The 72089-nt window shown below is 38.0% G+C and overlaps 1 protein-coding gene across 1 annotated transcript; it reads right to left on the bottom strand.

Annotated features, from left to right (window-relative positions):
- Positions 1-14885: 14885 nt before the first annotated feature.
- CRISPLD1 (cysteine rich secretory protein LCCL domain containing 1) lies at positions 14886-69504 on the bottom strand. The gene is made up of 15 exons (XM_003408354.4): positions 69108-69504; positions 67760-68079; positions 46286-46404; positions 45812-45944; positions 44541-44656; positions 43554-43654; positions 41676-41816; positions 39744-39804; positions 39566-39632; positions 38878-39008; positions 26260-26303; positions 26089-26161; positions 20914-20989; positions 19350-19480; positions 14886-16157 (listed from the first exon to the last, which is right to left on the bottom strand). Exons 2-15 carry the CDS (start codon positions 68015-68017, stop codon positions 16106-16108), a joined length of 1503 nt encoding a protein of 500 aa, XP_003408402.1. The 5' UTR covers positions 68018-68079; positions 69108-69504; the 3' UTR covers positions 14886-16105.
- Between the last annotated feature and the right edge of the window lie 2585 nt (positions 69505-72089).

Raw genomic sequence — 72089 nt, 5'->3', positions numbered from 1 at the left:
TGAGCCATTTCCTTAGTATAAGTCTTTCTATATATATATTTATAAATTTTACTTGTTTTGCTTCTCTAGAGAAACCAGCCTAAGACAGGTGGTGACCAAGGCCACCTTGCCTTGTTAGGGTTTTAATTCTAGCTTCTCTCCCAACACTACACGCCTTGTGCCATCCCTACTTTGGCTTTTTAACCTCCAAAATGCTTTTTGCTAATTTTTTTGCAGACTCATAAGTGCAAAGTTTAGGAGTCAGTCAATGATATAGGGATATTCTTATGCAAATATTTGAATTCTGCCTCTGCAGTTTTCTTCTCTTCTGGTTTTTGCCCTTCAAATCCCAGTCACTATGGCAGCCCCGAAATCTGACCTTAAGTCTTCTCAGCACAATAAAATTTATATTTTCCACTTGTTCTTCAATCCCCTTCTATGGGATTTGGAAAATTACTTCAGTAAAAAAGCCAGAAAGAATATGGAGATCACATTATACACATTTGGTTCTCTTAAGAATTGTGGCATGTCTTAGGTGTCTAGTGCTGTTATAACAGAAATGATGGCTTTAACAAAGAAAAATTCATTCTCTTACAGTCTAGGAGGCTAGAAGTCTGAATTCAGGGTGCCAGCTCCAGCGGAAGGCTTTCTCTCTCTGTTGGCTCTGAGGGAAGGTCCTTGTCATCAATCTTCCCCAGTCGAGGAACTTCTCATTGCAGGGACACTGGGTCCAAAGGATGCACTACTCTCCTGGTTCTCGTTTCTTGGTGACATGAGGTCTCCAAGTCTCTGCTTGATTCCCTCTTTTATTTCTCAGAAGAGATTGGTTTAAGATGCTGCCTAATCTGGTAGATTGAGTCCTGCCCCACTAACATAACTGCCACTAATTCCACCTCATTAACATCATAGAGGTAGGATTTATAACACAGGAAAATCACAGCAGATGACGAAATGGTGGACAGTCACACAATCCTGGGACTCATGGCCTGGCCAATTTGACAGATTTTTTGGGGGACACAATTCAATCTATAACATGGCCCTTCAAACCCAACCAATGGGTTACATTGGTTGCTTTCCAAAACCTTCAAATATATGTTTTATATAGTTTTTCTAACTTTTATAGTTGTCTTCTGCTGAAAGGTTAGTCCAAAAAATCTGTTATACCAAGGCTGGGAACAGAAGGTTATAAACTTTTATCTTCATAAACTGTATCTTGTACTGAAAAGGTAAAGTAACCTATGATAACAATTTAAAAAAACATGAAGTTCCAAAAATATATTAATGAAAAATAAGTCTTATTATTACCACGAACCCCCATTTCTTTTCTAAATTTAACTAAACTTCATATGTGTTTATAAGCACAAAGACACATGCGTTTGTATGTGTATTATGAATGTGTGCATATATGATTCTTAACTGATAAACATTAAGGTAATATATCTTAATTAAGAAATGGACACTCCTTTATCAATTTCAAATACTTTTCTCAATCATTTTTTATTTCGTATTTCATTGTTGTTGAGTTTTTGAAATGTTTTACTTAATAACTTCTGAATTTTGTGTCTTGGTTAGAAAGGTCATTATTTCTCCAAGCATAGGTGAAAAAAAGACTTTTCAATATTTCCTTCCAGCATTTTAAAGCTTACATTTATTATGCTTAAATGTTTGGATCAATCTAAGATTTATTTTGGTATAAGGATGGAAGCTTCAAAGAAGAAATCCAGCTATATTTTTCCAAATGGCTATCCATCTTTCCTAACACTGTTTCTGAATAATTCATCTTTTCCACATAAATTTCAAAACACTGCCTTATTTAAGCTAAATGTCCATAAGTTTGTGATACAATTATTGGGTCTCTTCTCCGGTCCATATATCTATTTATCAACCAGTACTTACACTTTTTAAACGACTTGATTTGCAACACATTTTAATATTTGGCATGACTCAATTCTCAAATTTTTAAGAAATCTCCCAACTTGTCTCACTTGTTTATGTTTCCATATGAGGTATAAACTCATTAATAAGTAAGTTTCCAATAAACAGCCCAGTTTGAGCAGCACAGGTATAACATTGGGTGCCATAAGCTTTGGCCTTTGGTTATAATCACAGTTCCTGCTCCCATAATTTCCATACTTTTTATTAAACTGTGTCAGTGCTACCCCTAGAGCCTATTATAGTAGTTTCAGATACATCGGTGGCCAGGAAAACCTTGTAGCATGCCTTAGGGGAACTAACTTGATGGAGAAAAATCCTCTTTTACTAAATATTCCGGGTATTTACTCAATTTACTCAATGATTTCAAGCCTCTGGGCTGTGGACCCTTGAGGTGTAAAAATGGTGTGGGCGCAGCATCTGACCTCTAACTTCACGACTGAGAAGGAGAATCAAGATCAACAGCCCATGGCTGATTTCTATGAGGAGAGGTTAGACATGCCTCCACACTTCAAATATTCTATTCTGACAATAACCATCCCTGTCATGGCACTCTATACTTCTCTGCTGGGTTCAATAATTAATTGCAACGGTCACACAGAACTCACAGACGATACTCACAATTACAAGGTTCATTAAGGAAGTAACAGGTTACAACTCAGGTTCAGGAATGTTCAGGATACAGTTCTTCTATCAGGGCAGCCTCTTCTCAGCTGTGCTCTCAGGCCTTTCTCTGACCCCTTGGACCCTGCCCTGCTTGGACAAGTGTTAGAAAGCTCTTTTAGCTTTCCCGATAAGTGCCCAGAGGCACCCCACTCTGTCAGTAAGCCTCAACCTGGAGGTACTCAACTGTAACTCCACAAAGTACCCAGAGGCACCCTACTCTACCAGCAAGCCTCCTATCTGAAGGGACTCAGGTTTCTCATTCCGTGGGTGGGGAATCCCACCATGCAACCTCCTACCAGTCTCTTGACTCACCACTGTTTCTCTGCTGCCAGTTCTCATGGTCTTCAGTGCTACAACTCTCTTTCTCTTTCTAGGTCTCCTGGATCCAGGAGCTTCTTGATGTAGGGATACTGGGTCCAAAGGAAACGCTCCACTCCTGGCTCTTCTTTCTTCGTAGTAGTGAGATCTTCTCCTCCTACCTCTGAGGTGGCTCATTTTAAGCCTAACAGGATGGCAAAACTGATTAATTCTCTCCGTAGGTTTCCAAACACCTTATTTGCGTACCCCCCCACAAGGGTGCCATGCACCTAATTTACACTATAAGCAAGCTACCCAATCCCCTTGGTGGACCACCAGCACCTTGTTTGCATAACCTACCCAATCATTTGGTGGGAGTTACAAGGCTATAGTCTAGAAGGACCACATTAAGTGATTCACTGCACTGCAGAGGAAAGCAGAATTATTGCGAGGTTGTAAATCATTAAGTGTACTCTAGTGGAGTTTTATACTTTTGTCTAGCCAGCATTTATTCACTTATTCCTCTTCTGATAAGGGCATCTTGATTTTATTTGGGAATAACACTTCCTCTACTTTCAGTCCACGCTATTCATTGGGGTCTGAACCCACCCACAGGATCCTAGGGCAGGCCAGGAAAAAATATTTTCCAACTCTCTGGCCAAAGTAAATGTTTGGGGAAGGAAACATGAAAAATGTTCTGGAATTTTTGTTTTTAATTATTTTGAAAAATCAATTACAGGCATACCTCATTTTATTGTGCTTCGCTTTATTGCCCTTATAGATACTGCATTTTTTATAGATTGAAGGTTTGTGACAACCCTGCATCAAGTAAGCCTATCAGTGCCATTTTTCCAACAGCATGTGCTCCCTTCGTGTCTCTGTGTCACATTTTGATAATGCTCACAATATTTCCAATTTTTTCCTTATTATTATATGTGTTATGGTGCTCTGTGATCAGTGATATTTGATGTTACTGTTGTAATTATTTTGATGTTACTTACACAGGTGCCACAAAGCATGCCCATATAGGATGGTGAACTTAATGAATGTTGTGTGTGTTCTGCCTGCTCCGCCAACTGGCTGTTCCCCCGTCTCTCTTCCTCTCCTCAGGTCTTCCTAGCCCCTGAGTCATAACGATATTGAACTAAGGCTAATTATTAACCCTAAAATAGCCTCTAAGTGTTCAAATGAAAGCCGAGATAAACCAAATGCTCGACTCTTGGCCAAACAGCCAAACTGAGAATACAAAAGAAAAGATCTTGAAGAAAATTATAAGTGCTACTCCCCTGAAAACACAAATGATAAGAAAGTGAAACAGCGTTATTGCTGATGTGGAGAATGTTTTAGTGGTCTGGCTAGAAGATCAAACCACAACATTCCCTTAAGCCAAAGCCTAATCCAGAGCAAGGCCCTCGCTCTCTTTAAGTCTATGAAAGCTGAGAGAGGTGAGGAAGAAGAAAAGTTTGATGCTAGCAGAGGTTGGTTCATGATGTTTAAGGAAAGAAGCCATCTCCATAACAAGAAAGTGCAAGGTGAGGCAGGAAGTGCTGATGTAGATACTGTAGCAAGTTATCCAGAGGATAGAAAAATCATTTCATGCAAACATTAAGAAAAAGATATTTGGGGTAGTTTTACTAATAACAGGTAAAATAGACTTGAAGACAATAAGCCTTAGTAGAGATAATAAATATTTCATAAAGACAAGCTGGCCCAGTCTACCTCGTCTTCTTCTCCGTCCTCAGAATATAGCCTCTGTTGTTAGGTGTCATGGAGTCGGTTCCGACTCATAGCAACCCTATGCACAACAGAAGGAAACGCAGCGCAGTCCTGCGCCATCCTCACAATCATTGTTATGCTTGAGCCCGTTATTATAGTCACTGTGTCAATCCATCTCAATAAGGGTCTTCCTCTTTTTTCATTAACCCTCACTTTACTAAGCATAATGTCCTTCTCCAGGGACTGATCCCTCCTGATAACATGTCCAAAGCATGTGAGATGTAGTCTTACCATACTTGCTTTTAAAGATCCTTCTAGGGGTCTCAGATTTTCCTAGATCCATCATTCTTTCAAGGTTCTGAATTTCCATTTTTCTTTATCTTGGCCTCTTGCATTTTTGAGTATAATCAGCAAATTCCCTGACCTCAAGGGGTAACTATTCAGTGTTCACATATTTGCGCCTTTCTTCTCTTTGAGACCTGGCCTCTCAGGTTCTGGCTGCATTGGCATTCCAAACTCCAAATTTTGTTTTTTTTACTCCTTTGAGTTTGCGCAAAGCTGGTTTCTCTCTCAGCCGTCACCCTCTACCTTTTCAGCTTTGTATGCAACACCTAAATTGACAAGTGCACTGTGGGAAAGAGGAGTAGTATAAAATCAGGCTTACTTCAATGAGTATTCTTTTCTTTTGGGATCTGACCCCTAAAGTCCTGGCTACCTTGGCAGTTCTCCCATGTCTTCAAACAGAAATGTATTTATTTTTTAAATGGTCTCTGGATATTCTAGTTCTTGGCAAGCTCTTTGATCTTCCATATGCCTCTCTATTATAGCCAGAAGCAGAAGTTCTTTGTTGAGTCTTGAAGGTCAAATTGGCTTTGGCAAACTGAAGAAGAAGGAAATAGCATCACAGGCAGAAGAAATAATATTACAAAGACTCAAAGTGGAGGAAAATGATCATGTGCTTAGCGGGCATGAAGCTCCAAGAGCCGATGTAACGCAGGATTGATAAATGATGAGATTAGAGATATACTGAGAATCCAGATAAGAAAACATCTTGTTTATCTTTCTAAGTAATTTATATTATTCTTCTATAGATGTCAGAGTGACATCAATGGATTTTTGGCAGAGAAATTATATGATCAGATATATCTTTTAGAGAAAGTAACTCCTGTGATATTGTAAAGAATGAACCTGAAGGTGGCAGGACTGAGACAGGTAGATCAGTTAGGTGGTTGTTTCTATAATTCAAGAAAGAAAGCAGCAGTGACGATGGAGAGAAGAGATACAAATCATATCGAGTCAACGTGATTTTTGTGATGGACTGAGCAGAATAGGTAAAGAAAAGATAGATTTAGAGAGGACTAATTTTTTGGCAGAGGTGAGGTGGTGCCATTCAATTAAATATGGAATGTAGATTTAAAAAAAAAGAGAGAGATTTGTTAGGGAAGAGAATGACATATTAAAAGTGTTAATTCTAAGACACTTGAAACATCATGTGAAGTCATCCAATAGAAGTTATACTTATGAGTCTGAAAGTAGGCAGAGATCTTAGCCAGGAACTTAGATTAGGAGGTTATTATGGAATAAATAGTAGTATTAAGGGCAGATGGGATCTCTAGGCAGATGTTGGTCTTCATACTGTACTAGAAATCTAGCTAAATCATAGTTTGATTATCAGTCCTTCTCAATGAAATCAAGATTAACTCCCCAAAAAACTTTCTGAAATTCTTTGAAAACATGTTTGGATTACATGAAGTTTTCAGGTTCACTAAAGGTCTTCCTTGAACTATACAATTCGATCTATGCTTCCAAGTGCATAGATAATTGTGAATTTTTGCAATGACTTTATTATCCTGCAGAGAAATTATTAGAGAGGCTCTAGAAATCTTGAGTTAAGCAGTGTTTTAAAGATATTTGGTGTGGATTCTTTTCTATTCATGTGGAAAGACATTCTTGCAAAATGAAGCTTTTTGTGATAAGTAGAGAAGTCCACGATTTGGAGATATTTTCCAGCTCATAGGAAAGAAAGCATTCCTGTTGGCAGAGAAGACTCTCCTACAATATATTCAATTATTTTTATTATAATATTAGACACTAGATTAAACATTCTCTATTCTCTCATTCTAATACTTTTTATAAAGAAAAAAACCAAACAATACGAAAACAAAAATGAAGTTTTTTTTTAATACAACATATATTAAAGTCATATTGTTAAAATTACTTGGATATGATATTTTTATTATATCTCTAATATCAAAGATTCAAGCCAACGTACTATAACATACAGAAAATGTTAAAAAGTATACTAAAGGGGCCAGCCCAACTTCTAAGCTCTACTACATTTTAAACTTTTTTCAGTTTTCCCTTTCCACTTTTTCCATCTCAGGGTTGTAATGTTGCCAAGCATTTGTAGTTCTCAGTTTATGTCTTCACCTTTTTTCTAGGACCTCATTTCCATTGGTTAGCTATCAAATCTTCATGCTGAGTACGCTTTCAGTGTTCCATTTCTACTCGGTCCGTAGCATCACTGTGAGTCGGAATCGACTCCACGGAAATGGGTTGTTTATTGTCCTAAGCTCTAACAAGCCTCAGAAAGCTTTCCTGCCTTTCTAATCAAATACTTGGATCTGCTAAACTGATGATTTCTGTGAGAACTGCTCATATCTGAATGAACTCAGAAATCTACATATTACATATACAATACCAAAACTTTTTGCAAGCCATGCTACATTTAAAGATAAACTCACCACCATTATTTAAATCTTGTAAGCTAATTGAAGTATAAAGCAATGGAAGAGAATTTTTGGTTAGATTACATTTTTTATAAATAAGTTATTCACAGTCCTCGTGGAAATGTCTAGCAAGGTGGTCTAATAAAAAGGGCATAGGATTTATAGTTAGAGGGATGGAAACTTAAATTTCACTTCTCAAACTCCAGCCCCTAGACAATATTGCTTAACCTTTTAGAATCTATTTTCTAATCGTCAGGATTGGGAAAATCATTCTTCACTCACAACTTGGTTGTGAGAATCAAATAATGTATGTGAAATGTATAACAGTTCCTAACACACAGTTAGTCTTCAATACCTGTCATATCCTCTTCCATACAACCATCTACAATCCACTGCTTATAGCATGTGAATCATATAAGGATCAAACTCTTTAGATTGCAAGAGCATTAAAGTACTTGTGAAGTACATTATTGTAAAGTACTATAAAACCTTAGGACACCCTCGTGGTGTAGTGGTTAATTGCTACGGCTGCCAATCAAAGGGTCGGCAGTTAGAATCCGCCAGGAGCTCTTTGGAAACTCTATGGGGCAGTTCTACTCTGTCCTATAGGGTCGCTATGAGTCAGAATCGACTCGACCACACTGGCCGTGTGTGTGTGTGTGTGTGTGTGTGTGTGTGTGTGTAAAACCTGAAGTTTCATATTAATTATATTACTAGCTCATTACCTTTGCTTCTCTGCTCAAATTCTAAACACCTGAGTGTCTTTTGAGTTTATTAATATGTATCATATTACAATAGCATTACTAAATTTTGATCATCTCTTTGAGCTCCAACAGTTTTAAACCTAAATAAATTCTGTCCAGCTTGCTCTGGTCCCCCAGTTACTTCTCTAGACTCTGATTGTACAATTTCTCTTGCTCTTTATCCTCAAGATACTCTGGCCTCTTTTTTTTTTTTTTTGCTTTCTAGAACATTCCTTCAATGAGACATTGTGCTTTCTGTTCTTTCTGCAAGGAATTCTTCCCTTCCCTAGTTACCTCCTGTTTAAGACCTAAACTCTATTGCCACTTCCTCAATAAAGCCATCTTTACTCTCCCTCACTGGGTCAAGTCCCACATTAAATACTTTTAAGGTGCTGTAGTCACTTTCTTTATGAGTGTAATCATGGTTTTATGGTTTGTAATCATAAATTTGTGTGGCTATTTAATTAATAGTTATCTCCCTCCCTCACTAGATTCTAATTTTCTAAAGGCATTTCTGCATATCAGTAAATCTACAGTAATCAACACAGTCCATAGCAAAACATACCAACCAAAAACCAAACTCTTTGCTGGGGAGTTGATTCTGAGTCATAACAACCGGATAGGGCAGAGTAGAGCTGCCCCATAGGGTTTCCTATGGCTTTAATCTTTACGGACACAGACTGCCACACAGAGGAGGATTATCCAATAGGCAAGGTAAACATGGTGCTTACCTTGCTTACCAGATCATCGGCAGTGAAATTGTTCACTGTGGATTAGTAAGTAATCGCGAGTAAGCCTGTGGTTACCTTACTCACTGAGTCATCCTCCCTGTCAAGGATTGTTAATTTGTTTCTGTAGGAAGGTGCTGTGGGATTGGGAGAGAGACAGTTGCCAGCCATACATAGAAGCAGAATCTTTGATGTGATGAAAAAATGTGAAATTGTTCACTACAGATTAGTAAGTAAGCACAAGTAAGCCTGTGCTTACCTTGCCTATTGGATAATCCACCCCTGAGAGTGCCACATCTTTCTCCCGAAGAGTGGCTAGTGAGTTCAAACCACCAACCTTTCAGTTAGCAGCCAAGTGCTCAACCACTGAGACACCAAGCCTTCTTTAGCAAAACATAAGCATTAGATATTTATAGGATGAATGAAAGCAGAAAGTGTCAGACTGAATTATTTTTTGTGTTTTTTTTTTTTTTATCATTTCTAACGAAGTTATTCTCATACAGCTTTAAAAATACTTTTGTTTTAGCATAGGTTTAAGTGCTCACTTGTGCTGGATTTTAGCATTTCTATTTTTTTTCAGATTAGTTTATACCTTCTCAAATATTTATTCTTGATTTCCACTTTGTCTTCTGCCCATGTTCCTTTTCAAATTTGATCTCCTAAGATACAGTGTTACATAGTTCCTCTTCCTTTTGTTCTCATCAATATAGTCCATAAACATAATTCACAATTCATTATAGCTTTGATTAGAAACTGTTAGTAATTGTCATGGACTGAATTGCGCCCCCTCAAAATATCTCTCAACTTGGCTAGGTCATGATTCCCAGTATTGTATGATTGTCTACCATATTGTCATCTGATGTGATTTTCCTATGTGTAGTAAATCCTATCACTATGATGTAATAAGATGGATTAGTGACAGTTATACTGACGAGATTGGATAGTGTCTGAAGCCAATCACTTTTGCGATATAAAAGAGAAGTGAGCAGAGGGACATGAGGGCCTCATATCACCAAGAAAGCAGTACCGGGAGCAAAGTGTGTCTATTGGACCTGAGGTTCCTGTGTGGAGAAGCTCCTTGGCCAAGAGAAGATTGATGACATGGACCTTCCTCCAGAGCCGACAGAGAAAGCCTTCCTCTTGAGCTGATGCCCTGAATTTGGACTTGTAGCCTGCTAGACTATGCTAGACTACCCAGTGCTGCTGTACAGAAATACCAGAAGCAGATGGCTTTAACAAAGAGAAATTTATTCTGTCATAGTCTGTTGTTGTTGTTGTTGTTAGGTGCCAACTAAGGTCGGACCCACAGGGACTCTAGTTACAACAGAACGAAACACTGCCATCCTTGCAATCCTTGCTGTGTTTGACCCCATTGTTTCAGCCACTGTGTCAATTCATCTAGCTGAGGTATTTCCTTTTTTTTGCTGACTCTCCACTTTACCAAGCATGATGTCCTTCTTCAGAGGCTGGTCCCTCCTATTAACATGTCCAAAGTATGTGAGATGAAGTCTTGCCATCCTTGCTTCTAAGGAGAATTTGAGTTGTACTTCTTCCAAGACAGATTTGTTCGTTCTTCTGGCAGTCTATGGAATATTCAGTATTCTTCACCAACACCATAATTCAAAGGTGTCAATTCTCCTGTCTTCCTTATTCATTGCCCAGTTTTCACATGCATACGAGGTGATTGAAAATACCATGACTTAGGTCAGGCATATCTCAGTCCCCAAAGTGACACCTTTGCTTTTCAACACGTTAAAGAGGTCTTTTGCAGCAGATTTGCCCAATGCAAATCATTTGATTTCTTGACTGCTGCTTCCATGGGTGTTGACTGTGGATCCAAGTAAAATTAAATCCTTTACAACTTTGATCTTTTCTCCTTTTATCATATCGTGATGTTACTTATTAGTCCAGTTGTGAGGATTTTGCTTTTCTTTATGTTGAGGTATAATCCATACTGAAGGCTGTGGTCTTTGATCTTCATCAGCAAGTGCCTCAGATCCTCTACTTTCAGCAAACAAGGCTGTGTTATCTGCATGCTGTAGGTTGCTAACGAGTCTTCCACCAACCTTGATGCCTCTTCTTCATATAGTCCAGGTTCTCGCATTATTTGCTCAGCATACAGATTAAATAAGTGAAAGGATACAATCCCAACACACACCTTCCCTGACTTTAAACCACAGAATATCCCCTTATTCTATTCAAACAACTACCTCTTGGTCTATGTACAGGTTCCACCTGAGTATGATTAAGTGTTCTGGAATTCTCATTTTTCACATCGTCGTCCATAATTTGTTATGATCCACACAGTCGAATGCCTTTGCATAGTCAATAAAACACAGGCAAACATCTTTCTGGTATTCTCTGCTTTCAGCCAAGATCCATGTGACATCAAACTGAAAGGACATCAAAATAGAAATCATTTAATTTTTACCAGAATTTCAGTAACATTCAGAGTTAAGAGCACCACAAATAATCAATAGTCTCAAAATAGAAATCATTTAATTTTTACCAGAATTTCAGTAACATTCAGAGTTAAGAGCACCACAAATAATCAATAGTCTGGTAGAATTATGTTCTACAGTTTTGTGAAAAGTGTAACTTCTAAGCAATAAATTTGGATATTTAGCTGAGATTTCCAAGCAACAAGTTGAAGTTGTGGTCTGGCTTCTCCTCGCTACTTACAGTAAAATGCAAGAGTAAAGAAATAAATTAAGGAAGGAATTGTTAAGCAAAAAAAAAAAAAAAACCAGCACTTGAATATTTGGAAAATTCTCAGCCTATGCATACTAAAAAAGAAAGAAAAAGTGTGCTCTGGAGAGAACAAGAGTGTGGCTGGACAATTATTTGCTAGAAATTAAGCATGTGGCCTATGGATCCAATCAGGCATCACAGCAGAAAGGCAGCCAGTTTGGACTAGAAGGGACAGAGATTCAACAAAACTAAAGAAGGCTGTTGGACTTCTGGGATTCTACAGGTAGGAAACAGGCCAACAGAGCTACTTAGCCACAAACATGTTATCTTTCAAAAGAGAAGCATGACCATGAGGGCAGGGCTGCCTCCTTAGTTTCAGAGACTTGGGTCACCATGGGACCTCGAGGTCGGAGCCACTTCCACTCAGGGCAGCTCAGGGGCTAACGGATCCCAAAGGGTGGATCAAACCACAGAAGTTTATTCTTTCTTTTTTTAATGCAGTAATTCATTGCAGGTTTATTTTAAATAGCTCCCCTTTAACCTCTGAACATACACTAAAACCAAACCAAACCCATTGCCATCAAGTTGATTCTGACTCATAGGGACCCTACAGAACAGAGTAGAACAGCACCACAGAATTTACAAGGCTGTAATTTTTTTTTTCAGTTTGTTTTTTTAATTTTATTGTGTTTTAGGTGAAAGTTTACAGCCAAATTAGTTTTTCATTCAAAAATTCATACACGATTTGTTTTGTGACATTGGTTGCAACCCTCTCAATGTGTCAGAACTCTCCCCCTTTTCCTTTCCACTCTGGGTTCTTCAAGTCCATTCGTCCAGGTTTCCTGTCCCTTCCTGCCTTTGCTTTTGGGCAGCTGTTTCCCATTTAGTCTCATATACTTGACTGAACTAAGAAGCACATTTCTAATGTGTGTTATTGTTTGTTTTACAGACCTGTCTAATCGACAGCAATGGGTTTGGTTTTTTGGTGTTAATCTTTCGCTGAAAGGTAGACTTTGGGAGTGGCTTCAGTTCTGAATTAGTAGGGTGCCCGGAAGCCATAGATAGTCTCAGGGCTTTCTCCAGTCTCTGTCTGACCAGTAAGTCTGGTCTTTTTTTGTGTGTGTGTGAATTTGAATTTTATTCTACATTTTTCTCCCACTTTGTCCAGAACCCTTTATTGTGATCCCTGTCAGAGTGGTCGGTGGTGGTAGCCAGGCACCATCTAGTTCTTCTGGGCTCAGGCTGGTGTAGGCAGGCTGTGGTTCATGTGGTCCATTAGTCCTTTGAACTGATAGTTTCCTGTCTTTCGTTTTCCTCATTCTCCTTTGATCCAAATGTGATGGGGACAACAGATTTATCTTAGATGGCAGTTCACAAGGTTTTAAGACTCCAGATACTACTCACCAAGGTAGGAAGTAGAACATTTTCTTAATGAACTGTTATGCCAGTTGACCTAGATGTTCCCTGAGAAAATTATTCTTAAGCCTTGAAATCTAATAAAATTTCACCTGCTGGGTTTTAGATTTGCTTAGGACCTGTGACCCCTTTTTTCCTCCAAATTATTATCCTTTGGCATGAGAATGTCTATCATATGCCTGTTCCATTATTGTATTTTGGAAGCAAATAACTCATTTTCTAGTTTCACAGGTCTGTGAATGGAGAGAAATTTTGCTGCAGGGTGGATCGTACCCAGAGTCTTAACCATACTGAAACGATTTAGATGAGATTTGGAGTCTTTGAGTTGATTACATTTAGATGACATCTTGGACTTGGAGTTGGTAAATAATATTAAGTATGTTACTTATTTTGGGATGCTAGGATAGGGTGAATATATTTTGCACAAGGAAAGAACATGAATTTGTGGGGACCAGGGAGCAGACAAAGCCCTGGTAAAACCGGCTAACCAAAAGGATGGCATTTCAAACCCACTAGCCGCTCCATGGGAGAAAGATGTGGCAGTCTGATTCAGTAAAGATTACGGCTTTGGAAACCCTGTGGGGCACCATGAATCAAAATTCTTTAGGGTCACTATGAGTTGAAGTGGACGCAACGGCAATGGGTTTGTTTTTCTTTTGGTTTTTAGAGGGCAGACTGTTATGGATTGAATCCAAAACACCCAAACCAAACCCAGCGCCGTCGAGTCGATTCCGACTCATAGCGACCCTATAGGACAGAGTAGAACTGCCCAGTTTCCAAGGAGCGCCTGGCGGATTCAAACTGCCGACCCTTTGGTTAGCAGCCGTAGCACTTAACCACTGCGCCACCGGGTTTTCCATGGACTGAATAGTGTCCCCAAAATGATATGTTTAAGTTCTAGCCTCTAGTACCTGCACATGTGACCTTATTTGGAAACAGGGTCTTTAAAGATGTAATTAGTTAAGCTAACATGAGACCAGGCTGGAGTAGGGTGGGCCCTAATCCAATTAACTGGTGTTCTTTTAAAAAGAATAGCCAGAGGGAATATGGCCACGTGACCACAGAGGCAGGAGTTGGAGTTACGCTGCCACAAGTCAAAGAACTCCTGCAGCTACCAGAAGCTGGAAGAGGCAAGGAAGGATCTTCATCTAGAGCCTTCGGAGACAGCATGGTCCTGCCAACACTCTTAATTTAGATTTCTAGCCTCCAGTATACTGAGAGAATAAATTTCTGTGGTAAAAAGCCACCTGGTTTGTTGTACTGGTAGTCTCCGACTTACAATGAGATTCCATTCCTACGACTGTCATTAAGCCAGTTCTGATGTAAGTCAACGCCTCATTTTTTTTTTTATCGTTACGGCCGTAGCCTGCTAGACAGCAGTGTTCTGAACAGTAAATCATAACATTGAATATCTCTGCAAGTGACCATGTGAGGATAACATTGGCACACCACATGGTGCAACAGTGTATGTAGTGCATATTAAGACAAGTCGTACAAAAAAAGTCGGTCGTTAAGTGCTGTTGGCAGTAACTCAAATAATGTTGTTAAGTCGGGGACTACCTGATAATTTGTTACGGCAGTCCTAGGAAACCAATACACCTGCCTATAATTTATCTCCCTTTGCTCTGCTCCTAAATGCCTGCTCATTTACTTTCTAAAAATCTTTGAAGTATTCATTGTCTTGTCAATTCTTTTATAATCACTTTGTATCTTTTAGATTCTTTCCTTCTGCCTGTATAAATTCCTGTCTCTCATTTTATTCAAATTCTCCCATGATATAATGCTTCTCTCTCACATACAAATACGTAAATAATCAGGCTGGCTCTGGAGGCTTCTAGTATTAAGTATGTTATTTATATTGATGTTAATAAACCACATTGAGAAGACTTAATAATACTCTTGTTCATTTATCTTAAGATGATTTCTCCATCAAAATAGGCTTACAAAGGGGAGCAGAAATAATACGCTGAAACATGATTAATTTTAATATTTTTATAGGAATAGAAAAGAATAAAATCACCAGCAAGAAAAAAAAAAATTACCAAAAGTAATGTTTTATAGATTTTTAGTTTCAAAGCACAATACATTTTTCATAGAAACAAATATATCACCATTATAGGTACCAAAATATGGTAACATTAATACACAAGGCCATTTACCATTAAGAAAATGAGTGGCGATGGTTCATCTTTGTTAAACTTTCTGCTATTATACTTCCTGGCCTGCAGGAGTATTTGCCAGGATACAAAAGAAAATGTGTGCCCTCAATTTTAATACACAGGAAGCTCTGGCTGCCCATAATTATCCTTATACTTTTTATATGAGCACTAGGAATATTTTTAATACCACTACTCTGAGTTTATTCCATTTACTATTAAGGCCATTCCCAAGGAATCAGGCATTTTAACTGATTAATTTGATAAAGCCAAACCCACTGTCATTGAGTCGATTCTGATTCATAACAACCCTGCAGGACAGAGTTGAACTGCCCCATAGGGCTTCCAAGGCTATAAATCTTTACGGAAGTAGACTGTCACATCTCTCTTCCGCAGAGGCTGGTAGGTTCGAACCACCGACTTTTCTGTTAGCAGCCAAGCACTTAACTACTGTACCACCAGAGCTCCTGTTCATTTGTATAGTAATGGATTATTTTATACAAAAAAAGTGCAGTAACAGGACTGAATATTCTTTATGCCTAAACCTAACAGAAGAGAAAAACTGTACAAGAATTAACTGGAAAATAAATGGGATTATTTAGAATACACAACGCATTGGACTGAAAAAAATGTGATAATATAGTTTCTTTCCATTTTTGGAGATCATTACTTTTTTAATGCACCAGATGATATTCTGAGGTCCATTCACATTCAACATTTAAGTTCATTTCATTAGTGGCATATACAAAGCACCATGTAACATATGAAATGTAGAACCATCATGCCTATGTATTTAACTGTAGAAATAAGTGCTAAGAAAATATAGCAAAATTTAACACAGGATTTCTAAAACCATTCTGTATTCATTGTTTTTCCAAAGCTAATGTCCCATGTTTTATTTTACAGACTGTCTATCAAGGTTTATACGCATTTGGTACTTTCTTGGGCTGAAAGAGTTGGTATCTTCTGTACAGTAATGTTACAGTTTTATACAAACTTCAGAAATATGGCATTTGGAATTGCTTTTACTATCCTCTTCCGAGTGTTCCACTTCACACAACAGCAAATACTCTGAATGCCTTTCCTCCTGGAGGGTTCTGCAAACTGCAAAAAAAAAAAAAAAATATATATATATATATATACACATACACAAATGAAAAGCATATTGATGTCATCTCTACATACGATTCTTCAAATGAATCATGCCTTCTTAGGAACATCAAGAAAGCGGCTCCGTCAATCCAGATGGCCGGCTTTCTTAGGATACTATAATTTATATCTACTGGAAAGGTTGAGTGAGGATGGAGTAATTCTCTAAATCTTGAGTGTACGCTGTGCTGCCAGGAGCCGATTATCCAATTGTTATGGTAAGCACAGTGTTTCCCTTGCTTACCAGATCATCTGTCGTGAACAACTTTACATGGGTTTCACATCCTTGATGTGGTGAAACCCACGTGAAATTGTTCACTAGAGATTAGTAAGTAAGCACAAGTAAGCCCATGCTTACCTTGCTTACTGGGTTATCAGCCCCTGTCAGGAATTTTAAATTTGAAAAGAGGCTTTGATTCTGTAGGAAAGTGCTGTGGTGTTGGGAGAGAGACAGATGCCAGCCATACCTAGTAGTAGAATCTTTGATGTAGTAAAAAAAAAATGTGAAATTGTTCACTGCAGATGATCTGGTAAGCAAGGTAAGCACCGCGCTTACCTACTGGGTAATCCACTCCTGTGTACTGCAAGGAAACTTTGGTAGCATAGTGGTTAAGAGCTACGGCTGCTAACCAAAAGGTTGGCAGTTCCAATCCACCACGTGCTCCTTGGAAACTCTGTGGGGCAGTTCTACTCTGTCCTGTAAGGTCTCTATGAGTTGGAATCGACTCGACAGCAACAGGTTTTTTTTAAATGGGTGTGCTTCAAGTTTACTGAAGAAATTTAAGATACATCAGTCAAAAGTTGTAATAGTCTACATAGAACTTCAGAGATTCCAGATCATATTTTTATATATTACCTCCTTTGATCTTAATAAGGCAAAGATAGGCAGCTATATTTCCATTTTACTGAGGGAATACCGAGACAAGTCTGAAACTGATTTACCCAGCTCATTGTTAATTGCAAGTTAAACAGATGGCTTACACACACAGACACACACACACACACCCCTAATTTTGGAGATACTTTTAAAACAGAAGTTAAAAGCAATGCGGAATCAAAAATTTTACTCCTTTACTATATTGTTTATATTTTATTAGAGAACACCACTTACGGTTTGTTTTATTTAAATTTCTAAAAGTTAAAGCAGATTGATAATATCATTATTTATTACTAATTTTGAACAAATGTGAATTTTTGAAGTGCTTTACATCTTTGCATAAGATTTCACTTTCTTAATATTACTAACAACTTTTAGAGATAAGAGGGAGAAAACAATTAAGAGAGAAAGAGGGAGAGAAAATGCAGTTTCTTTTAAATACTTATTCATGTACAAGAAGAGAGAATTTTAGAGTAAAAAAAGGGTGAGTATATCACAAGTAAAAGTAGCCTTGGTGGTGCAATGGTTAAGCACTATGCTGCTAACCAAAAGGTTGGCGGTTTGAACTCGCCAGTGGCTCCGGGGGAGAAAACAACTGGCAATCTGTTCCTATAAAGATTACAGCCTAGAAAACCCTAGGGGGCAGTTCTACTCTGTCCTATAGAGTCGCTATGAGTCAGAATCGACCTGACAGCACCTAACAACAACATATCACAAGTGCACACACACAAAACACATACACACATAACAGGTTTTTTGCAACAGCAGCTAGATGGCCAACCTAACGTCATTTTTACTTCTAGGACACAAATTGACTGAGTGCCCTAGGAAATGAATGTACCTGGTAATGTTTCTTCTTTGTCCACAGTGATATACTGGAAAAATGCCTATCTCTGAGCCCACTGATCTAGTGCTGAGCCAGAGCTCTGAGGTTTATAAGTTATAGGACCCTGGGCACATCATTTAACCCCTGTGAGACTGAGTTAACACACCTATAAATTAGAGTTTATATTACGGACTTTATAGGGCTTTTGGTGGAGCTGAGTTCACCTACATGAAGTACTCAGCAGCTACTGGACCATTTATAGTAGATGCTCAAAATTAAAGTTATAATTATCCTCAGTTTTCTTAAACATACCACTTGATAGTTTTAAAGTAAATTTAAGAAATGTGAAAGGTAAATGGAACCGTATTCCTCAATTTAGCTTATAAAATTGTATACTTGGCTTTATCATTCAAGAATTCACTTTATATACCATACTTGCTTAAGGAGATTATGAGACATGTTGTAGAGAGGACTGCTTCTCAACAATGGCCTTTTGACATAGTCTCAACTCAAAAGAGATGACTTTTATGAAAATAGAACCCAGAAGGTTATACAGAAGGAAATCTAGATAACTTGCATAGTATCTTCTCTGGTGGCCTCCACAGAAGCTTTACCTGTGAGAACCCTCCATGGGCAATTCTGAAGACCTCAGTAAATGTCTACAATTATGGAATTTTTTCTGTATCTGTTAAAAAAAAACACTTGTTGCCACTGAGTTGATTCCGACTGATAACAACCCTACAGGACAGACAGAACTGCCCCATTGAGTTTCCAAGGAGTGCCTCGTAGATTCGAACTGCCGACTTTTTATGGGAATTAATATTATTTGCACAAGAAACACTGATTTGAAGAAAACACGATAGGAGCGTTTTTCTCCTAATGCGTATTAAATGCTTGACAAAGTAAGTCACATGAATCCTCATAACTACTAAAATATATAGACTAATGCATTAAATGGAGCCCTGGTGGCAACATGATCTGAAAGAGTTTATTTTACACTAGTCCTCCAACTTCCAATTAAAAAGAGTTTGCTTGTAAGGAAAATCAGCTCATTGTTTCTGTCAAATACTTTTTCGGATACAGGATTAGAGAAATAGTCAGTGCCATGCTCATCTAGAGAGAATTAAATATATCAACTAATCTAGAAAATCCAAAAGAGGGTGAAAGAAATGTCCCTATTATAAAATCAATTAACAAAACAGTGTTCTGACTCATAATCCTACTTTCATTTTGATTTTTTTAAGCCTGCAGGAGACAAGCACCTCGGGGACTGCAGCTTCTCCCAACCCTGGAAGACCAACTTTTACACAAGTCCACAAAGAAATACTCTGGTTCAACCATTCAACTTCAAACCCATGCTAAATTGGGTCCTTTTGAATGTAATAACAGGTGATACATATGAACAATATTTTTATGTAGTGCTTTATTTTATTTTGTTTTTTACCTTTCTGAGAAGATTCCGTTCTGAAAAGAAGCCGTATAAGTCTTTCTTTTGTCCACAGGCATAACATCAACATAACCACCGTGATTTCGAACTACCCCAGCATGGATTGCTGCTCTACAGATACTGGACAGCTGAGGGGGGAAAGAAAAACCGCCATTATTAGGAAATTCCTGCGGACCTTGTCCAGCCCACTGTTCTACAGGACTAAAAGCACTGACATCTGTCTCCATGCGGGTAGCCAGTGAGCAGCTACAGGATAATATTTTGTGCGCAAAAGAATGTTCTAAAAGTCACAAAACCTGAGTAAGTCTAAAGGCAGATATTAAGATTAGCTGCCAAACCCTGCTACCGTTTAATCTAGCAAACACTTGTCCTGCCCAAACAGCTGGCGTTTTAGATTGTGGAAGCAATAAAAAACAAATCAGTTCCTTTTATCTCTGCAAGGGTCCATTTACCATTCTTAAATTTTAGATTGTTTGTCCACACCAGAGTCACTGTGACCAAACGTCCACATGTTGGATGGTTTTTTACGTTCAGCTTCAACTTATAGACAACTTAAACATAGCTCCCTATAGCTTTAGAAACCCTTTTCTCAAATACAAGTATATATTAAATGGGGAATTTCTTCTTTTTAAGTAATATGATACATATAGAAAGATTTTGCCTCAAAGAACCCCAAATTAAAAAAAAAAAAAAGCAATCGTAAGTTCAACCTAGATCTCCCATGCCTATCACCCTAGTCAAATGGTCTGACATGGACTGCTGAGAGAGTTCTATGATTATATTGTACCAGTTACATAATCTGAAGGAGCCCCGGTAGCGCAGTGCTTAAAATGCTCAGCTGCAAACCAAAAAGTGGGCAGTTTGAACCCACCAGCTGCTCCACGAGACAGAGATGTGGCAGTCCGCTCCTGTAAAGATGGCAGCCATGGAAACCCCGTAAGGCACTTCTACCCCATACTATAGGGTCACTATGAGTCAGAATCGACTCATTGGAAAAGTGTTAAATGGGATTTCTATGGAGAAGGAATTTATTGTTTCAGGTCCAATACTCTCAAATTTTTTAAAGTTCTAATTTCTAGAAGTTGAATGATTTATTTTGGCTCATTACAGTCTTCTCTAGATTTTAACATTTGCTTTTACAAACTGTTCTAATGAAATATATCATTATTTGAGTCCAGTCTGAGGTAAGCCCTACAAAATGAAACACTTGAACTGTTTTAGTTCTAAAGCAATCCATATCCGTATCTCCACAGGTCTTTTGTCATCACATTGGTGTGTTCTTTTCTCATCTCTATTGTACATGGGTGACTTAACATGATCTAAGTTCACAGAAGCATGTGCCTCTTACATGGCCTACTTTATCATGGTGCTCTGAGAGGCATCAGGCGGCACTCATATTTGCATATGGATAATTATGTTTCAGTATTATTAATGATTAATGAGGCTATGTGCATCAACAGAGCATCTGGTTTCTTGATCTGCATATAAACGTACATATAAACATTTAAATGTGCATGTATATATTCATGAACATTGAGAGTTGTATAAATAGGCCACTTACATCAGAATAAATTCGATTTCCAATTACACGAGCATGATGTGGATTTGCTTGCATACAGTTACGAGGACAATACACTCTGAAAAAAAAAAAATATATATATACACATAAAGCAAACTGGTTACTTTAGTTTTTCTTATTAGCAAAAGCATAGACATACACATACAAAAGTGATCTCAAGATTCCGCACCCGACTTTTTCTTCTTCCCTGAAATAAGCCAATTGTACAAGTCAGGCAGTTGCTTCTGTTTATCTACTTCCAGATTTTGGCACAAATGTGATTCCTAGTTATTTATTTATTTATTTTTAATTTAGCCAGGAAACCTCCAAATTTTGGGAATCAAAGCAGAAAGAAATATCAGGAAGTAACTCTAAGTACCCGGGAATTTGGTATCCAAAAAGTCTGTAGAATTTAATAAACAGGTAACTTGGAAAATCTGAATCGTTGTCTATTTCACACATCTCATAGCTTCTCTTTTCTAAATTCACATTTTTAGTGATTGCATCCAACTGCATGGTTTTTATTATTATGTATAAACTCTTGATTCTCAAATTTACATCTCTAATTGAGATCTCTTAATTCCAAACTTGTAACTTGCCTATCCCATTGCTTATTGACCATCTCCACTTACATCCAATAGGCATTTCAAGCTTAGCATGTAAGAAACCAAAGTCCCAACCTACTCCCCAAACCAAACAAAAACCAAACCCATTGCCATCGGCTCAATTCTGACTCATAGCTACCCTAAAGGATAGGGTAGAACTGCCCATAATTTCCAAGGAGTAACTGGTGGATTTGAACCACCAACCTTTTGATTAGCAACCAAGCTCTTAACCACTGCACCACTAGGGCCCCAATCTACTCCCACAACTCCAAAATCTGCTCTTTCTTTCCACTTCAATAAATGGCAGGTGCTCAGGTCAAAAGTCTAGTCTATCTTTGATCCCTCTCTCTTTATCTGCTGCCTTCCGTTCAACCCATCAGCAATATCATTGGCTGGGTGTTTCAAGCAGTTTGTGATCAGCGGCTAATCTAAAGGTTGGTAGTTCAAATCCACCTAGAGAAAGGAGACCCAATGTGTGCAAAACACAACTGCTTCGTATGGTTTTCAAGGCTGTGACCTTTCAGGAGCAGACCTGCAGGCCTTACTTAAGAGGTGCCTCTGGGTGAGTCTGAACCACCAACCTTTTGGTTAATAGCCCAGTGCTTAACTGTTTACACCACCCAGTGACTCCTCCCATAAAGATCACAGCCAAGAAAATCCTACGCAGCAGTTCTCTTCTGTAGCACATGGGGCCACCATGAGTCAGAATCAGCTCCACTGCAATAGATTTTTTATATATTAAAATGTATCCAAAATCAGACCATTTCTAAGCACTTGAATCACTGCAACTATAGACTTCATCTTCTGCTAAGTGAAGTCTATCATCTCTCTGCTTCAGATTTTGCCCCCTTCAATCTATTTTCCATACACATATATTGAAACATATAAATCTAATAACGTCATTACTCTGCTCCAAATACTCCAGCAAGTCTTCATCTCTTTCTTAAAATATGGCAAAACCATTACAATGGTCAAGGCGCCTTACATATTCTGACCTCCCATTACCTCTCTGGCTACATATCCTACTCCTCCTCTTCCACTTCTCACCCTGCTCCAGTCACATGGGCTTAATGGCTATTCATCAAACCTACCAAACAGGTTCCTGCCTCAGGGCATTTGCACTGATCTTCCTCTCAGCATGGAATACTCTTTCTCCAAATATCTTATTGCTTCAAAGATATCAGATTGGCTTAGCTCATTTAAGTGGAGTTCCAAAAGGCCTTTATATTTAAATGTAGGATCAAATTATCAATGTCATCAATCACATGATACTAAAAAATCTATTCCCAGAGTTAAGAAACTGTCAAATATCACTCGTAATAAATGACCAACTCTTCTGAATTCACACACCACACACACACACACACATACACACAAGAACAGAAATTAAAACCAAAACTGGAAAAAAAAAGTAACCCATTTGACTTAGTATACTGAAGTCTCAATATAATGTATATGTGAAAATCACTGCTTAATTAAAACATCAAGAATTTTCCTAAAAACATTTTAAAATATTTGAATTGAAACTACCTTTGCCAATTGAAGTGGTTCTTCTTAATAGTTTTAAAGAAGTGGTTATGTTTTTATATTGTCTTCTTAGGTGCCCTTGAGTCGGTTCCAACTCATAGCTACCCTATGTACAACAGAATGAAATACTGCCCAGTCCTGAGATATCCTCACAATTATTGTTATGCTTGAGCCCATTGTTGCAGCCACTGTATCAGGTCATCCCATCAAGGGTCTTCCTTTCTCTCACCGACCCTCTACTTTACCAAGCATGATGTCCTACTCCAGGGACTGGTCCTTCCTGATAACATGTCCAAAGTACGTGAGATGAAGTCTCACCATCCTTGCTTCTAATGAGCATTCTAGCTGTACTTCTAAGACAGATTTGTTCATTCTTCTGGCAGTCTATGGTATATTCAATATTCTTCCCCAACACCACAATACGAAGATGTCAATTCTTCTTCGGTCTTCCTTACTCACCGCCCAGCTTTCATATGCATACAATGCGATTGAAAATACCACGGCTTGGGTCAGGCACACCTTAGTCTTCAAGGTGACATCTTTGTTTTTCAACACTTTAAAGAGGTCCTTTGCAGCAGATTTGCCCAATGCAATCCGTCTTCTGATTTCTTGACTGCTGCTTCCATGGGTGTTGACTGTGGATCCAAGTAAAATGAAATCCTTGACAACTTCAATCTTTTCTCTGTTTATCATGCTGTTTACATTGTTATAGGCCAAATAAATTTATTTCCAAAATTTGTATAACATTGTACAATCTAAATTGGATATGTGACATATGACATCTAAACCAGAACCATGTAAACATGAGTTAAAAAAAAAAAATCCAAATTTTAGTAACTTTAAATTAAAGGGTTGATTTATATAAAAGATGTTGTCTGGGGATTCTGTAGGAAGGATGGTACGTATCTCCCATTAACTGTACAACAATCTCATTGTACTTGGAACTGCTGAGGATTCACTGCCCACTCTAACCAGCTGCTCTACCTATAGGATCATGCTGTGTGAACTCTACCTTGACCATATTTAGCATTTGGTTTGCTGAAGGCCAAGGAGCTCAGTAGCTCCAAGTTGAGTGTGTCTCTACTTAGATGAGTTCAGGTAAAAGAACTACTGGGGGAGGGTTTTGCTTATTTGCTTTTCAATCACTGGTTTTAACACCTTGTTACATATACTACTGAGAATGTAGATCTTGATTTAAACATTTCCTTATCTACAATTTGCTTGTGAGCTTTGAAAGAAAGCTGATGACACGTTTTAGCAACACCTACCTTTTCATCTTGAATACTCAACAGATTTTAAGGACCTAATTGTTTATCAATTGATGTAAAGAAGCACAGGACTGTCAAACACACACACACACACACATGCACGCACTTGCATGTAATTTCTACAAAGTTATGGTACTAAATAATAGTTAAAGATACTTTATTTTGGGTTCTTCTGCCAGATAAGGAATCTTGCAAGGAGATAACTGTGTAGGTAAATTGGCAAAAATCATTCTAGGATTAAATTTAAAATTGCAAAAAAGCTGATGCAAGATTTCAGAAATAAGTAGAAGTCAAAAAAAAAACTTACTGTTGGTATAAGGTTTTCACTTAAAAAGAAATCTCTTAACTCTTTATGTTATTGCTTTGGATTAAATTATAAGTGAATATAAGCCTTTAGGAAAAGCAAAAACCAAACCACACCCTTTGCCATCGAGTTGATTCCAACTCACAATGACTGTACAGGACAGAGTACTGCCCCACAGAGTTTCCAAGGAGCACTTGGTGGATTTTAACTGCCAACCTTTTGGTTACCAGCAGTGGCACTTAACCACTACACAACCTGGGTATCCTTTAGGAAAAGGTAAAGGGATTAATAAGGATTAAAAAAAATAAACACCTCTATTATAGGAGGCTTTAAGTTTGGATGGACATGTTTCAAAACACTATTCGTTCAAGAAATTTAACACACCTCAAGATAAAATTGATTTTACCTAGACAGTATTTCAGGATTTGAACAATATTTATAACCGGGGAGAATGTCAAGGCACTATTCAATTGACACTTTGAGCCCTATCCACAAAGAGGAGCTCCACCCATACGAATGCAGTCAGTTGTACACAGTGGCACAGAACAATTCTTTCCTTTTGGTGTTACATTTTTTCCAAGCAATTCGAAAGGTGCCTAATTAGGAAGGCAGGTGAACAAAATACTCATAAAAACACGCCATCCCAGTTTTACCTAAAATCCGAATGCATATATAACTGGTGATTGTGACTAAATTGGTAATTATACCTTACTGTCCCTAAAACATTAGTACTGAAACTCCAAAAGCTTAGCTACTTTCGCTAAAACTCAACAAATGATCATTTTTAGGCTTAAATCCATGGTTGATCCAATTCTAAAATTGAATCAAGCTACCGACATGAAATAAATCTCTCAACAATTAATAATTATAAAGGATTCAGCTGCCTTACGCCCTATACTTAAAGTTTCTTTTACCTGCTAACGTACCACTGGCATATTTTAAAAATAGTGCTTAAAATCATTCTAATTAAAATGACTTTATAACACTTCTGAAAGTTTTCATTTTAGTTTGGTCAAGAAAAATTGAGCATTTTTCCTTATTTTACAGTAGGTTTATTCTATTACAATTTTTAAAGGAGAGTGTACAATAAAAAAAAAGAAAAGAAAGAAGATAGGTTTTGACTTACCAATTACAATGAGATAGAACTAATTTAGAAACTGGATTAAAATGTTAAAAAATATGGGGTATATCATTTTAGATTCCTTTGTGATAAGAGCTCTTTGTAGCATATGTGAACACAGAGATCATGTAGGTTATATGCAGAAAGTGCTGTTCTATTTGGGGAAAACACACGAGGGGTGCCTGGAGCACATGCAATTTTTGATACCCCACTGCTTCCTCCTGCTTAGCAGTTCAAGATCATACACCATTTAGATCCTAAAGACACTAGGATGTCAGACAAACATAGTCATCACAGGGCCAAAGGGGCATATATCTTCCCTGATAAAAAATGACAAAATTTCTAAAATGTTACCTTGGGCAATGTGAAGCAGGTTTATGAAATGGACACAGCTGTTCCACAGTTGTTTCACAAGTGATGGACTGAACTACAAGAATTAAAATACAAAACAATAAGCAAATCCTTTGGAAGCAATAACATTCAACATAATAGTAAAAAAATCAGATAAAAAGTTAAAATGCTAACCTGTTACTTTAGAGACTGTGAAGGAATTAGCAGATTGATATTTGCTGAAGATAAAAAAAAAAATCAATCATTTTCTTACATGTATCATTATCATAATTCCTGGTGGTTTTCAGGTTTAGGAACATTGTATTTCTTCTTAACCATATTTAATAAAATATCTAGATATATGGCAGCCTGAAAATATATACTCTATTTTATGCCAACTACATATTACCTGGAAACCCTCGTGGCGTAGTGGTTAAGAGCTACGCCTGCTAACCAAAAGATCGGCAGTTCAAATCCACCTGGCGCTCCCTGGAAACCCTATGGGGCAGTTCTACTCTGTCCAATAGGGTTGCTATGAGTTGAAATCAACTCGATGGCAATGGGTTTTTTTTCTTTTAACATATTACCTTAAAGTATGAACCAAATCAATACCATTCTTGACATTAAAGGATGTTATCTTTTTATTATAACCGCATGAAGCAAACAATATACACTTAAATCTACATAATTGTTTTCTGTTACAACTAAAACTCTCAATATACTACTTCACTGTTGCCACAAAGCCAGACCATACAATAACAAATGCAAGGTAGTGCTTTAGAAAGACTACTAGATAATAAGTACCTTAAGGAAGTGTGTTTTATTCTTTTTTTGTATGTATGGCACCAGAAACTAGTATGTCTACAATGAATGAACGAATTCTCCTGTCAGTACATGCATTATTGAAAAACAGGAATTTAAGTTAAGTACACCACTACATATCAAAACTTTAATTGGTCAGGTTTTCAGAAAAACCTGTATTACAAAAGGTGAGGTTTATTTATAATGCTATACTTTAACATAGTACACTCTCTGCATACATTAGGTCAGGACTGAAGGTGTTGGAAAATGTTCACAATCCTTCATTTCTGTCAGCTTCAAATTCAATGTTTAATCATTACCATTTATAATGTACACAAAATAAAAATATTTTTGAAACACAACTATGCGAACTATTTAAACGTAGCCTTCAAGTTTCAAGAGAATTTCTATAATCAAAAATTTAGTTTCAAGGGAATACAATAATAGGATAAATGTTCTTTAATGCAACACCCAGTGCTTAGCTTACTGAAGGTAATAACTAATATTTATTATTTATTGAAGGTAATTAATAGAATATTTACTGAATAAATGTGTTAATAAATGACTCCATATACTAAAAAAAAAAAAAAAATTTTTTTTTTTTTTATATACCTAGGTTATTCCACCAATAGGCATGAGTTTTAATAAATTATTATTATTTTTTTATCATTAGAGATTCCAACTTAACCCTAGTATGGAGTTTCATGTGGAAATATAGTGAAAAAGAAAAGATTATGTCATAAGTCCTAAGAAAAGACATTACATATAAAGACCAATAATGTTTACTTTTTGAATAGGAGAAAGGGACACAACAAAGATATTCCAAAAGCTCACATTTTTCTACTTTCTACAGAGTAAAAAATGAAAATACATGGTGTTTTAGAATACGATAGTGTTCTTAATAAAAGAAACATTTCAAAAGTTAATCAGTGCATGCTTAATGGAGAAAGACTGAGAGCTTTCCCCTTGAAATTAGGAACGAGACAAGGGTGCCTACTCTCACTTCTATTCAGTATTGTATCAGAAGTACTAGCCAGAGCAATAAGACAAGAAAAAGCAATAAAAGGTATCCAGATTGGAAAAGAGGTAAAATTATCTCTATTCTTGGATGATATGATCCTGTATATAGAAAATCCCAAAGAGTCCACAAGAAAACTTCTAGAACTAATAGACGAGTTTAGCAAAGTTGCAGGGTACAAGGTCAACAAGCAAAAATCAGTTGGATTTCTATACACCGGCAATGAGAAATCCGAAAGGGAATTTATGGAAATAATGCCATTTACTACATCATCTAAAAGAATAAAATTCCAAGGAATACATCTAACCAGAGATGTGAAGGACTTATACAATGAAAATACAAAACAATGTTGAAGGAGACTTAAAGGAATGGAAAGATGCTCTGTGTTCTTGGGTTGGAAGACTTAATATTATTAAGATATCAATATTGTCCAGTCTACAGATTCAACACAATTCCAACCAATCCGCAACTTTATGTGGAATGATCAGAAGCCCTGAGTAGTCAAAGCAATGTTGAAAGAGTAGAACAAAGTTGGAATATTCACACTTCCTGATTTTAAAACACATTATACAGCTAGAGTAATAAAAACAGCCTGATACTGGTATAACAATAGATACATAAATCAATGGAAGAAAATTGAGAGTCCAGAAATAAACCCACACCATCTATGTTCAACTGATTTTTGACAAAATGCTAAGTCCATTCGTTGGGAAAGGAAGAGTTTCTTCAGTAAATGGTATTGGGAAACCTGGATTTCCACATACAGAAGAATGAAACAGGATCACACCATACACAAAAACAAATTCAAAATGAATTAAGGATCTAAATGTGAAAACTAAAACCATGAGATTTTTAGAAGAAAACTCAGAGACAACGCTGTCCAGCCTAGCTTTTAACAATGGATTACCTAATATAACAACGGCACATTGAGTGGCGATGACCACAGAAGAGATGAAGGCAGTGAAGAGCGAGGCACAGTCAGTGCCTCTGCCCCTGGAGGGAGCGGACATTAGCCCCAAGCAAGATGAAGCCAGGCTTAAGGTCATCAAATGAGAGGGCATAGGCACAGAGATGCCCATGATTGAGGACTGGGTCTTTGTCCACTACTCTGGGTGGCTGTTAGATGGCACCAAGTTTGTCTCCAGCCTAGACAGTCAGGACAAATTCTCCTTTGACCTAGGAAATGAGGGTTCATCAAGGCTTGGGACACTGCCATTGCAACCATGAAGGTGGGTGAAGTGTGCCACATCACCTGTAAACCAGAATATGCTTATAGTTTGTCAGGCAGTTCTCTGAAGATTTCCCCTGCCCACAAAGCCACACTTGTTTTGAGGTAGAGCTGTCTGAATTCAAGGGAGAGGACATAACAGAAGACGAAGATGGTGGCATCATCCACAAAATATGGACTCAGGGTGAAGGCTATGCCAGTCATAATGGAGGAGCTATTGTGGAGTTTGCACTGGAAGGGTACTGCAGGGGCTGGATGTCTAACTACGAGGACCCTACGTACCACAGAACGAAACACTACCCAGTCCTGCACCACCCTTACAATCGTCGTTATGCTTGAGCCTATTGTTGCAGCCACTGTGTCAATTCACCTCGTTGACAGTCTTACTCTTTTCTGCTGACCCTGTATTTTACCAAGCATGATGTCCTTCTCCAGGGAATGATCCCTCCTGACAACACGTCCAAAGAATGTAAGATGCAGTCTCACCATCCTTGCTTCTAAGGAGCATACTGGTTGTACTTCTTCCAAGACAGATTTGTTTGTTCTTTTGGCAGTCCGTGGTATTTTCAATATTCTTTGCCAACACCACAATTCAAAGGCATCAGTTTCTTCTTCAGTCTTCCTTATTCATTGTCCAGCTTCCGCATGCATATGCTGCAATTGAAAACACCACGGCTTGGATCAGGCGCACCTTAGTCTTCAAGGTGACATCTTTGCTTTTCAACACTTTAAAGAGGTCCTTTGCAGCAGATTTGCCCAATGCCATATGTCTTTTGATTTCTTGACTGCTGCTTCCATGGGTGTTGATTATGGATCCATGCAAAATGGAATCATTGACAACTTCAATCTTTTCTCTGTTTAACATGAGGTTGATTACTAATCCAGGTGTGAGGATTTTTGTTTTCTTTATGTTGAAGTGTAATCCATATTATGGCTGTGGTTTTTGATCTTCGTCAGTAAATGCTTCAAGGCCTCTTCACTTTAAGGAAGCAAGGTGTGAAATCCGCATAACGCAGCTTATTAATGAGTCTTCCTCCAATCCTGATTCCCTGTCTTTCTTCATATAGTCCAGCTTCTCAGATTATCTGCTCAGCATGCAGATTGAAAAAGTATGGTAAAAGGATACAACCCTGGCGCACACGTTTCCTGACTTTAAACTATTCAGTATCCCCTTGTTCTGTCTGAACAATTACCTCTTGATCTGTGTACAGGTTCCTCATGAGCATGATTAAGTGTACTGGAATTCCCATTATTTGCAATATTACCCATAATTTGTTATAATCCACACAGTCAAATGTATCTGCATAGCCAATAAAACACAGGTAAACATCCTTCTGGTATTCTCTGCTTTCAGCCAGGATCCATATGATATCAGCAATGATATCCCTGGTTATACATCCTCTTCTGAATCTGGCCTGAATTTCCGGCAGTTCCTTGTCAATATACTGCTGCAGCTGCTTTTTAATAATCTTTAGCAAAATTTTGCTTGATTAATGATATTGTTCGATAATGTCCACCTTCAGATGGCTCACTTTTCTTGGGAATAGGCATAAATATGGATTTCTTCCAGTCAGTTGGCTAGGTAGCTATCTTCCAAATTTCTTGGCTCAGATGAGTGAGCACTTCCAGAGCTGCATCCGTTTGTTGAAACATCTCAATTGATATCCTGTCAATTTCTGGAGCCTTGTTTTTTGCCAATGCCTTCAGAGCAGCTTGGACTTCTTCCTTCAGTACTGCTGGTTCCTGATCATATGCTACCTCTTGAAATGGTTAAACCTCAACTAATTCTTTTTGATATAATGACTCTGTGTATTCTTTCCATCTTCTTTTGATGCTGCCTGCGTCACTGAATATTTTCCCCATAGAATTCTTCACTATTGCAACTTGAATCTCGAAATTTTTCTTCAGTTTCTTCAGCTTGAGAAATGCCAAGAGTCTTCTTCCCTTTTGGTTTTCTATCTCCAGCTCTTTGCACATGTCATTGTAACACTTTACTTTGCCTTCTCGAGTCACCCTTTGAAATCTTCTATTCAGTTCTTTTACTTCATTATTTCTTCCTTTTGCTTTAGCTGCTCGACATTCCAGAGTGAGTTTAAGAGTCTCCTCTGACATCCATCTTGGCCTTTTGTTTCCTGTCTTTTCAGTGGTCTCTTACTTTCTGCATGTATGATGTCCTTGATGTCATTCCAGAACTCGTCTGGTCTTCGGTCATTAGTGTTCAACATGTCAAATCTATTTTTGAGATAGTCTCTAAATTCAGGTGGGATATACTCAAGGTCGTACTTTGGCTCTCACGGACTTGCTCTGATTTTTCAGTTTTAACTTGAACTTGCATATGAGCAATTGATGGTCTGTTCCACAGTCGGCCCCTGGCCTTGTTCTGATAATATTGAGCTTTTCCATCGTCTTTTTCCACAGATGTAGTAGATTTGATTCCTATGTATTCCATCTGGCAAGGTACATGTGTATAATTGCCATTTATATTGGTGAAAAAAAGGTATTTGCAATGAAGAATTCATGGATCTTGCAAAATTATTCCAACCTCCGGCATTGTTTCTATCGCCAAGGCCATATTTTCCAACTACTGATCCTTCTTTGTTTCCAACTTTCACATTCCAATCACCAGTAATTATCTATGCATCCTGACTGCATGTTGGATCAATTTCAGACTGTAGAAGCTGATAAAAATCTTCAATTTCTTCATCTTTGGCCTTAGTGATTGGTGTGGATAGTTGCATTCACTGGTAGGCATATGGATAGTATCCTCTCACTGACAGCACAGTACTTCAGGATAGATCTTGAAATGTTCTTTTTGACAATGAATGCAACAATGTTACTCTTCAAGTTGTCATTCTCGGCATAACAGACTATATGATTGTCTGATTCAAAATGGCCAATACCAGTGGATTTCACCTTACTAATGCCTAACGTATCTATATTTATGTGTTCCATTTCATTTTTGATCATTTCCAATTTTCCTAGATTCACACTGCATACATTTCAGTTTCCAATTATTAATGGATGTTTGTGTCTGTTTCTTCTCATTTTGAGTCGTGCCACATCAGCAAATGAAGGTCCCGGAAGCTTTACTCGATCCACATCATTAAGGTTGACTCTACTTGCTACTTAGAGGAGGCAGCTCTTCCCCAGTCATCTTTTGAGTGCCTTCCAACCTGGGGGGCTCATCTTCCAGCACTACATCAGACAACGATGCACTGCTATTCATGAGGTTTTCACTGGCTAATGCTTTTCAGAAGTAGACTGCTGGGTCCTTCTTCCTAGTCTGTCTTAGTCTGGAAGTTCAGCTGAAATCTGTCCTCCATGCGTGACCCGCTGGTATTTGAATGCCAATGGCATAGCTTCCAGCATCACAGCAACATGCAAGCCTCTACAGTATGGCAAACAGACAGACACGTGGGGGTCCAGCCTGTCCAGTTTTTTACAAACCGAATAATTTTGAGTGAAAAAATTTAAAAAAAAAAAAAATGGGACAAAATAAATAAATGGGATGTCATAAAAATTAAAAACTTTTGTTCATCAAAAGACTTTACCAAAAAGTGAAAAGACAAGCTACTGACTGGGATAATATTTTTGGAAACCATGCATCTGATAAGAATCTAGTGACATATATATATATATATATATATATATATATATATATATAAAACTTCAGCAACTTAAACAACACAAAGAACAAATAATTCAATTACAAAATGAGCAAAGAACTTGAATTAGATATTCTGCCAAAGAGGACATTCGAATGGCCACTGAACACATGAAAAGATGCTCAATATCATTAGCCATCAGAGAGATGCAAATCAAAACCATAACGAGACACCATTTCACTCCCATTAAAATGTCTAAGATTAAAAAAAAAAAAGAAAGCAACAAATATTGGTGAGGATGTGGGGAAACTGGAACCCTTTGTCCATTGCTGGTAGGAATGCAAAACGGTCCAGCTGTTGTGGAAAAGTGTGGCAGTTCCTCAGAAAACTAAAAACAGAACTACCACATGACCTAGTAATCCCACTCCCAGGTATATACGCAAAAGACCTGAAAGCAGAGACAAGCAGAAATTGTACACCAGTGTTCTTTGCAGCACTATTCACAACAGCCAAAAGGTGGAAACAACCTAATGCTCATCAACAGATGAATGGATAAACAAAATGTACATACATGCAGTGGTGTACTACTTAGCCAGTAGGAAAAACCAAGTCTGGATACATGCTCCAGTATAGATGAGCTTGAAGGCATTACACTGAGTGAGATAAGTCAATCACAAAAGGACAAACATTGCTTGATCTCACTTATATATAATAGACAAGAAAAGGCAAATGTATAGAGATCAAAATTTATTAGTCGTTACCAAGGGCAGTAAAAAGAAAAAAAAAAAAAATTGGCTACATTAGCTTGAGACCAGAAGAATTAGATGGTGCCTGGCTACAGCTGATGACTACTCTGACAGGGAACAAAACAGAGAACCCCTGAGGGAGCAGGAGAGCAGCGGGATGCAGACCCCAAATTCTCGTAAAAAGACCAAACTTAACGGTCTGATTGAGACTGGAAGGACCCCGGGGGTCATGGTCCCCAGATCTTCTGTTAGCCCAAGACAGGAACCATTCCCAAAGCCAACTCTTCAGACAGGGATGGACTGGACTATGGGATAGAAAATGATACTGGGGAAGAATGAGCTTCTTGGATCAAGTAGACACATGAGACTATGTTGGCATCTCCTGTCTGAAGGGGAGGTGAGAGGGTAGAGGGGGTCAGAAGCTGGCCGAATGGACGCCAAGAGAGCAGAGCGAAGGAGTGTGCTGTCTCATCAGGGGGAGAGCAGTTAGGAGGATATAGCAAGGTGTTTATAAATTTTTGTACAAGAGTCCAACTTGATTTGTAAACTTTCACTTAAAGCACAATAAAAAATTAAAAAAAAAAAAAAAAAAAACTGCCATCAAATCAATTCCAATTAATAGCAACCCTACAGAAGAGACGGAAACCCTGGTGGCGTAGTGGTTGGGAGCTACAGCTGCTAACCAAAAGGTTGGCAGTTCGAGTCCACCAGGTGCTCCTTGGAAATTCTATGGGGCAGTTCTACCCTGTCCTATAGGGTCGCTATGAGTCAGAGTCAACTCGACGGCAACAGGTACAGGTACAAAAGAGAGTAGAACTGCGCCATAAGGTTTCCAAGGCTGCAAATCTTTACATAAGCAAACTGCCACATCTGTCTCCTCTGGAACTGCTGGTGGGTTCAAACTACTGATCTTTCAGTTAGCAACCAAGCACTTAACCACTGCACCACTAAACCCCTTTCCAGGGGCAGGAGGGAGGGGGAAAGAGGGAGTTAATGGTGATGCAAAAATTGCATTTATTAAGGGTAGGGTTGCACAGCCGATTATTGTAAAGGTTGTCAACGAGTTGTACAAACTGGCAAAAGTTGTGTGATAGATATATTTACAACAATGACCAAAAAATAGAGCAGCTGCTGAGTCTGCTTATATACATCCAAAAACCTCATGGGAGTTGGTTGGTTCCTTGTTTTGGATGTTTAGTGTCATGGTTTCACAGGACATCCCAGTTAACTGGCCTAATAACGTGTTTAGTGCTTCTGTTCTACCTCCTAGTTTGGTGCATAGTGCCTGGGGTCTTAAAAGATTGCAAGCAGACATCCAACGCATGACAATTCACCTGGAGGAACAGAAGGAGAGTCAGGAATAGAAGGAGGATATGGAATGTGTGGCTAATTGCCTCCATGAACAACTGGTTCCTCTGCCATTAGGCCAGAAAAATTGGATGGTGTCTGGCTGCCGTTCAGAATCCTGATCAAAAGGCACAAAACACAGAAGAGAATTTCAAATTCTCATGGACTCCATAAGCTTTCTGGAGCCATGGGAGTTGGACGAACCCCTAAAACTATTGCCCTGAGGTAATCTTTAGAAGTTAAACTAAAAATATCCCCTGGAGTATTCTTAAAACCAGACAACTGTTAGGTGCCGCTGAGTCAATTCCAACTTACTGCAACCCTATTTAAAACAGAATGAAACACTGCCCAGTTCTGCATCACCCTCACAATAGTTGCTGTGCTTGAGCAATAGTTTAGCTTAACTAGTAAAAAAATGTCTGCCTTAATCTAACCAGATACATAAAAGACCATGCAAAGAAAACCACAAAACAGTACTGCAAGAAACCAAAAGAGACCTACGTAAGTGGAAAAACATATCTTCCTCATGGATAGGAAGACTCAACACTGTGAAAATGTCAGTGCTACCCAAAGGGATCTACAGATACAATGCAATCCCGATCCAAATTCCAATGGCATCTTTAATGAGATGAAGAAATAAATCACCAACTTCACATGGAAAGGGAAGAGGTCACAGATAAGTAAAGCATTCCTGAAGAAGAACAAAGTAGGAGGCCCCACACTACCTGATTTTAGAACCTATTATACCACCATGGTAGTCAAAACAGCCTGGTACTGCTACAACAGATACACAAACCAGTGGAACAGAATTGAGAATCTAGATGTAAATTCGTCCACCTATGAGGAGCTGATATTTGACAAAGGCCCAAAGTCTGTTAATTAGTGAAAAGACAGTCTCTTTAACAAATGGTGCTGACCTAACTAGATAACTGCAAAAAAAAATAAAACAAGGCCCATACCTCACACCATGCACAAAAACTAACTCAAAATGGATCAAAGACCTAAATATAAAACTTAAAGCTATAAAGGTCATAGAAGAAAAAAAAAGGGACAACCCTAGGAGCCCTAATACATGGCACAGACAGAATACGAAACATAACAAACAATGCACAAACAACAGAAGAGAAACTAGAATAACTAGGAGCTCCTAAAAATCACTTATGTTCATCCAAAGATGTCACCAAAAGAATAAAAAGACAGCCTTCACACTGGGAAAAAATTTTTGGCTATAACAAATCCGATCAGTGTCTAATCTCTAAAATCTACCAACATACTGCAAAACCTCAACAACTAAAACGCAAATAACCCAATTAAAAAATGGGCAAGGATATGAACAGGCACTTCACCAAAGAAGACATTCAGGTGGCTAACAGATACATGAGGAAATGCTCACAATCATTAGCCATTAGAGAAATGCAAATCAAGACTACAGTGAGATACCATCTCACCCCAACAAGGCTAGCATTAATCCAAACACACAAAATAATAAATGTTGGAGATGTCGTGGAGAGACTGGAACACTCACACACTGCTGGTGGGAATGTAAAATATTACAACCACTTTGGAAATTGATTTGGTGCTCCCTTAAAAAACTAGAAATAGAAATACCATACAATTCAGCAATCCCGCTCCTTGAAATATATCCTAGAGAAGTAAGAGCTGTCACACAAATAGATATATGCACACCCATGTTCACTGCAGCACTGTTCACAATAGCAAAAAGATGGAAACAACTTAGGTGCTCATCAAGGAATGAATGGATAAACAAATTATGGCATATTCACATAATAGAATACTACACAGTGATAAAGAACAATGATGAACCTGCAAAACACCTCATAACACGGATGAACCTGGAAGGCATTACGCTGAGTGAAATTAGTCAGTTACAAAAGGACAAATATTGTATGAGACCAGTATTATAAGAACTGAAGAAAAGGTTTAAACCCAGAAGAAAACATTCTTCAATGGTTATGAGGGTGGGGAGGGAGGGAAAAGGGTATTCACTAACCAGATAGTAGACAAGAATTATCTTAGGTGAAGGGAAGGACAACACACAATACAGGAGAAGTTAGCACAACTGGACTAAACCAAAAGCTAAGAGGTTTCCTGAATACAACCAAACACTTCGAGGGACAGGGTAGCAGGGACAAGGGTCTGGGACCATGGTTTCAGGGGACATCTAGGTCAACTGACATAACAAAGTTTATTAAGAAAATGTTCTGCATCCCACTTTGGTGAGTGGCATCTGGAGTCTTAAAAGCTAGCAAGTGGCCATCTAAGATGCATCATTTGGTCCCAACCCACCTGGAGCAAAGGAGAATGAAGAACACAAGGAAAATATTAGCCCAAGAGCCGGAAAGGGCCACATGAACCAGAGATTCCATCAGCCTGAAACCAGAACTAGATGGTACCCAGCTACCAGCAATGATTGTCCTGACAAGGAACACAACAGAGAGTCCCTGATGGAGCAGCAGAAAAGTGGGGTGCAGAACTCAAATTCTTGTAAAAAGGCCAGACTTAATGGTCTGACTGAGACTGGAGGGACCCCTGAAGACATGGCCCCTGGACTTCCTTAGCCCAAAACTAAAACCTTTCCCAAAGCCAACTCTTCAGACAAAGATTAGACTGTACTATAAGACATAAAATGATACTTGTGAAGAGTGTGATTCTTAGCTCAAGTAGACACATGAGACTAAATGGGCAGCTCCTCTCCAGAGGCGAGACGAGAAGGCAGAAAGGGGCAGGAGCCGGTTGAATGGACACAGGAAATCTGGGGTAGAGAGGGGGAGTGTGCTATCACATTATAGGCAGAGCAACTAGGGTCATACAACAATGTATGTACAATTTTTTGTATGAGAAACTAACTTGAACTCTAAACTTTCCTTTAAAACATAGTAAAAAAGAAAAAGAAAAAATATCTGCTTTGAGCATTATGTTCATTTAAGATCTATTGACGTGACAACAGCAACCTGAAAGATTAGATAGGAACTTTGAGGGCTGTGAGTGTATGTTAATCGGGGAGAAACAACTCAGAAAAAGAGGGTGAAAATGGTAGCACAAGAATGTAATCAATGTCACTGAATTCTACATGTAGAAGAGGTTGAAGTGATATATGCTTTGCTATGTATATTCTCAACAACAAAATAAATTTTAAAAAAGTTAATTAATGCTATTATATTGAGTAAGTTTCATTTAAATAGACAAAAGAAAAATGACATAGTACATTACATAGTTAGAGAACTTTTCAAAATGGTCTTTTACCTATTAACCTAATTTTTCTCATTAATAAAGTTGCATGAAATCATCCATTTTCCCTAAATGTTGCTGTTGTTTTTGTGTGTTGTCAATTCCAACTCATAGCAACCCTACAAGATGGAGTAGAACTGCCCCATAGGGTTTCCTCAGCTATAATATTTACATGAGCAGATTGGCAGGTCTTTTCTCCCATGGAGTCATTCATGGGTTTGAACTGCTGACCTTTTGGTTAACTGCCAAGCGCTGAACCACTGTGTCTCTAAAAACTAAAAAAAAAAAAAAAAAACACAGTGCTGCCCAGCTGATTCCGACTCACAGTGACCCTATAGGACAGAGTAGAACTGCCCCCTAGGGTTTCCAAGGAGTGGCTGGCTGGTGGATTCAAACTGCCAACCTTTTGGTCAGCAGCTGAATTTTAACCACTGTGCCACCAGGGCACCATTGAACCTCTATGGCTTCCCTTTCCCCTAAAGAGGACACCAAAAACATGCAAATCATTAGTCTTCTCTGGGGTATTTTTTGTCACAGCTAAAAAAATGCATTGCTTCACACTGGGATTCACTGTAAATTGGTACATTCTCTGAATTTTTGTAAATTTAGATATCAGCATATCCCTTATAAGCAAAAGGGGTCAACTTTGGAAGTTTTAGATGCTTTTTCTTCTTTCTGTCTATGGAAAGTATGCACATAGAATGAACCTTGAAAATTATCAAGTCTTTACAGACCAAATTCTGAGTTCCTCTAAAAAAATATGTTAACTCATAGTTACAATTTAAAATCATCTGATCCAAAAGATCATTTGATACTTACCCAATTGATTGAACACCATTTCTATTGGATTTGATGAAATAATTTTTCCTTCCTTGTCTAGTGATATCTACCCAACCACCATCATTGTCTATTATACCATAATGGATTGCAGCTCTACAGATGCTAGATTGCTTGGAGAAAAGGAGGGAAGAAAAGGATGGTAAAATATTAGAATTCTGCCTAGGAGAGTAAGAGTTACTACTTACATGACTTCAAATATACATTTCTGAGTGAAATATCTATATACCCACTTCTCACTTATCCACATGGTAGGTTCCAAAGGTCAGCTCATTATGCAAAAATCGGCATTATGTAAAAATGGAGGATGACCACATCAGATCACAAAATGGAGCATGACTACATCATTACATAACTTCCAAAATTACATAACTGCCAAGCTACTGAGAATCTTGACCCAGCCAAGCTGACACACATCCTTAACCATCACAGCCAGCAATACTCTTGCCTTGCACCTTGGCGTTAGGTTACTGCCAGACGTACGTCGTTAATGCACAAAATAGTTGGATAGTAGATTTTTTACCGTTGCTATAAATGCAAAATGTCAGATAATGAGATGGTCAGTAAGTGAGGAGTAGGTGTACTTTTATAAGTCTAGGCTTTTTACCTTAAAAAATCAAGTATTATATGAAGAGCTATATCCCCATGTGATAGTATTTATAATGCTTACCATTTCATAATGTACACTGCCAATAACTTTAGCTTTACTATCCAAACAGCCAGCAGGACATTCATATCTGAATGAAAGAATTGCAAAGGAAAAATTTTAGTTTCTCTGAATTTCAGTAAAAAGTCAAAATAATTCTCATATTTTGTCAGTTAATTTTGAGAATAATAGTAAATGATACCTATTGCAGGTTGTTCCTTTGCACTGGTCTCTTAATCTTACTTCACAAGAAACAATTTGGGCTAAAAGGAGAAAAAATAATAATTTAGGTAATGTAAAAGAGGTTAATTGTTGTATAAACTACTACTGAACTTTCTGAAAAACGGTTATCTCAGTAGTCCTGTAGTCACAAGATAGAAAGCATCATGGTGCAGTGGACATTGAGTCAGGCAGGCTAAGAACCAGAAAACCTCCTTTACTCTGCAGAGTGCTGTTTTAGTTTTAGTTTTGTGTTCTGCTCTATCATTTACTACTCATTTCATCATGAGCAAGTATTTAAACTCTCTGAAGCTTCGGTGTGCCATCAATCAAGTGCAATATAATATTTATACCACCAAAGGTTTTCTGAGAGCAAAACCACTTTAGGAACATAATAAGTATTATTTTTATAAATACCTCATTAGATTAAGAACAGGACCACATAATCATGGATTAATCCAGGAAAAGTAGAATTAGAGATTTTATAGGTCAAGTATGCCTATATTTAATCACTACACAGTTGTGAAATTTCTGGAACCTATTTAATCCAACTACTTAACATTAAAAGTAGTTGAAAGAAGAAGAAGGTTATGTAAGAAAATACTAAGATCACTTGAACTTTGGATGTAATTCTCTACTGTAAACTAAAATGTAGTGTTTTTCACAGAACAGAGCTCTAAGTGGGAACAAGTAATTCTATTTCCAAAAAAAGAAAAAGAAAGGAAGATGGAAGAAAAAGAAATTTGTGATCTAGCATTAAGGAGAGCTGTAATGCTACCCATAGTCCTGAAATACTGTGAAAAAATATTTTTAAATAGCGGTTATCCAATTTTTCCACTGTGACAGAGTCCAATTTTATGTAAACAGCTACCTCTTCGTAACACCTATCTCGGTTTTAGTTTTATATCATTTAGACCATTATCTTTCCCACTGGAGGAGGAATTGTGCTTGATTTTTATCGTAACTTTATCCCCAGCATCCTCCATGATTAGCACAGTATTGACCATATAGTAAATGCTGAAATGCTGCTATAGTATGTCGACACCAAGCACTTAGTTTTAAAAAGCTTATTTATTTTTTAAAATACACATAAGTTCCTGCCAGTGCTGCAACAGATCATGCAGGGAAAGGATGCTCCATATAAAATTAGATACGATGCTCAACAAATGGGTTTTAACAGACCAACATACTTTAACTTGGATTTAGGTTTCGGAAAACAAATTAAAAATTTTTTTTTTTTGTCCATGAAAGCTTAATCCCAAAAGGCAATGCCCAGGCAATATCTAAAAGGATCATGCCGTTAAAAAACCAAACCCGTTGCTATCGAGTTGATTCCAACTCATAGCGACCCTATAGGACAGAGCAGAACTGCCCCATAGAGTTTCCAAGGAGCGCCTGGTGGGTTCGAACTGCTGACCTTTTGGTTAGCAGCCATAGCACTTCACCACTACACCACAAGGGTTTCCCAGAGGATCATGGCAATCATTAATTCAGACATATTTCTAAAGTTTGGGCTGTAAGCATTGGCTTTTGCGGATGACGGCATACCATTATCTGCCCAGTTAGATATTTAAACAGTCATACACACCCCAGATATAAAGAGTAAAACAGTAATGTGTCAGAAAGTACTAATAGCTTGACATTCCCAAGAGAGAAATACATTAACAAAGAATTATCTATAAATAGTTTGATTCCCACACATATTGTAGATTACTTAAAGCAGGAAAGCCCACATAAAGAGCAGTTTAAAATTTGGAAAGAAAGCTGCTATGCTTCATTCTTTTTAGCCCAATGCTAAACATTTTCCATTCTAAAAATAGACAAAGTAATAATAAAATAGAGATGGATATGCTATCTATTTAAACTTTTTAAATTTCTATAAATGAATCATGTTACTGAAAAGCAAAGGTCTTACACATTTGCTGTGTGCTTATGACTTCATTTCTGTCACTATCATCCGCTCTTGTCCGAACGTGGGTGTCATGGACTTGTGACTGCTGCCGTTCGATTTCATTTGTTTCTTCCTCTCGAGGAGGGTAATAGCTGTTTGATCCTTCTGTTTGACAGAAAGGATTGAAGAGACATGAAACCCATGTTAACATCTACACAAAAATCCCAAAATTGATATACCTCTAAGTGCCTGCTTAACATTTAAAACTAGAGAAGACAATACTGTCTTTGGCAAAGGTTTTGACTTAGGGTTGTCACCTTCCAAACATTTCTTAGATTGCAGTATGTTATCAGTGTTAGGTTTTCATACTGAAACCATGAAATCTACTGATCAAATGAAGTCAGTGTTTCAGGAATTTGTTTTTTCCAAATTAAATCATATTCTTAATACTTTGAGGAAGACAGCATATAGAATTCTCCCCTCCAAAAAATTTTTGATCTAAATGATTGACATGTTCTTGTTATTTGTGACATCAGTTTACACGTAAAGGTTTTTCTTTTTCAGAAGGAAATTCCATGAGCAGAAATTCAGAGTTGAAGATGGAGAGTAATTTCAGCTTGAATTTTTTTTTTTTTTTCCCCCAGATTGGCCTCGATCGTGGGCTTGACAGTAGAACATTTTGGAGAAGTACATTACTGTGTTTCAGCCTTGTTTTATGCCTGTCCAAGACCTCAGAACTTTGGGAATGGAAATAGGAAGTCAGAGTAAGATCAGCATTAAGTAAAATGTAGTGGTTCTTAATGAAAGGGTAATATTCTGTTGTTATCCATAAGGTTTTCAACAGACTTAATGGGCTCAGATATACTAACCATCATGAGGATGGCTCAGGACCAGGCAACATTTCTTTCTGTTATACATAAGGTTATCATGAGTAGAAGGTGACTCAATGGCAACAAAGAACAACTAGTGAAGGGGCAGATAGGTTGGAGGTTTGGGGATAGAGAGGAGAAAAAAACAGATGGGCACTCAGTCACTGAAAAAATGCTTCAAATGCTTCTAAGAATTAAAAGATGGCTAATACAACAGAGTAAATACATGGTCACTTCTTGTCTGCCTGCTATAGCTAATGAGCATTCAGTCGTTAAGGAAATAAAAATCACATTTCTTGATGAACATTGAAAAGGGTTGCATTTTTTCAAATATTTTCTGCTACATTTCACCTGCATTAATCTTTATTTAGTCATCATTAAGAAAAAAAGTACAAGGGAATAAAAAATACTCACTTGAATGCCAAATAAGAGCATGATTTCCTACAAAGCTTTGTCACATACATTTTATCTTCACAGGCTATACATAGGGCACCATATTTATTTCATTTTTAAGAGGTCAAGTGCATAGGAGAGCACTACATTTACAATAGTTTTACAACACTTTTATACTTTTTTTGTTGTTATTTCAGCATGAGAAATTGTACTGAGACATGCAAAATCGTTCAATAAAATCTATGGATAGATGTTTTGCTAAAACCTTTTAAAAGACTCAAAATAAACTATGTTAAATTCAGTTGCTAATCCCTTCAAAAATGATGACAGTTATGGAAATAACTCTTGTCAACAATACATGAAGACAGCTTTTAAGAATATGGAGATACTTGTCAGTCTGTGATTAATCTAAAAAAGAACTGGAAGTGGTTACCTGGAATAAGCATGAAAGCTTAATTGAGAGACATACTGGTATAACAGACTTTTTAATATAAATATTTTAAATGGTTTCGTTATAAATCTAGAGCTCTGGAAGTTTTTCATGTAAAAATTAAATGTATCTTTGGATTTTTTAACACAAGTTAACGCAGAAGTTGGATTAAATAATTCAAATTGAATATAACAGCATAATGCCACATACCTTTGTAGCACAGATTTTCTCTACAGCCCCCTCCAAAACTAGGTGGGCACGCAGAACAGGGTCGTCCATGTTTGTAAGGGGCGTGGCCCCACCAGTTTCCCCTTAAAGAGATAATCCACTCTATTAAGAGGCAGTCAAATAACATAATTTATAAGATGCTACAAAATATTACTATATGAGAATCTTCCAAATAATGATTTTGGTATGTAGATTTAAGACATGTATATCTTTTAGCACAGCATCCTTTTGGTTAAATACCCATTGCCATCAAGTAAATTCGAATTCATCGTGACCCTATAGGACAGAGTAGAACTGCTCCACAGGGTTTCCAAGGGGCAGCTAGCTGGTAGATTCGAACTGCCGACCTTTTGGTTAACAGCCAAGCTCGTAACTACTGCGCCTCCAGGGCTCCTCTTTTTGGTTAGTAGGTTTAAATATAGATTACCGTCTTATTCTTCTGAAAATATGCAATTCATTATGCATACTGTTAAAAATTATAAAATCGAGTATTTTCACAACATCAAACTATGCTATGGAACATTCATCTGCATTTCATTTGTTTTAATAAAAACAGATTTTAGACTTAAATTTGACATTAAGTTCAGTTGTGTAATATTTTCAGTGTCATCATTCAAATGGTCTTTAAATAGGTGAAAATATATTTCTTAATTAATCTAGAGTTTCTAATCTCTAATAAATCAAAATTAGTAAATACTTATGGAATACAAGAGTACAATAAGTAAAACCAGAGGTATAAAATACATGATTTTTTAACTTCACAAAGATATTTTTAATTTTCATATTCCCCTTAAACACTGATTTTATGCATTAGGCAAGTGATAACTGTTGTCATATTAAAACTGATAAATGCAATATACTTTGCTGAATGATACATAATGAAAAATAAGAAAAATTCAGAATTTTAAAGTTATTTTCATGTTGTTAAGGAAAAAAACAGACACGAAAGTAGCATTTTTGTTGACTCACTTTGGGGAATAATTGCACACCAAGTAGACAGCTTTGGGCCATATCTGCCCCCAGATGTTCATGTTGTTGCACAGATTAATGGCACAACCTATTCTGCTACTTGTTGCCCACACCACCTACATTAGAGAGAAGACAGGCTCAGAAAACACAGGCTAAGACAAAATAAGACAACAACGTATCTGAGAGAAAATATAAAAGCTGAACTTGAGAAACAAGCATTTATCATTTAAAATGAAATGAGGCAATCACAAAAAGAATATTTTTCCTGAGACTCTGGGAAGTTCTTGATTCAATTTAAAAAGAGATCTGGTAAAATAACTCTACTGTCTATAAAAAGAAGCATTTTCAAAATACAAATTTACCAAATAAATTCAAAATGAGTATCTTCACAAACCCAAATGCAGTATTAACATTTCTATGCAGAAACTTGGAAAAGAATTTCTATGCCAGACAAAGGAAGAGAATTTCCCATCTCAATCAGAACATACTGGAGCAAAAATTTGGGTCTTCAAATTTCTTATGCACCATGATCTTGTCACTGTGCCACTGGTTGGTAGGTAGTTCAATTCTGATCTTAACCTTGTCACATGCAAAGACATGCCTGTAAAAAAACCCGCTGCCGTCCAGTTGATTCCAACCCATAGCAACCCTATAGGACAGAGTAGAACTGCACCATAGAGTTTCCAAGGAGCGCCTGGTGGATTTGAACTGCCGACCTTTTGGTTAGCAGCTGTAGCTCTTAACCACTAAACCACCAGGGTTTCCAACAAAGACATACAGAACATGCTTTATATTACCTAATTATCAGTCATAGAAATTGTAATAACACAGACTAGAGAGCTTTACTTGTTAAATTCACCTTCAACTGTTTGATTTAGGAGTTTAGAATATATCCAATACGAAATGTCACCCACATGTAAATAATGAATGTCACTGGTAAATAAAACTGTACTTTTATTCTAAAAAATAATAAACACTCCTGACTTTGAAGGTGTGGTAAACTTCTTTCCACAGACATTTACTGGGGCTATATTAAAAACGTTTCATAAGTAAAGTCATTAAAATAATGTCTTTTTAATTAGACATCTGGCCATTTTTCTGATGACTTTTACTGTTTATAGAAATGTCTAAGCCTAATCTTACATAAATCAATAACCTTATGAGTTTTATTAATAACCATGCCAAATGACATAAGAAAGACACATGTTCAGTAGTCTAAGTTCTCCTATAATTATGCTAACTCAGAGGAATATAGTATTCCTAAAACACACCTGTGTATAGTGAGTACAGACAGGTCCGGAACATTTGAAGGGACAATATGGGTTGCATTCTTGCTCATGTGGGTAGCTGAAGTCTTTCACTTCATCATACCATGCTTGTACATGAAAGGTTGGGGGCCTATACCTATTCAAAAGAAAATAATCATAAAAAAACAAAGTTGGAAAAAACATAAAACCAAATCTAGCAAAGTAGATTGATCAAGTTTGGTAGAGAGCTATTTTTGTTTAAATTATTCATCTTAAATATTTATACCCACTACTTTGCTAATTTATCAATTATTTAAAATAAAACTAAGTCTAAAAACCTGCTGATCACTCTGGTGTAATATTTGTTTTCTGTTGTTTGTGCTGTGTTTACTTGTTTTCTCTTTAGGCATCAAGCCTCTGATAATTTTCAAAGAAGAATTAATAAGCATTTTCATTTTGAACATGTTTCCAGAAACAAAAAGTTATGGGTTAAGCTACCTTCCCCAGTGTGCTCCCAAATTCTGTCCAATTGACGGAAGCAGGTTTGCAGGTCCGTGTTCCCACAAACAAGATTCAGCCCAAGATTCTGCAGATCTTTCCAACTCTACATCCCATGTCTGCAGTGCAGAAGAAAAAGAAAACAGATACAAACATAAAATGTGCATATACAGAATTTGGATGGTTATTCAGAACACAGTGTTGCTTAGTTCTTGTTTTCTCTCTTCTTACTTCTTTGCAGAGTCAACATCTTAGCCAGGGTTCTCACCATCTCTATCTCTCACCTAGATTTTTGCACTAGTCTCCTAATTAATCTCCTTGGCTTCATCTCTAGTCCCTCCAATCTACCTCAGACGTATTTAGAGTAATCACAAATAAGCTTCAGTGATTCATTTGCATAAACAAGTCCAGTGGTTGCCCTTGTACATAGAATAAAGTCCAACCTTCTCAGCACTCCCACTCCCTGTTTTAGAGGGGGTTGTTTCCTCTTCTTAAAACATACTTCTCCCAATTATTTGTCAGAAAGACCCTGCTCTTTCTTCACAATCCAGCTTATACTTTCTCTGCAATGCCTTTTCAGTTCTCTTTGTTGTTCTTGTTAGTAAGCTACTCCCTCCCTGAGACTCTTAATGCCTTTTTATACTCCTTTGTATAGTACCTATTGCACTGCATTGTATCTGTATATATGCCCACCTCTTCATGAGTCTATGAGTTGCTAGGGGCAGTTATTTAACTCAGGCTGGTATCTTCACCTTATTTTTCTCTGCCTGACATTATGGATAAGGTGATTAATAAATGTTTATTGAATATACAAATAATTAAATGAATCTGATTCCTTCAAAATCCTATATGCTTTTGTTTTTCCAAGAAACTTATAATTGTATTGTAGAGCTAATACATAGACACGCGGAAAGATAACCATAATTCATGGAAGACTACAGTAAGTACTATGTTTGTGTACACAAAGAGTCGCAATGGGAATTCAGAGAAAAAAGAAGAGTCCCTGTTCAAGAAGGCTTGATGGAGAAAACGGAATTTCTTCAAGCCCGTTTGTTAGGATTTTGATAGAAAACTTGAAAATTAGAAAATACATGAAATAAAATAAAATGCTCCAACATTGAGATATAATTACAGTTGCCTTTAGATATTGTCTGTGAACATATTTCGTGGCATATATTTGGGAGAAAGCTTTTCATCTCAAGAACATAGGTTTTTTTTTTTTTTAAAGAATTTTCTACTTTGCTTTACCTTTATTACATATAGAAAAACAAGTAAGACAAAATACATTTTCAGTTAAATAATGTCATACAATATAGAAAGTATTGCCTGTTGTCAAATCTGCTATCAGGATATATTTTTAACTTTTCTTCCCCCAATACAGCTATTAAAAACTTTTTTCCAAAGACATTAATGATTTACTGTATGAGTCAAACATTTTTAAAAACCGCTGCTACTTTCATTGTACTTGGACATTTTCTTTATTATAAATTGTGTTTTCTTACATGCCTAGAAGAAACAAAGACTATGTTTGAAAATCCAGTTTCCTTCTAGATCTACAAAACTTTTGCAGTGGAGGTCTAAACATCTTTTGTTTTTGTGCTGTATGACTTCTTATCTGAATTTTCAAAAAACATTCAGGCCAGAGACATGATAAATTTTTCAATGTGTCGTAGTTCCAAAGGTCTGTTGAAAGACCTGAGTATTCTGTAGCACACTCAATGTGCTGTGCCACTGGATGTGACTTCCTTGGTTGCGTCTTTTTCTTTTTTTTAACCCTTTTTTTAAAATAGTGCTTTAAGTGAATTTACAAATCAAGTCAGTCTCTCATACAAAAATTTATATACGCCTTGCTATTTACTCCTAGTTACTCACCCCCTAATGAGACAGCATGCTCCTCCTCTCCACCCTGTATTCTCCATGTCCATTCAACCAGCTCCTGTCCCCCTCTGCTTTCTCATCTCACCTCCAGGCAGGAGCTGCCCACATGGTTTCATACGTCTATTTGAGCCAAGAAGTTCATTCCTCACCAGTATTATTTCCTGTCTTATAGTCCAGTCCAATCCCTGTCTGAAGAGTTGGCTTCAGAAATGGTTCAAGTCTTGGGCTAACAGAAGGTCTGGGGACCATGACCTCCAGGGTCCTTCTAGCCTCAGTCAGACCATTAAGTCTGGTCTTTTTACAAGAATTTGAGGCTGCATCCCACTGTTCTGCTCCTTCAGGGATTCTCTGTTGTGTTCCCTGTCAGGGCAGTCATGAGTTGTAGCCGGGCACCATCTAGTTCTTCTAGTCTCAGGCTGATATAGTCTCTGATTTACGTGGCCTTTTCTATCTCTTGGGCTCACAGTCGCTATGAGTCGGGATCGACTCAATGGCACTGGGTTTTCATTTTCCTTTGCTCCAAGTGGTTTGAGAACAATTGATGCATCTTAGATGGCCGATTGTTAGTGTTTAAGACCCTAGACACCACTCACCCAAGTGGGATGCAGAATGTTTTAATATATTTTGTTATGCCAATTGACCTGGATGTGCCCTGAAACCATGGTCCCCAAACCCCTGCCCTGCTACTCTGTACTCTGGCCTTTGAAGCGTTCAGTTGTATTCAGAAAACTTTTTTGCTTTTGGTTTAGCCCAGTTGTGCTGACCTCTCCTGTATTGCATGTTGACTTTCCCTTCACCTAAAATAGTTCTTGTCTATTACCTAATTAGTGAATATCCCTCTCCCTCCCTCTCTCCCCACCCTCATAACCATCAAAGAATATTTTCTTCTTGGTTTAAACTATTTCTTGCATTCTTATAATAGTGGTCTCATACAATATTTGTTCTTTTGCAACTGACTAATTTCACTCAGCATAATGCCTTCCAGGTTCCTCCATGTTATAAGCTGTTGCACGGATTCATCATTGTTCTTTATCATTGCGTAGTATTCCATTGTATGAATATAATAATTTATTGATCCATTCATCTGATGACGGGCACCTTGGTTGCTTCCATCTTTTTGCTATTGTAAACAGTGCTGCAATGAACATAGGTGTGCGTATATCTGTTTGTGTGAAGGCTCTTATTTCTCTAGGATATATTCCAAAGAGTGAGACTATTGGATCATATGGTAGTTCTAGCTTTTTATGGAAGCACCGAATTGATTTCCAACGTGGTTGCACCATCTATATGCATTTTATATACAAAATTCAATGAGTGTGACTGACACCTTTAAAATAATTTACTTTAACTATTTTATAAAGAAATAGTTAAAATTATAAAATGAATACTGAAATTATTTTGCATGTCCTGAGTTTAATGTTCAAGTTGTCACTGATTCAAAATAGGGACAGTAGTATGTATGGCGGTAAAACAGAAAGGCAGAGAGAAGTGGGTTTAAATCTTGTCACTATCACTTACTAACTAGGACTCTGGGCATCTTAAGAGGATAGGCAAATAGCCCTGGGAATGGAACACAAGGACACAACCTCAGGTAATAGTAACAGGTTAAAGAGCAAACTTAAATAGAAGTTGGTGGATAAATGAATGTAGATGGTAAGAGAAAGAAAAAGCGAAGCCTGATAAGGTTACCCAATTGGAGGAAAGGAAGTACAGAAAGTGAAACAGATTTTTGTAATGGAAGTAGAACTCTGTGTTAAGTATTTACATGCATATATCAGATGTGATATGTGTGGTATCTGTGATATATGCAGTATACATGCCAAATAGAGAGCAGAAATAAATGACTGGAGTTCTGGAGGAAAAAAATGTTGTCTGAAGATATATATTTTGAAGTTGAGTTGAATTTCTTAGGAAGGTCATATAGAATGAGAGGAAGAATGAAAAGAAAATTCTGGGGTCTGCAAAACTGAATGGAAGAAAAATAAGCATTGCAAAGGTTAAAGGAAAAACTGAAGAGGATTTAATTATAGGAGTACAAGAGATTTCAGGAGTAGAGAGTGGGAAACAAGGTCAAACGCTACAAAGTGAAGAGCGATAAGGTTTGCTCAGTACGAATTCATGATTAAGAGCAGTTTCAGATAAGTGACAGGTAGAGAAATCAGAGCACAGAGGGTGAATAAGTGAATGGAAAGGGAAAATGGAGGAAACAAGTGTGGGTTACTCTGTTGATAGCTTAAAGAGGAAGAAGACAATCAGGGTAGAAGCTAAAAATAGGATGTCAGAGTCCAGGGAGAATATATTTGATTTGTAAAGGATGAAAGAAACCTGATCATGACTATAAGCTGTAAGGAAAAGACACTGAAGAGGAAGAGGTAAAAAAAATAGAAGGTGTGGTGAGGTGGAGTGAGGAAAGTATCATTATTCATTCATATAATTTTTCATAAATGAAAATTCCTCCCCATTTGATGACATATTTGAAATACATAAAAGCATGTCTTTAAAGACACAAAGTAAAATTTATACAAAATTTGAATTTATAAATTTATGCAATTTATAAAATTAGAACGAGTATATTCTTATTCCAGTGTGTCTTTAAGCTTCCTTAACTAGCAAAAAAGAACACACAAAAAGTATATTAACAAGCAACTTCAAAAAATACTAAGAGCAGCAAAATTAGTTGATTTTCATAAAAGGTTTCCTTTTATTTTGAATTAATGTCAAATATTCAAGATGACCAGTTTTATGATATAAAACCAAAACAAGAATACCATAACCCCTCAAAAAACCCACTGAAAGGTTGGAGGTTTGAACCCACCAGCCGCTCCGTGGGAGAAAGATGTGGCAGTCTGCTTCTGCCACATCTTTCTCCCACGGAGCGGCTGATGGGTTCAAACCGCCAACCTTTCAGTTAGCAGCTGAGGCTTAATCACTGCGCCACACCAGGGCTCATGATACAGACACAAAAAATGGGCATTCTAATGTGTGGTAAGCAGTTTATTTGCCAAGTATGGGTATATTATTACTTAACGTCATCATCCGGTTTGACCTAATTTATCATCACATTTTTTTGTTATGCTTAACAATAAACAAAGGTATAATTATAATTCAAATCGCTTGTCACATTATTTACCCAAACAAACTAGGTAAGAAACAAGGAATCTGGTTGAAGTCTAAGAAAATGGGCAAGACACTGATTTCCTTTTGTAACCAAAAAGTTGGAGAGACAATCGGTCATGGCTCAAAAGCAAGCAGTTTCCAGGTAGTGATCCCTGGAAAGCAGATTGCCTTAAGAGACAAATTTCTGTCTCCAATCCTGGAAATTAGGTTCTTGCATAATGCCTTAGTCATAGGCACAGCAAAATTATGCTTATCCAGAGATTTCTAATCTAGCAACCTCATATTCAAAGAACTGCCAAGAATCAGAAGAAAAGCATAAACAGTTCCCAGAGAGCTAAGACAAAACAAAACCAAACCAAAAGCCACCTTGAAAGCCACTGCAATGATTTTAAAACACTCCTCCTACAAAAAAAAAAAAAAAAAGATGGAGTCAAATTCCCTCCTGTCCCTTTCAAGATGAGCTGGGTTAGTGACTCACTTTGAATAAACATGGCATTATGAGACCTTTGAGGCTAGGTTAGGATAGGGGGTGCAGCTTCTATCTGCTTCTTTCTCCTTAAAGATACAGATCTTGACTGACTAGAGCCAACAAGTTAGGAATCTGGCTACCCTCTGGAGGGAGCTGGCAAGACAAAGTGGAGAGACCACCCAGAAGCACAGCCACTAGACGCTCCAGCTGTTGAGTCTTCCCAGCCCAGGCAGGAGATATGTGAGTTGGGAGAACCACCCAACTGAGCCCACAGAAAATCAAAACCAAACCAGTTCCAACTCAGGGTGATCCCATGTGCGTCAGAGTAGAACTGTGCTCCACAGAGTTTTCACGGCTGTGACCTTTCAGAAGCAGATAGCTGGGCCTTTCTTCTGAGGTGCCTCAGGGTGGATTCCAACCACCAACCTTTCTGTTAATAGCCCAGTGCATACCCACGTATGCCACGTAAGGACTCTAAGTCTTTAGAAGAGTCCTTAAAGTCCTCATTCAAGGTCAATTCACCCTTGTGGTTGGTTTTTCCTGTAAACTTAAGATGGATCCTTTTTAGAGAGATATACAACCAGTTTTAAACTTATAAATAATTTATACTTCAAAAGTTTGTTTATATATCTGCTGTTTAGAAATTGGAACGAAATCTAAATCATTCGAAGGCTTGGGCTGTTTTCTTATTTGTAAAATATGTCAGCTGAAACAGGAGATCACTAGATTCCTTTCAGCACAAAAATTCAATTACTGAGTATGTACTATAGATCAGTTCTATTATTTTTTTTTTTAATCTATCAAGTAGGAAAAAAATCATAGTGAATGAAATATAACACCGTTAAAATAGGGACATGCATTATTTGAATGTAAGAACTGATGTAGAAGAGCAGGCAACTAAAATTTAAGTCTTTAATAATGGTCAATAAATATTAATTAATGACAATTCCAAAAGTATTTAAAAAATCTGATCAAGTAGACGTTTTTGGATCAAGTTCGATAATACTAATCAAGAGTTGTTGAAAAAAAAAACTACTGAAAATATTAGCTCTCCTGGAATAAATATTATCAGAACACGATAACAGCATGGCATATATATTTTTATGCTACAACATAATATTTCAGGTTTTAAGACCAACAATCATTCATACCCAACCCATTTAAATGCAGGTTAGTTTCTACACATTTTTATTTAAGTTCAAGCTTGTAAATTAAGTCAAGATGTCCTAAGGGACTTTTTTTTTTCTTCTGAACTATTCACCCAGGACTAATTTAAAGCCCAACCACACTTAAAATTACCATTTCTTTATAAAATGGGTACTTGAGGTATAGAAAAATGACAACTCTATTTTCCAACTACATCTCTCTGTTATTCCTTCACAGAGCACAGTAACGTGTTCCATGAAGGTTAATGACTAAAAGAAACATTTAGAATGCTACTGACATTCTTTGACACCAGTAATATTTTTAAGCTAGTTAAACGTGAAGGTATTATCATTTCATGTGTATGTATGTCTGTGTATGAGAAATTTTGAATCTTGCAAAGGTTTTTCTAAATTGTACCCAAAATACACAGTGAATTTACTAACAAAATATTCTACCTGTAGAAATTGGATACTGTGTCACTATCTAGAGATGTACAGAAAATTCCACTGACCACTGTATCTTGTAAGGTATGAATGAGCATATATAATTCATATTCCTACCAGAATACCTGCTATCCTGTTCTGGTAACAGTCAATGACAGCCGGAAATCACACAAGAATGTAGTTTTTAAGAGTTAATACTGCCAGAATACCAGTAAGATGTTATCACTGTACAGTAGGCAAAACCAGTCAGTCATCAGTGACATAACTTTTCATTCTCTTTAATACTGAGAATAGTTTCCTCTCTTAAAAAGGATTATTTTCAAACATGACTTCTTGACTTCTTGGCCACAGTAAATGCATAGCCCTATCCAAATTTACATATTTGAAGAGTAATGTCTTAGAAATTATTTATTCTTTTTAAGTTCAAATTATCTTTGCATTACATTACACAAGAATTGAAGACTGATGTTAGTCAGTCATCAAGCATTTGTTTGAAGATGAGCTTTTTCTTATTTTTGAGGCTTCAAGAATGTTAGCAAAAAACTAAAGGGGAAGGTAGACTATTTTTCAAAGAAGAATGAAACATTAATTTCACATAGACTATCTAATGGTAAAGAACATCTTCATTATTCAGCATTGTTTGAAATCATGTTAAAGTAAATAGAGTCAAGGTTTATGAGAGTATCTCTTTGATCCAAAGTTGTGTAAATAGGCTCTTCACCCATAAATTATCACAAAGACAGGTGGGAAGGTGAGGACGGGCGTAGGTGTGGAGCTTGATGGGCATCCATTTATCAACTAAGTTACTGGTAACCTTATTAGAGAAGGGATCACGATAATAAATCTACCAAACAGGACTGTCCCAGATGACAGACACTTAAGTTGTTAAGCAGTTTATTTTATAGAGCCCTTCCGATTCACTAATGAAGAAAATAAATAAATGAGTAAATACAGAAATTTAATAGAAAATTGGCTGTCATGGTCTGACATTTCCACACGCCACAGAAATATTCGGCTGAGTGAAAACATTCCTATCATTTCCTAATTGGTAAATACCATTCCAGGCAGGGAGAAATAGGATTGCAAGATTTTCTACTGGTCTAGAAACCCCACCTAAGTGGATGAAGCTACAAGAGTCCTTTTCAGAGCCATTCTGAGAAAGGAAAGTACTTAAATAGTTAAGGTAAACGCATTTTGAGAAAAGGAAAAAAAAAAAAAAAGGAACATAGAATAGCTGTTATAAGTAATTATCTAAAAAGTTCTAAATATAGTATATAAATAATTTATTATAATCTTTTTGCAAAATTGATGTGTTTCCAAGATAAATGCAGAAAATAATTTTTTTTGACTATTTTACTGTTTGGTAGCTGAATTAAATCATTATAATTGGTTAAACATCTATAACTTGTAATTAAATATTGACTTTTAAAACAGTCCCTGACTTCTGTCAAAGCAGTAATATAATGAAATTATGACGATGCTGAAAAGGCAGTTATGCTGGCAGCCCAGATGTAGGCTAGAAGCTCTGCTCCTACCTTTCCACCATTGAGAATTACAAATAACATAGTGAAGTTATTTTTAAAAACTGTCTAAACATTTGCAATACGTTTTGAAAAATGAATTTCACAAACATCGTTCTCTTGAGACATATACATGTACATACCTAACTTGGAATGGTGTCAGAAGTAAGGACAGCACTTTAGTTTTCAATAGGAAGCCTGGTGGCGTAGTGGGTAAGTGTTACAGCTGCTAACCAAAAGGTCAGCAGTTCGAATCTACCAGGTGCTCCTTGGAAACTCTATGGGGGCAGTTCTACTCTGTCCTATAGGATCACTATGAGTCAGAATCGACTTGAGGGCAGTGGGTGGTGGTTTTAGTTTTTGATGGTGTTAAAAATATACCTCCGTTACTGGTATGTCTTCTGTACATATGCAAGCTAGATCAGTGAGAAATTTTCCTCATTACCTTATATAGACTGAGATAAAAGTAATCTTGCACTTGTTCAAATTACTGAAATTATAGGTAATGATAATACATGATACATGCTGGAAGAGTTTTCTTCCCTATTTAAATTTGTGGGTTTTCATTTTATCTCTTTGATTACATCAAGTTAGGTTTCTGTTTCCTTATATGTTACATTAGGGGTCTGGAACAGGTCTCTGCAATTTCTTTTAAAACTCTATACTTTTGTACTTACAGGCTCTTAGAGAATACCCTGTATCGCTTACAGCACTCCTAAGAACTCAAGAAATGTAAAATATTTCTGGTGACAATTAAGGGCATTTCTTAACAAAGAAGCAAAAGCTTTTTTATTATTTACAAGCTCTCATAACCAAGTTGTTTTCAGATCTAATTCTCAGTCTAGCATAGCTCAATGGTTCCTGAGCCATCTCTAAGCATGTCTCTGCACTAAGAAAGTTTTAATATTGTCCAAAACAGAGATATTCAACTGAGGACCTTCAGTAAAATTACTCCATTAATTGATTAAAGCAATAAGATATTCTCAGTAAACAGCTAAAACAAGCCTCTCTTCAGCTTAGTCCTGAAAACAATATGGTAAAATACTTTAATAAGTCATAGATTTCTACATGTAATTTTTCTGCACAGCTAAAGGAACACCAAGATTTTTCAGCCAACTCATGAATGCGGAAATTGTTGATGAGAATCAAAATCATACAGAGCACCTCATTCTCCAGACCACCTTTAAAAGTTAATTCTTGCTGCTCCACTACTTGTGGAGAAACTGGTTCGTAAATTTATTCATCTTGGGTCATAACGAAAGCCCTCCCAAATCACTGTTGTTTCCCTTTTTAAGTCAAGAACTGTGTTTCAGATGAAACAAATTACCAATGTGATCCTTTCTATAGCAATAACTTGACTTCCAAGATACCCTAATAGTCTTTATGTAACAGAAGTAACACATTTGAGAGTTCACAAGCCTCCAGAAACAAATTCCAAACTTAATGCCTCATTAAAGCCGTCTTAAAATCTTAAAGCCATCTTCTCTTCTCCCTGTTGGCAGTATTATCAATGTTACAATAAACGAATAGACATCAATGCAATAAATGAGTCAATAAATCCATGCTGAAAGAGCACAGGCTATAAAAAGCACTATGGAAAACAACTACACGGCCGTCCTTACAGTTAGGATATTACTTCAGGTGCTTAACTCCGGAGCTTCACCTATTTTTGCAAAGACTTTGTAGTTATAGGGAAAATGCACACAGCTCAGATTTCAAAGGAAACCGTAGTGTTGCTGGGCACAGAGGAATTGCCAGGTTGAGAATGTTAACAGTACCTCAAGGCAACGTGCATATCAGGGTCTCCACGAAGTTACAGGGATGCGGTGCCTATGCGGCAATGGTTTACTTAAAGCAATTTTAAAACAGCCTTAAAAACTTAAAACAGTAGCAACCAAATAATTCAGGGAACTGCCTCTTCATTGTATTAAAATTAAAATAATAATTTTTGAAAGGAAAATTTAACATGTGGATAAACTCATAGATGACTTTAATTAAACCGGCTGTTTCAATACTATACAAATATATAGAAAGCATGATAGCAGGTACACTGTCTTAATGGGCAGCAGAGTCACTAACCCAGCAGGATTCTTATATGTCTATAGTATTCCTACTGATTTATATCATCTCATCTCACTGCCAAGGCCCTCTCCAGTCTGGCCATCCATAACTTATCAACCTCACTTATTTCCTACCCATCCCCAACACCAGGAGCCCTGGTGGTACAGTGGTTAAGCACTTAACTTCACTGCTAACCCAAAGGTTGGCAGTTAGACCCCACCAGCTGCTCTGCGGGAGAAAGATGTGGCAATCTCTTCCATAAAGATGAGAGCCTTGGAAACCCTATGGGACAATTCTAATCTGTCCTGTAGGGTCCCTCTGAGTCAAAATCTACTTGATGGTACACAACACAACAATCCCAACACTGGCCCTCTACAGCTGACTCTCTAACTTCAAAGTGCTTATGAATCACTTAGGGATTCTGATATGGTAACTCTGGGGAGAAATCCAAGATACTACATCCTAACACCTGGTGCCAGGACCATACATTTTTTGTGAAACCACACTCTGAGTGGCCTGTTCATTTATACAACCCGGCCATTGGATAAGAGATCTTCCCCAACAGAACTGTTGTATCTCTGCAGTTACTTAAACTTTATCCTTTCACCAAAGTCCAGCTCACATTCTCTCTCCAACTAGCATAAACTGAGTTTAGAGCATCTGTCCACCACTCGGCTGGGGAATGCAAAGACTACTAAAACACAGCCACTGCCCACCAAGGAATTTAAGGCTGGAGAGAGAGAACCGGAGAAAGAGGAGAGAGAGAGAGGAGGATGTAAATTAACAGAGGGACTATGGAAACCAGGGAAAGGGCTGGGGGTGGGGGATGGTTTGAATGCCTAACACTGTATCTCTGTATGGAAGGGTTTAGACAAAATGAGGTTACCATTCAGCTGAGTTTTGAAGGAAGAGGATAAATTGATTAGGAGGAAAGAGGGCATTCCAGCATCTGCAAAGGAGAATATGATTGACAAAATTTGTTCAATGTCAAAAAACCCAAGGCATATGGAATAATGGCATAGATGTTCGTGTATCACAGAGCTGCATTTCAGGTTGTACTCATGTTACTCCTACCTTCCTTTGATTTAACAGACCTCTCGGCCTTTACTTTCCAGACAGGAGTTCCTAATTTCTTATTCCATTTTCATTGGTGAGCCACCCCTCCTCCAACATTTGGCTTTCTTTCTCTGGACAATACCTGATTTTATTCCAGTTTCGTTGAGTGTATCCAGTCATTCATTATTTCAGGAATAGTTTTGCCATATCTTAGGCAAGTATAAGATACAGTTTTATATTTTACTCCCAGCACCTTCATGAAGTTGTCCAGTGTTCTGATGGTTACTTTGTATTGTTGGAGTTACAATGACAATATATGGGAAAGGTCTATAAATAATAACTCCCAAATTCATTTCCAGGTCTTATCTAATAGTTCATCAGCCTATTATTTAGTTGCTCCCCAACTCAAGCTTCCCCACTTTTAAATTTTACTTCCTCCTTTCTCACTCATGTGGCCTTTAAAATGTATCCTGTCGCTGGCTGCACTTCGCTTTTTACTACCCAGCAGGATTGTCATCAGCTAATTTTGTCATTCCATTTTCCACTCTTCCTCCACCAAGTTAGAATGATTTAAACATTAGTCCCTATGGAATCTTAATGTTCAAACTTTCACATCGTCTTTAGTTTATAAGCACTTCTTAAAAGTAGTGAAAAGGAGGCTGTCGCCCTATATTAATGGTGACAGTCGCTACCCTACAAAGAGGGAATAGGTGAATGCGATAGTTAAGAAGGAGAAAAGGAAAGAATCTGAATTATAGGGTCAATTTTTCATGTCTCAGTTTAAGCTTTACCTCCTCTTTTCACATGAAATCTATCAGCAAGATCAGTCAGTAATGCCATCAAAACACACTTGAGACTACCTACACTTCTCTCTGTCTCCACCTTCATCACCCTGGTTCAACTCACTACCATCTCTCACCAAGAATATAGTAATGGCTTCCTAACATGTCTATGCTTTCAGCCTTAACCCTCCTCCTGATCATTCTCCACAAAGAAGTTAGACTAACTTTATCAAACTGTAAATGAGACTGTATCAATCACTTGAGAAAAATCTTCCAATGGCTTTCCAACACACCCACAACAAAATCCAAATTTCTCCTCACCTATAAAAGGATCTAGCCCATGCTTATGTGTCTACCTCACTTTCTAACACCTTCCTGATTAGTGAATAACTGAAGCCACTGACCTTCTTTTTGACCTTGAAAACTCCAGCCTCATTCCTCAGAACCTCAGCCTAGAATGACAGGTCTACTATATCTCTATTAGCTCTTTCTTGTAATTCAGTTCTCAGCTCAAAAGCCATAGTTGAAAACTTCTGGTTACAGGGTTAAGATTGTGGGTACCACCTGGCCCACAGTAGATGCGACGCAATTGATGCATAAGAGAAATAGTAAACATGCTACTTTCTCCCAACCCGTTCTCTCGAGACCTTTCGATAGCGTTTCACCACCATGACTCCACCCAAACTGTCTTATTTGTTTATTTAGCCTCCATGTTGCTAAGTTCCATGGACCCTTCTAAGTCCTCATTTTACTTGCCTTTAGGAGCAGCATTTGACAGAGCTGATCATCCTTTCTGCCTTCAAAAAAGCTCTTCACTTGGCTTCCAGGGCATCATGATTCCCTGGTTTTCCTCCTAATCCCAAATTTCCTTCCTCATCTTCCCCACTCCTACACTTCATAAAGTTCTTCAAGGGCTTACTTCTCTTTATCTATACTCATTTCCTTAAGTGATCTCATCTGTACTCGTGGCTTTATAGACCATCTAAATGCTGATAAATCCTAACTTTATCTTCCACACGGAACCCCATATATCTAACTGCCATACACCTCATTGCATATTTGACAAATTCACTTGACTATCTAAGCTATATTTCAAATTCAGTGTGTCCGAAATTAAATCCGGCTTTTCCTACCACAACCTGGTCACATTCTTCTCATCTTAAGAAATGACAATCCAATACTTCTAGTTCCTTAGATAAAAACTTTAGAGTCAAGCGTCACACGCAAAATCTATCTGCGTTACCTCCAAAATAAAATAAAATTCACATGATAGTGCAGTTGGTGATTACTGGACAGGAACTGGACCATGGTCCTGTTCCACTTCTCATGTTAAAGTTCTTATCTTCTGTTGTATATGGCAGGAGTGAGGGAGTGGAATGGGTTTGGGGAGGAGAGAGTGGACCAGGTAGAAAAACAGCAGAGATATCTATATCCTGGGAAATGAGGAGGCAAAGTCTGGTTCCCCACCTCCTCTAATCTCTTGGGATTGGGTTAGCAAAATGGATGCCAAGCAACCAGATGATTTCTGGAATCGGCAACCATTTTGGAAGTCCCCGCAAGTTAAGGGATCCAGAAGCTTCCCCACTGATATTTAAATTAAAATGGACAACTGCCACCAGTTATCCACGAAACTGCAGCCAAGACGTGATTGGATTTCAATTTTACAGCAGATGTAGGAACTCTCAGTTTAATGGATGCCTGGCTGAGCAAATCAATTGTAACAAAGTTTCCTTGAATTTTTCAAGACTTATGTAACGGTTCAACTGATCTGACTCATTGCCATCAAGGTGATTCCGACTCAGCAACCCTATAAGACAGAGTAGAACTGCCCCACAGTTTCCTAGCTATAGTCTTTAGGGAAGCAGATTGTCGCATCTTTCTCCTACAGAGTGGCTGGTGGATTCGAACCACAAAGCTTTTGGTTAGCAGCCAAGCACCTAACCTCTACGTCACCAGGGCTCCCACCACGTGACGGTTACAAAGGGGTTTCAGTGGATGCACGTGCCACCTCTTACCACTTTTCACTGCATCCCACCCGCACTCTCCCCTCCAGCTGCCCTCAGCTCTTGGATGTATTAACGCAATAGCCTTGTCTCCCTGTGTACACCCCTGCTCCTCCTCCCACCACCTAGAGTCTATTCTCAACAAAACAAGAACAATCCGGATTAAATGTAAGTAAGATCATGATACTCCTCTGTTCAAATGCCTCAAATGGCTTCTCATCGCTCAGACTAAAAGTGAGTCTGTGTCTGTCCTGCCAGTGGAACCTCCGACCTCATTTCATACACTTCCCCACACTCACTCTGTGCCAGCCACCTGGGCCCCTTACTGAGCCTGGAGGTTTAGGGCCTTCACATTTATTCCTGGCGTATGATAAAAAAACCCAATATCTGTTAAATAAGCAAGTGGATAAAAATAACAATTTCAAAATGTTACAGCATTTTTCTGGTTCTGGGAGTTCCATTCTACTACTGAAATGACTTCTCTTGCCTTTCCAAGACTCTAAATATGTTCTTTACATTTATGAAAATCAAAAAAACCCACTGCCATTGAGTCAATTCCGACTCTACAGAGCGACGCTACAGGACAAAGCAGAACTGCCCCAATAGGGTTCCCAAGGAGCAGCTGGTGGATTCGAACTGTCAACTTTTGGTTAGTAGCTTTGGTTCTTAACCACTGTGCCACCAGGGCTCCTACACTTAAAAAAAAAAAAAAATTTTTTTTTTTTTTTTTACACTTAAGGAGTCTTTAATTTCCCAGAGCTCCAGAGTAATCACCAAGTTCAACAAAGCTGGATTGCAATGTCACATTTTTTTCTAAAGGGACTGACAACTATTGCATAATTTCCCAAACGAAGAATATATTAATTTTCTAGTATCAATTTCTAAAAATAAAACTAGTATCTATCCAAATTTAGATAAACTTAAAAATTCTGTAGTCTAAGATACTTAAGACAAAATATATTTTATTGTTTCTAAGCAATATTACTAATAAAATGAAAACACTTTAGAAAAATTAAAATTTGAAATTCAGAATGAAGAAATATTAGTAACTTTAAGTAATAACATTCTTTGAACCAAGAGATTTCATATACTTTTAAGTGCATGTAGATTATTTTGTAAATAAATAAAAGACACAAATATTTATGAGAAAATTACAAAGCAAACACGAGTACACAGCAAGAAAACTATTGTTCTATAACCAAGAGTTGCAATAAAATCTCATTTGCAAAGGGATTTATGACACTTTTATCAAGATTAAGAAATGTGTAAACACTGAACTTTGGGTAAAGGAGTTATGAGGTCATCATTTCTTTATCTGCAATTATTCTGGAAAAGATGGTCACAGACGGCAAATGCCAGAAAATATGGACTTATGAGGGTTAACAGGGCAACTCACAAGCCAAAGGTCATGTCTGCAGGCTTGGCCCAGGTTACTCAGAAGTAGAGTATATTCCAGAGGCGCATCCCCCTGTTTAACTAACTAGGTTGTCCATGTCCAGTTTCTGGAACTATCTGCTGGACTTAAGCATAGAAGAGAAAAAAAATTTTCCAATTTTAAGCATGGCCTTAGAAAAAATGAAAGTGACCAACTGGAATTAAGCCATCATTTCCGTCGACATGCAGCACGGACTGGAAGTACCACTGGTTATTTGGCTGATAGCCAAGAAAAGAAGAGGTCTTCAGATGTATTTTGTTTTACATTTGGAACAGTGCTATGCCAAGGGCTCTGCCCATTCTCTCACCCATATGTGAGATGAGAATAAGCAGGCACAGCCATCAACGTGTCTGTCAACAGTTCTCTAAAAGACACGGGAACAGTTATAATAGTGGAAAACGGTTTACATAATTGGCTCATGTGTCCTTTTTAGGTCAAGTGCTCTGATTTCTAACGCACATTCTAGACTTAGGTACAGTTTGTATTACAGTAAACTATGATGAAATTTAGTAGCTCTATAATTTTTTTAGAGGTTCTGTGTTAAAAATTTGCAGCAAGGCATATTCATTTCATTATTTAAACTGCAGAACATTTGAATGTCTTTACCCTTAGATCAGTAGATTTATACTAAAGGGCAACTTCTAGCACCCCATAAATATTTTTTAAATTTTTTTTCATTACTTGAAGCATTTATGCCTTCCTCTTTAGTGTTTCCAATTTCTCACGTCAATATCTCTTGTACTGGTGATATCTTACCTTCTATGACCCTATTATTTTGTTTCCTCTGCCTTACCTGTTTTGCATATTTATTTCAATCTTACCTCTTCCACCTATCCCTGCATTCAACACATACCTACTGAGCAGTCAACAGACCTCAAACAATCAATATGTATTGAGCACCTCTAAAGATAAATAAGGTATAACCTTGACCCTTCTAAAAAAAAGATTCATAAAATCTTGGAAAGGAAAACAGACCTGTTAAGTTACTGACTTGCAACAAAGCTTTAATTTCATAAATCAACTTGAATAAAATGCTTCAGGAACGCAGGAGGAGAGAGGAAGGGGGATGGATGTACCGGAGAACGCTTTACAGTGAAAACAACATTTGAGTTTCTTCTTGAGGGATGAGTATGAATTTGTTAGGAGGAGACAAGAAGCACCGACATTCCTGGCACAGGGGCATGAGGAAGCACGATGATCTTTAAGTGGTTCGGTATGAACGCACTGAAATATGCCCAAGGATATTAAGGGAAACAAGGCAGGCGGAAATGCCTCAGCGTATAAGCTAATCAAGGTGGGCTTTAACTTGTTGCTAGAGCCAATGAAAGTTTCGTGCAGCACAGTGACCATTGAAGATTTGTTTGGGGGAAGGAAGACAGCTTTGGTAACAGTGAGGAAGGTAGAAGAAGGCAGAAAAAACTAGTCTCCTGGGTGAGAAAATGCTGTACCCGCCTTGGCGTGAAATAACTAACCCCAATGTGGGCAGGAAAAGTAAGGATGAGATAGAAAAGATGGATTCAAGACATTTCTGAGACAGAATTGACAGAATTTGTCAAGTAGCTGTATATATATATATATATATATATTTTTTTTTTTTTATTTATGTTCCATGGGTATGGAGAGAAGAGAGTAAGGGAGTAGTTGAAAACCAGTTGCCATTGAGTTGACTCCGACTCATGGTGACCCCATGTATTTTAGAGTAGAACTGTGCTCCATAAGGTTTTCAAAGCTGTGACCTTTTTGGAAATAGCCAGGTCTTTCTTCTAAGGTGCCTCTCGGTAGATTCACATCACCAACCTTTCAGTTAGTAGCTGAGTGCTTAATCTGTCTGGCAACGAGGGTCCTTTCAAGGGAGTATTTAAAGAGTGTGCAATTTTTTTTTTTTTTTTTTTTTTAGCTTACAGAAGATTGATCAGATGCTAATGACATTAACTGAAAAAGAGAACCCAGAAAGGGAAGTAGGTTTGCAGGGGAGGGTGGAGGAAATGGGTAAGACAGTTTTCTTTCCAGAAAAGAAAGCTTGAATTGACTGTGGAGTATATTACATGCAGATGGCCAGCAGGAAATATGCAAATGAAGCTCCAGAGAGAGGGTTCTTGGATAAAGACACAGACTAAGGATTCATCAAAATATGAATAGTATTTAAAGTCAAAGGAGTAAATAAGGTCTTATTGGAAGGGAGAAGACCACAGGAACAACCTGGGAAACAAACTTTTAAGAGACAGCAGAAAACAAGGACAAGTTTATGAAACAACTAGAAAAACAAAAGGGCTGAGTGATGGAGTTTTAAAATCCATGGAAAGAAAGGCTTGAAGAAAGAGAATATGTTTAGCAATATCAACTGTCTGATCTCATTAAAACTGCATGGTTTAAATTATTACACCTATTCTTACAAATGAGAAAATCAATGCCCAGAATGCTTGCTGTCAGACAGCACACACCGATAAGCGGCAGAGACAAAATGTGCGCCTGCTGCTATCTAGGTCCACAGCCAATATTCCCTCAAATCGATTGCTTCCTCTGCAACAGCTTTATTGGATGACCTAAAAGCTCTAGTTTCTTGATTTACCCTAAACTAAAATTCAGATAATCTCCCTTTTTTAGGATTACTGGTTTCATGTAACCAATCACTCATTTCCCCCGTTCCTGACTCTGCCATAGGTTCTGTGCTCCCATCAACCTAATCTGCTTCCAGTTCCCAACAACCAGCTTGCCAATTTCCGCCACCATGTTTTTATCTATTCCACTCCCTTCTAATTGCAATGTGCCTTCCACTCTTCCTCATAATCCACAGTCCTAACAGCCTTCCAGGAGCAACTCATAGCTCATCTTCCCCGAGAACTTCCAGCAATTAGCTCTCACAACGAGGAGTGCTCCATCATTCTGTGCTCCCTTGGCATTACTTACAGGCGAGAACAAACAATTATATGTCCTTGCTTACCTGAAAATTTCAAAGGTATCTATTCTTTCTTCTCTATCAGCCTACAAGCTCTTCAAGGAAAGCGGTGGCTTTCCAGAGGCTGTTTTTAGCCTTATTAATTAAATAAAAGTGGGGGGAGAGATGTGATGTTAATACATGTGGATGCGGCTTGGCTGCCAGATATGCAAGAACAAAGAGCAGACTAAAACAAGCACCAAATGTCAGAGAAAGTAACCAGCTATTCGAACTTTTAATGCGTTATGACATACAGCGTCTCAGGGGCCCGAAGTAGCAGCACTTATCACAGGGCACTGCAGATTTTAGAGGAACAAGCTCTTTGGCCAGATTTAAATGGTGTTTTCTCAGAATAAACGCACTTTAAATATCTGAATAAATTGTGTTTTTCAAGGTTGAGCAACATCTGTACTTACACTGTTAGATGTCACATAAATCAACAGTATTTCCAATAAAATAGAACTACTAGGTTCTTTGAGACTTTTCCTTAAATGTGTATTCTACAAAAAAATGTGCTTGAATATTAGAGTTGGGCACTGAGCTCCTCTGCACTGCAGTTAATGGCCCAGACACAGTTCCAGTACTAACAGTATCTAAGGGCAACACACTATAAACCCTGGCTTGTTTCTGAATCTACATTTCAAGGATAGAATGAAACCAGTGAAACCAAAAAGAAACTCATATAAACACCCCAGGCCAGACATCATACAATAGGCAGCTATTTTTTTTGGAAGTCAGAGATGAAAACGAATCCCAGAACTGTTCTTTCATTATTTCCATATTACTTATAACATACACAAATATTCTCAGGTTTCTTTTTTGTGGATTTGAACTCCCAAGTTCTTCCTTATTTTAAGTAAAAAGCAACTGAATACCTCTATGCATAGAATAGGCACACAGTACAACTACAAAGGCTCCATAATTGCTATTTCTGTTTGAAGGCTCACAGATGAAGGTCAGAGAGGTCTCTGCACTTTAGGCAACCACTTTAAACTACACAAAAAAAGCAAAAATGGAAGACATGACAGATGCCATATACTGCACAGATTTTTGAAAAGAGCTATCAATTTCCTTATCCTATTGTCTGAGGAGACATAAAATTAGTTACATGTCTTAGTAACATTTACTGAGGCCTTATACATCATGCCTGATAATGAGCTAAAACTTTGCACACATAATTGTATTTCATCTTCACAACTCCTTGAGGTAAGGGCAGATGTTACACACGAGAAAACCGAAGTAGAGAAAAATTAATTGCCCAAAGTCACATAGCTAGTACATGTCAGTGGTAGAATTTAAACCCAAGCGCCAACTCTTAACGTCTGATGGGTTCTCTTGATTATTTCCTACTTTTATTTCAAGTATTTTTCCAGCAAAAGTTAAAAAAATATAATGCTATATTTTATAATGAACTTTAGAACTTCCAAGTTTCATGAAAGTCACCCAAGGGGAGACTAATGTAAACACACAACTAATAGGACTAATGCAATGTCACAGCTAATGTGAACACAGAAAAAAGAAAAATGAGAATGTATTAAAATTAACTGCACCCTGCAATGTATCCAAAGAGGAAATATCATTCCCAATGTTCATGAAACAAGCTTTGCTATCACCAGCAATTATTTATTATCAGTGTTTGCTTGTGCATTCTCAATTCATGCAACTAAAATAATGAGTTGTTGAAAATGTTCTAAGGATTTAGGGTACTAAGTAGTACATTAGGGAATTATGCCAATGGTCTTAAAGATGTAATTGTGGTTCTAAACTTGCTAATTTACACTAAGACCGAACATAAAGTTATTAAGAAGGAGCATTTGCCCAGGCTTATTTTCGTATTTCAAAGCTCACAAATAATAAATTCAGAAAAAAAGCTACCACCAAAGAATTCTTTAAAACAACCACAGAAAGGTACTCTACAATGTATGGGAGAACGTAGATATCAGCAACCCAGAAAGCATCTTCAAATTATTAGTCCCTGAATTTTTCACACCTGCCGTTCGAATGAAGTTTCCATCAGTTAAAAATTCAAAAACGGTTGTTCTACTAAATCACTTAAAAGCGAATAACACATCAGCAGCTCAGCGTTTCCAATACAGCAGCCTTCCAGGTAAGAGTAGAATTTCGAGCCCTTAGTGAGAATGCCAAGGGGCCCTGGTGGCAGCGCAGTGAGAATGCACTCGGCTGTAACTGAAAGGTCAGCAGTTTGAGTCCACCAGCTGTTCTGCAGGAGAAAGATGTGGCAGTCTGCTTCCATAAAGATAGATCTACAGCCTTGGAAACCCTGTGGAACAGTTCTGCCCTGTCCTACAGGGTTGCCATGAGCAGGAATCGACTCCAGGGCACTGGGTTTGGTTTCTAGTAGGAATGCTGTGCATCTAAATGTAATGAATTTTACTCAAAAATTCAAGGAGCTCCTAGAAATGAGAAAACCCACTGCCGTCGAGTTGATTCCGACTCATAGAAAATATGCAGAAGAAGATCCCTTCCCCCAAAGAAAAAAAAATTATTATTTTTTAAAATTTTATACAAGATAAACAGTTAAAAATAAAGACTAACAGGAGAGCATTTAACTGTGGTGACTGAAAGCATCCATAAACATTTCTTTGTACATACCACTTGACTTCCTTACCATGTACTCCATATTAGAAGCTGTTGGATACACCTGACTTCGTAATTTATTATGAAGGTCCAAGATACTCTGCATATCGTCGTCTGTGATGGCCCTTTTCCCTCTTTGCTTGGCCATCCACCACTCGCCATCCTCATCCATGTACTTTTCCAAAAGTTTCTCCAATAAAGTGGCATTAGGAACCACCATGGCTGGAATTGCTCTGGCCATGAATAGCACTGTGGTTACTCTGAGCCACTCCTGGGCGGTACACTTCATAATGAATGACCTCAGGATTTCCCCGGGATAATCTCCAAGACACGCTCTTCCACTCCTTTTGGCTATAACAACATGTAATGTGATTAAGATGAAAATACCAGCAGACGTTAATTTTCTAATAACAAAAGTAAAACAATAGTGAGAATGGGAGTGTTCCAGTTTGATTTGTCTCTAAAATACCAGAAAATGGACACCCACTTTGTAAAATTAACTTCTCTCCATCCCTATTGTTTCTTCCAGGTGCCTTTTCACAAAGGCATTGTTTCTATAAAACAATTATATTTTGCAAGCTGATACACATGAGGCTAAAAATAAAAGACAGAAATAATCCAAAAGAATCAAAGCTTGAAAATGATTTTTGAATGATAAGGCTTTAAATGGCTATACCTAGAATGCTTTATACCAATTTAGGGGTCCATGTTTCTAAGGTATCATTTCATTCCAGTATCCCATCTCTGGTTGGCAGGAACCACAACATTTTGAAAGCAAGGGTGATTTATTCTTCTTATTATTATTGTAAAAATATATAAAACACAACATTTTCCAATTCAACGTTTTTCAGGTATACAATTTTGGAACATCAATTAATCATATTGTGCAACCATCGAGGGCGAATGCTTAAAAGTATAAAATGCTATTTACACAGGTATCCACAAATACAGATAGAGGGCCCAGTGAATCATTGCGAATGAATGGCTGAACCACAGGGGAAGTCTCCTCTTGCCCAAGCGCAGCTCAGGAGAGCACTCATTTCCTGGAAAGTTTGTGCCTCGCCTGTGGTCCGACCCCGAGAGAGCCAGCCATCTACCAGCAAACTGCTCTTCCTCCTATACATCACGGGCACTTTATGTATTAACCGAAAAGGAAAGAGCGCGACAGGAGGGAAAAGGTGAAACTCACAGTCACTCGCAAGAGCCCAAGCTCTGGCAAATCCCCATCGCCGCTGCTTTCCAAGCAGCCCATCCACCGTCCATGCCTGATGATTCTCTACGAATTGGCTTTTTCAAAAGTAAGGATTAAAAAGGAGAAAGTGGACAGGATAGGGTGGGAGCTTTCAGTATTCAGCAATGCGTTTTAGAAACTCCCTTACCTCTCCAGTGTGAAGTTCGCTAGGAGCGCTGGGCCGAACGAGACGCCGGCCTGTGGTAGCCGCCCCCCAGCCGCCACACACGACTGAAAACAGAGGAGCCCCTTTCGGAAAGGACCCGGGCACCGCACGGTGCGTCCTGGGGCGACCAGGGCGCTGACTGCAGAGGGATCCGAGCCTCTGACTCCGCGCCTCCTTGCAGACCTGGAAGAAGCGGCTGCAAAGCGCTCCAAAGTTAGAACCTGAAGTTGGAGAGGAAAAGAACTGCCTATTAGCGTGCCAGAGCGGGCGCCCGGCCGTCTCTGAGCATTTTCTGCAGGAGCAAGGGGCGGGGAGACAGGCAGGTCTCCGAGGCGCAGACTGGCGGCGACCTCGCGCTCCTGCTCGGTGCAGCGGCGGCGCGCAGAGCTAGGAGCTGAGCGCTTCCGCGGCTCCCTAGCGCTCCGGGCATTTATCAAGGCCTGCGCACGTCACGTGCGCGCCCCTCCTCGCCCACCCCCACCTCCGCCCGCCCTGGCAGGGTGCCCGCCGGAGGAGCAAGGAGCAGGCGGGCCTACCTTCCCCGGGCCCAACTAGGCCCGGACGCTGGGCCATTGTGGGCGTGTTTTGAGCTTCACAGACTGGGGCGTGGAAGGTCTGGACCCTGGGGGATGTGTATGCAAGGAGGGCCCTTAACTCCTCCGCCTGCCAGACCTCCTCTGCTTCTAAAGATCCTCTTCCCCACTCCTTCCTGATAAGATGCTAAAATAGCTGGCAACCTTTCCTGAAAAGGAGTTGTCCCAGAGAGCATGGGGTGGGAATGCGGATGGGGTTAACATCTTCACTCTTGGAGACCCAGAAGAGGAACTGGAGCGGAAATGGGAAAGACTTCTTTGATTTTCGCTAGGAGATCGCTCTGCTGTCCGGATCTAATATCTAGAATTGTTGACTCATTAAACCTTGATGATGGCCAAATGAGAAAGGAGACATCAGAGAATGACTGACAGGGTGGTCTGAGAAGCCTTTTCTCTTTGACTCAGGATTATCTGAAGATGGAGAGCCTCACTTCACTCATCAAATGTTCGGTATTCGCTCGGGTCGCTCAATTTATCTGCGCTAGGTTGACACCAACTCAAACCTGAGCCCTAGGGTAGATGGTGAAATGTGAGAGGCGGTTTACCTGCTGTTCATGTTGCAATCTGGAGTGGAAAAATTACTAAACTAATTTTAAATTCACAAAAGCTCCCCCTAGTAAGTGAGTTGCTCCTTCCACAGATCCATTCCTATTGAGAAGAACGTGTTTACTCATAAAGCTTTACTTCCCTTCTGTAATGAGCCATAATTTCAATTTTCTTTATTTGTAAATGCTAGACTATTTGGCACATGATCAAATAAAGTAAAACCTTCCAGTGGTCACTCCCAAATCATTCCAAGCTGCTACCTGTCTCTTTCCACCATCCAACTACACTTTGTTTACCAAACCTGAAAACTCAGGTCTAAGCCTCTGTTGAAAGTGAGGGTTTGCTTCCTCTCACAGTGAAGAAAAGGGAAGCTTCATCCATCAGAGGGTTGCAGAAGATGAAAGGGTTTGGTGCACATGCCACTGTCATAAAAGGTGTACTTTTGCAATTTTAGGGCAGCTTACACAGAAAAAGTCTGTTCTGTTTATACTTTTGGAATCATCATTTATAATTCTTACAGAGCTCGGCTACCTTTCCCTCCTACAAACTGATAGAAGACTCCAAAGTTCATAATAAAAGACCTATCATTTGTCGCAGCAGATGTAGAATATATTTCTATACTGCAGTTTAAATGCGGCATAGAAAACAATGCTGAGTATTGAATTTAAAAAAATCAAACGTAGTAACACTACTTGAAGTATTTTCAAAGAAAATTTAATTAGGAAAAAGGGAATTAAGTTAATAAGTAAATGAGGTTAAATGCATTGGTAGCTCTTGAATGTTTCAGCTATAAACCTTTCCACAGGATGTACGAATCAGACTAAAGGCTTACATTAAAGAAAATAAGACTTAATCTTAAGGTCTTAGTCCCAAGCCTTTCTCCAGGTAAGGAAAAAAAAAAGTACGTCCCTCGAGGTTGTGTTTCTATTGGCTTCCAATTTGGTTGCTGAGGCTCAATTTCATAAATATCTAGCCATGGTGGCACAGTGGTTGAGAATTATGACTGCTAACCAAATGGTCGGCAGTTCAAATTCACCAACCACTCCTTGGAAACCCTAGGAGGCAGTTCTACTCAGTTCTACAGGATTGCTATGAGTTGGAATTGACTCGATGGCAACAAGTTTAGTTTTTTAGTTATATATGTATATGGATGATTTAAACATTAACCACGTTAAACATTAACATTTCAATAAAACATTCTTGTAATAAATGATTCAGTGTATATGCTGGAAATGATATTTAGAAGAATAAAATCAAACCAGACACAATATCCTTGAAAATCCAAAGATGCTACTGTTCTACTGTTCACGTTTTTATTTGTTGTTTAAGCAATAAGTATGTAGACAGAGAAAATGTCTTCTCCACAGAATTTATGTGAAAGTGGCACTTTGGTCTGTGGCTAAGGCTGTTATTTGTAAAGCCTCGGTTGTTTTTAGCGTTACTACTTTCTTGTGGCGGACACTGCTGGCTGTCTAATCAACAACCGACCTTCCAACCGTTTCTTCCAAACCCTTAACCTCCAATTTACTGGGGGTGTTCGCCCTCTCACATGCCATCAAACTGGCCCTACCCCGATAAATATTCATTAGTTGAAGCCAATCATCACAATGCTTTCCTGCTGCCATCGATTGATTTTGCATGGATAGGTTATGCGACTCTGGCTACTGAGAGGAAGGAAGAAGTTAGCTTGCAGATGAGACTGTGGGGAAAGGGTTGGAAAAGGTTTTCCTTTGTGATAAAAAAGAGATGCAAAAGGAGAAAATGTCCTTTTAGAGGCTGATGTGTAAACTTGTGAAATTTAAATGTAGTGATTATCATGCAAAGA

This window comes from Loxodonta africana, chromosome 14 (assembly GCF_030014295.1).
Source record: "Loxodonta africana isolate mLoxAfr1 chromosome 14, mLoxAfr1.hap2, whole genome shotgun sequence".
NCBI lineage: Eukaryota > Metazoa > Chordata > Mammalia > Proboscidea > Elephantidae > Loxodonta > Loxodonta africana.
The sequence above is the reverse complement of the archived record's forward strand: the minus strand, read 5'-3'. Positions and strand labels throughout refer to the sequence as shown.

Bases quoted from the DNA above. Each gene is read 5' to 3' on its own strand.
- CRISPLD1 (XM_003408354.4), bottom strand. From the start codon at position 68,017: ATGAAGTGTACCGCCCAGGAGTGGCTCAGAGTAACCACAGTGCTATTC. The intron at 46,405-67,759 runs GTAAGGAAGTCA...TCTGCACTGCAG, and splicing joins CTTCTAATATGGAGTACATG to ACATGGGATGTAGAGTTGGA. The intron at 19,481-20,913 runs GTAAGTGGCCTA...TTCCCCCCTCAG, and splicing joins GAAATCGAATTTATTCTGAT to CTGTCCAGTATCTGTAGAGC.